Below are 72089 nucleotides of genomic sequence, written 5' to 3'. Positions count from 1 at the left end.
TTCAAATTTTCTGTCATTGTCTCAAGCCATTGTCTTTCGAAATTAAAAAAAAAAAAGCTCTCCATTAAAAAACAATCATTTAAAGCTAATACCATGCAACAGCCAACGATACATTTGCCAATATATCCATCAAAATGTGATCTCAAATTCAGCATCATTTTAACTGTGATGAGCAGACGGAACTATCTACCTTCTTCTTAGTCCTACAGTGCAAACCACGATTTCATTAACATTTGGGGCAGTTCCTTCCCTGCCGGGGGCCAGCGTGAGGAATTCCGCCCATGGCAAAGGTCATGAGGAAGGAGGCTTGGCATACGCAAAGGCGTGATCAAGCCTCAGGAAACCCCCTGTTCCCGAGCATCTAACCCCAAAGCCAGAGTCTGTTTTATGCTCTCACCTACACCTCTGACTTTACGGGGGGCTCTCCCCCATAACCGTTTCTCTCGGAGAAGGAGTAAACGTGCAGCTCCAAGGCAATAAAAATTCTTGGGCGTGACAAGAGTGTTTCAGCCTACGGATTCCTTCGAAGGCTATCTAGCCCACCTGTATAGGTTCGTCCGGCCACATGTGATTGTTTATAGCCTCCCAATCTGAGAGGCACGAGATGTTTTAGACTTACTAAAGGCAAATTCTCTTGTGGAGTTAGAAATTATTAGTATAATGTGTTGGTTAGGAATTATATTGGTGAAGGGTTTTTTCATTTGTTGTGTCAATAATTGCTGCTAATTCCCTGCTCTGGGTGGGACAAGGATGTCTCAGGTCAAACCTCTCTGCTGACAGACTAGCTTGTGTGACAGGATTATCCATACTCCTGCCACATGATTGTTTACTACCTCTCAACCATAAACAGCACAGAGAGTTTTGGAGTATTTTGAGAGTCTTAATTAGCATGGGCTTTTTCTTCTTGTTGAGTCAATGATTGCCGCCAGGCCTCCATATCCTTAGGCACTTGGGAATATATTAATCAATGTATTTGGAATATAGAAAAGGAAATACAGTAGTTTTTGATGTTAGCAATACTAGACTTTTTGAGTTAATGGATTTTCTCTTTTGTAATAGATCACTGTACTTTGTTATAAATCACTGTGTCCTTGCTATGTAAAAATGTAACTTTATCATATCTTAAGACTAAACAGATCTTAAGGGGAGCATTGGTGAAAGGATTTTCATTTGTTGGGCTGATGTTTGCTGCTAAATCTCCATGTCCCCTACCCTTCATGTTAACCTTGGGTTAAATAAATTCCTTTCTTGATTGTAACTCACTACACCCTCACCCTATAGGAATGTAACTTTATTTGGAGGGCAGTGCTTGGTTTAAGAAAAAACACCCTTGGAAAAAATAAGTTTTTTGGTTATCAGAAAGAAAGGATCATAAAATGTCAGCAGGTCTCACTCATGGCCAGAAGACGATGTACCTTTTTTTATACATTTATGTGAAGCACCTGATTTTGATAAAGGTCAGGACTGCTGACCCCCGCGTGACTCTGTATTCATCCCTATGTGTAACAAAAGGTATATAAGCAAACCCAAAAATAAAGAAATCGGATCAGTTTCTGGAAAGACTGATTCCCCCATGTCGCTTCTTTCTTGCTTTCCTGGCTGAATTCCCATCTGGAGCATGGATGCTGTTCCACGTAATCCAAGTTATTCAGCCTCTTTTTCTCCACTAATCTTCCTACTACACTATCCATTTCTAATCTCTCTATATCTGTGATTAAATATGTATTTTTCCAAAGACGCCGACTCCGTCCCCACCTTCGAATCACCCTGGATCCACCGGGGCTGGACCCCGGCACTTCCCATCACTGATAGACTGAGCTTGTGGAAAGTAAGTCTTATGAGGATCTTTCATATATTGCTATTGCCTTCTATTTCCTGCATTTTCTATTTGTGAAGCTGATTTCTTTATTTGGATACAACCATAGGTCTTGACACTGATTTCTATTATTAAATGTCAACTCTCTCAGCTTGAATTCCTTGATGTTGTTGTTTTTTTAATTCTTTCCTTCTGTTTATCCCCTCAGTAACAAAAGAACACATGAAAGAGAACTGTGCTCAAGAGATCTTTTGGTAATTCTTAAATTGTAGTAGGCTTACAAAGCAGAGGGCAGTCAAGATGAAAACTAACTCAATACAAAATGACCTTCAGCAACTGGCTCCCTGTGTATGCTGCACTGAAATCTGCTTGGTCAATTCAGAGAGGAAACTCAGAATAAATATTTACCATGTTTATTTATTTCTCCTACTGAGAACTATCTAAGACAAGAGGATGTTTAGTGATAGAAGAGATATCAAGATTTCTGCTTTGCGCTGTGTCCTGCCCATGTGGCATGAGGATAGATACAGGTCCCAGCTTCATAATGAAACCAGACACAGTTCACTTCCCTTTTTTTTGAAACCACCCCCTCACCTGGGGGATGTTTTGAGATGACACAGAGTTAGTCATGTGTCACTAACCTGAGATAATGAAGGGAATGATTGGTGCTCATTACCATTGACGGGGTGAGAGTGCGTGCGTGCGTGTGTGTGTGTGTGTGTGTGTGCGCTCAGTCGTGTCTGACTCTTTGCGACCTCATGGATGGTAGCCCACAAGGCTCCTCTGTCCCTGGAAATTTCCAGGCAAGAATACTAGAATGAGTTACCATTCCCTTCCCCAACCACTGACAATAATAATATTTAAAATATCCTTCTGGGAAGATGGACAGCATTTGCCTGGGATAGAATATAGCCCTGACTAAGCTGACCTGCTTCAGCTGCTGATCCCTACAATACCAAAAGGAGAAAGGAGACATTTCAACTCCAGAGCTGCTTTCTCTTATAACTGGCCTAAGAAGGAAAGGTTAAGAAGTGGACTCAGGGTTACACCTTCATGGCTTATTTACTGACCATGAACTACCAAGAAATCACCAACACTCTTTGTCCAATTCCCCCTTGCCACTGGCTTTTGGGAGGCAGTCTGATTACTGAACATCAGCAAAGAGGAAGCCAGTGTAACATACAACCTGGTTATCAGCTGGGCTCTTCCCTTCCCACAGCCTGTAGGAAGAGATCCAAAGACTAGGGCCAAAGATGGAGAATGTCTGCCATCTCTCCAGTCACGTGGGAAAAACCCCAAACAAATGTAGAATCTAGACCCTTCTTTTTTTAGAGTCTCCCAAGAAATATCTTCAGTCTTGGCTGTTTTCTACTGTCAACCTCTTTGTTGCGGACACAGAGGTGATGAGCCCCATTCTTGGGCATCCCGTCGGTTTCTCCTCCTCCCAAGAATCAATGCCTATTCTTGAGCTCTGGATCCTACACCCATGCTCTCACTTAAGGAATTTGTCCCTGAATTTATCCTTACTCTTCCTGTGACATCAATGTCTCTCTCTCCAGGAGAGAGAGAGACTGGCATCCCAGCACATTTGCTATCTCCCATCTTCAAATCCTTTGTCGGTTCCATAACTTCACCAGGTACCATTCCCTTTCTCTGCCCTCATTTCAAAGGAAAGAAAATCCTCAAAAGAGTTGTTTAGACTTGCTAGTGTTGTTGTCTCACTTCTCATTCCATCCTTAGCCTGTGTTAAGTAGGTTTTGTGTTACTTCAAATAAACTGCTTTTATCAAAGTCCCCAAGAATTCAATCTTCTCAGTTTTATGCTTCATCTTCTCTTTTCCTCTTCTGTGATGTCTCAGTACCACCTGACTCAGTGGCCCAGCTCCTCCATGAAACAACTTCTTCCTGTGGCTTCAGTAGCATCACATTGTCCTGATTACTTACCTGGCTTTCTCACCTCACCTGTGACCAGCCCCTGCCCCAGAGCCTTGGCTGACTCCCCTTCAAAATGTTAGTGTGGTCCAAGGCCCCAACCATGGGCTTCTCTGCTCCAGCTGCCCTCGCTCCCAGGCCCATGGCTTCTGTTGCCCATATGCTGAAGGCTTCCACATCTCTTTTTCTTGCCCTGACTTCCTCTCTGATTTCCATTTCCAATTACCCACTCAGCACCTGAACCTTTTTATCCAACTTGCATGTCTAACATTACATGGTTGAAACAGAATTCCTGTTACCACTTTCCCTACCATCACTCTCCTGCTTGACACCTTTCCTTTGGACTTCACATTGCTCTCAGAATAGAATCCAAGGTTCTTACTCAGAATTACAAAGCCCTGCCTTGTCCTCTCTCTTCATTCTTACTCATCCTCCTTTTCTTCCCCCTTTTCCAGACACTTCAGTCTGCAGGCCAGTCCACCATCCACTTTCTGTCTGCTTCAGTGCTCGTATCTTCTTTGGCCCTGACCTGGAAGGCCCTTCCCTTAGCCTGGTGAGGTCCTTCTTCCCTACATCAGGCATTACCTGACTTTCCTATACACACTTCCCTATAACTGTCTTCCTCCTGAACAAATTGCTACATTTTATTACCTGTATGGCTCTCATAACTCTCTGAAATTAGCTTGGGGATGAACAGGATTACTGGTTTATAGTCTGTATTTCTGAAACAGAATGGGAATCTCCACTAGAGCAGGAATCTTGTTTCCTGTGTTATGCTATATTCCTACCATCTTGGACAGTATCTAGAATACAGCAGGTGATTAATATTTGCTGACTGGATACAAGCATGTATGTAACAATGGGTGGTATGATACCCTGCAGGAAAGATCTCTGCATACTGCAAAATAATCATGTGCAAGTAAGGTGACAGAGTGGTGGTGGTTTAGTTGCTCAGTTGTGTCCAACTCTTATGACTGCATGGACTGTAGCCTGCCAGGCTCCTCTGTCCATGTAATTTCCTGGGCAAGAATACTGAAGTGAGTAGCCACTCCCTCCTCCAGAGAGAAGTAATGTGCTACAACTCGTCCAGACTCTGTCTTCTCAAAACATCATTGCTCTATGAATGGCTGTCATCTGGACTCCATTTCAGCAGATGAAACAAGAGTCCAAGCTTTCACTGTCTCTCACCATTCCCCAACCTGATCTCCTTGCTGCCAATCTTTCTTCTCCAGGTCATTTCTACAATGTAGGGAGTCATCTTTCAACATGGAAACCTCACTGTATCACTTTCCTGCTTCCCACTGATTTTAGGATGAAGCTCAATTACAGGTAATTGAGCTACCTTACAATTAAGGTAGCTCAGGATGCTGCTCCCTCCAAAGTCTTCTTTCGCTACTGCTCCTCCCCTGCTCTACTCCTCAGCTGTCCTGAAATTCTGTTCCTTGACTGCACCAGGCACTGTCACCTCAGGATTCACAGTCATTCATTCCCCTTCCCCATGACCTGGCTAACTCATCCTTCAGGTATCAGATTGGAGAGCTCCTCTGGGAACCTTTTCAGACCCCCTCCCTGATCTGGGTTAGGTTTGTTTCTTTTGTAACTGACAGCATCTCACACTTCTGCAGTCACGGCCTTTGTTATTCCCCAGATGATCACTCACTTAAATGTCTCCATTCCTTTTTAAGCTCCTTGTGATGGCAAGGACTATGCTCTCCTGTTTATCTCTGAGCCCGAGCTAAAGGTACTCAAGAATGACTATGGTATTAATGAACAAATGGACTAATGTGTGAATCCTACCAAAGACAAAAGAGATAATTCTAGAGGGTATGTATGTGGTTAGCTTTGGTTTTTCTCTTTTCTGTAATTTCTTTGATTGTTCCTAATTCTTGCACTTCATTTTCAACATTCTTTTTTCTTTTTCTTTTTTTATTCAAGGATAATTGCTTTACAGAATTTTGTTGTTTTCTGTCAAACCTCAACAGGAATCAGCCATGAAAGTGAAAGTGAAAGTCATGTCCAACTCTTTGCGCCCCATGGACTGTATAGTTCAGTCCATGGCCGGAATTCTCCAGGCCAGAATAATGGAGTGGGTAGCCTTTCCCTTCTCCAGGGGATCTTCCAAACCAAGGGATCTAACCCAGGTCTCCCACATAGCAAGTGGATTCTTTATCAGCTGAGCCACAAGGGAAGACCAAGTATACTGGAGTGGGTAGTCTATTCCTTCTCCAGGGGATCTTCCTGACCCAGGAATCAAATCGGGGTTTCCTGCATTGCAGGTGGATTCTTTACCAATTCAGCTATAAGGCAAGCCCCTATATCCATAGGTATACATATATCCCCTACCTTTTGAACCTCCCTCCTGTCTCCCTCCCCAGCCCACCCCTCTAGGTTGATACAAGAACCCTTGTTTGAGTTTCCTGAGCCATACAGCAAATTCCCGTTGGCCATCTATTTTACACATGGTGATGTTAGTTTCTACGTTACTCTTTCCATACATCTCACCCTCTCCTCCCCTCTCCCCATGTCTACAAGTCTATTCTCTATGTCTGTTTCTCCATTACTGCCCTGTAAATAAGTTCTCCAGTAGCAGTCTTCTAGATTCTGTATATATGTGTTAGAATACAATATTTATCTTTCTGACTCACTTCACTCTGCATAATAGGTTGTAGGTTCATCCACCTCATCATAACGGACTCAAATGTGTTCCTTTTTATGGCTGAGTAATATTCCATTGTGTATATGTATCATGACATCTTTATCCATTCATTGGTCAATGGACATCTAGGCTGCTTCCATGTTCTAGCTATTGTAAATAGTGCTGCAATGAATAATGGGATACATGTGTCTTTTTCAATTTTGCTTTCCTCAGGGCATATGCCTAGGAGTGGGATTGCTGGGTCATATGGCGGTTTTATTCCTAGTTTTTTTAAGGAATTGCCATACCATCTTCCATAGTAGCTGTATCAATTTGCATTCCCACCAACAGTGCAAGAGTATTCCCTTTTCTCCACACCCTCTCCAGCATTAATTGTTTGTAGACTTTTGGATGATGGCCATTATGACTGGTGTGAGGTGATATCTCATTTAGTTTTGATTTGCAGTTCTCTAATAATGAGCGATGCTGAGCATCTTTTCATATATTTGTTAGCCATCTGTATGTCTTCTTTGGAAAAATGTCTGTTTAGGTCTTTTTCCCACTTTTTGATTGGGTTGTTTGTTTCTCTGGCATTGAGTTGTATGAGCTGCTAGCATATTTTGGAAATTAATCCTTTGTTAGTTGTTTCATTTGTTATTATTTTCTCCCATTCTGAGGGCTGTCTTTTCACCTTGCTTATAGTTTCCTTTGCTGAGAAAAACTTTTAAGTTTAATCAGGTCCCACTTGTTTACTTTTGTTTTTATTTCTGTTACTCTAGGAGGTGGGTCATAGAGGATCTTGCTTTGATTTATGTCATCGAGTGTTCTGCTTATGTTTTCCTCTAAGAGTTTTACAGTTTCTGGTCTTACACTTAGGTCTTTAATCCATTTTGAATTTATCTTTGTGTATGGTGTTAGGATGTGCTCTAATTTCATTTTTTACATGCAGCTGTCCAGTTTTCCCAGCACCATTTATTGAAGAGGCTGTCTTTGCCCCATTGTATATTCTTGCCTCCTTTATCTAAAGTAAGATACCCATAGGTGCTTGGGTTTATTTCTGGACTTTCTATCTTGTTCCATTGGTCTATATTTCTGTTTTTGTGCCAGTATCATACTATCTTGATGACTGTAGCTTTGTAGTATAATCTGAAGTCAGGAAAGTTGATTCCTCCAGCTCCATTCTTTCTCAAGACTGCTTTGGCTTTTTGGGGTCTTTTGTGTTTCCATATGAATTGTGAAATTTTTCTGTGAAAAAATGCCATTGGTAATTTGATAGGGATTGCATTGAATCTGTAGATTGCATTTGGTAGTATAGTCATTTTCACAGTACTGATTCTTCCTACCCTTGAACATGGAATATCTCTCCATCTGTTTATGTAGTCTTTGATTTCTTTCATTAGTGTCTTATAACTTTCTGTGTACAGTTCTTTTGTCTCCTTAGGTAAGTTTATTCCTAGATATTTAATTTTTTTTGTTGCAATGATGAATGAGATTGATTCCTTAATTTCTCTTTCTGATTTTTCATTGTTAGTATACAGAAATGCAAGTGATTTCTGTATATTGATTTTGTATCCTGCAACTTTGCTAAATTCACTGATTAGCTCTAGTAATTTTCTGATACTATCTTTAGGGTTTTCTATGTACAGTATCATGTCATCTGCAAACAGTGAGAGCTTTACTTCTTCTTTTCCAATCTGGATTTCCTTTATTTCTTTCTCTTCTCTAATTGCTGTGGCTAGGACTTTCGAAACTGTGTTGAATAATAGTGGTGAAAGTGGACACTCTTGTCTTATTCCTGATCTCAGGGGGAATGCTTTCAGTTTTTCGCCATTGAGAATAATGCTTGCTGCAGGCTTATTATATATGGCCTTTGCTATGTTGAGTTTTTTTGTTGACCTATCTAATATAGACATGTCTTGGAGTAATTGACTTCCCTGGTGGCTCAGATGATAAAGTGTCTGTCTACAATGCAGGAAACCCAGGTTCGATCCCTGGGTCGGGAAGATCCCCTGGAGAAGGAAATGGCAGCCCATTCCAGTATTATTGCCTGGAAAATCCCATGGACAGAGGAGCCTGGTAGGCTACAGTCCATGGGGTCGCAGAGAGTCGGACATGACTGAGCAACTCCGCTTTATGTTGAGGTAGGTTCCTTCTATGCCCATTTTTTGAAGAGTTTTAATCATAAGTGGGTGCTGAATTTTGTCAAAGGCTTTTTCTACATCTATTGAGGTTATCATATAATTTTTATCTTTCAATTTGTTAATATGGTGTATCACATTGATTGATTTGTGTATATTGAGGAATCCTTGCATTCCTGGAATAAACCCAACTTGATCATGGTCTGTGAGATTTTTGATGTGCTGCTGAATTCTGTTTGCTAAAATTTGTTGAGGATTTTTGCATATATGTTCATCAGTGATATTGGCCTGTAGTTTTCTTTTTTTGTGTTGTTTTTGTCTGGTTTTGGTATCAGGGTGATGGTGGCCTCGTACAATGAGTTTAGAAATGTTCCTTCCTCTGCAGTTTTTTGAAAGAGTTTAGAAGGACAGGCTCTTCTCTAAATGTTTGATAGAATTCTCCTGTGAGGCCATCTGGTCCTGGGCTTTTGTTTTTTGGGAGATTTTTTTTTTATCACAGCTTCAATTTCAGTGCTTGTAATTGGGTTGTTCATAATTTCTATTTCTTCCTGGTTCAGTCTTGGAAGATTGAACTTTTCTAGAATCTGTCCATTTCTTCCAGGTTATCCGTTTTATTGCTTTATAGTTGTTCATAATAGTCTCTTACAACCCTTTGCATTTCTGCATTGTCTGTTGCAACCTCTCCTTTTTCATTTCTAATTTTGTTGATTTGATTTTTCTCTCTCTTGTTTTGATGAGTCTGGCTAATGGCTTGTCAATTTTGTTTATCTTCTCAAAGAACCAGCTTTTAGTTTTATTAATTTTTACTACTGTTTCTTTCATTTCTTTTTCATTTATTTCTGCGTGGCTCTTTATAATTTCTTTTTGTTTTTTGTTTTTTTCCATTTGTTTCAGGTGTAAAGTTAGGTTGTCTATTTGTTTGATGTTTTTCTTGTTTCTTGAGGTAGGATTATATTGCTGTAAACTTCCCTCTTAGAACAGCTTTTGCTGCATCCCATAGGATTTGAGTTGTCATGTTTTCATTGTTATTTGCTTCTAGAAAGTTTTTGATTTCCCTTTTGATTTCTTCAGTAACCTGTTGATTATTTAGAAACGTGTTGTTTAATCTCCATGTGTTTGTGTTTCTTACAGTTTATTTCCTGTATTCGATATCTAGTCTCATAGCATTGTGGTTGGAAAAGATGCTTGATACGGTTTCAATTTTCTTAAATTTACTGAGGTTTGATTTGTGACTCAAGATGTGGTCTATCCCGGAGAATGTTCCACATGCACTTGAGAAGGTGTATTCTTCTGCATTTGGATGGAATGTCCTGAAGATATCAGTGAGATCCATCTCATCTAATGTATCATTTAAACTTGCGTTTCCTTATTAATTTTCTGTTTTGATGATCTGTCCATTGGTGTGAGTGGGGTGTTAAAGTCTCCTACTATTATTGTGTTACTGCCAATTTCCCCTTTTATGCCTGTTAGTGTTTGTCTTATGTATTGAGGTGCTCCTATGCCAGGTGCATAGATATTTACATTTATTATGTCTTCCTCTCAGATTGATCCCTTGATCATTACATAGTGTCCTTCCTTATCTCTTGTAATCTTGTTTATTTTAAGGTCTATTTTGTATGATATGAGGATTGCTACTCCAGCTTTCTTTTGCTTCTCATTTGCATGGAATGTATCTTTCCATCCTCTCACTTTCAGTCTGTATGTGTCTTGAGGTCTGAAGTGGGTTTCTTGTAGACAGCGTATATATGGGTCTTATTTTTGTATCCATTCACCCAGTCTGTGTCTTTTGGTTGGAGCATTTAATCCATTTACATTTAAAGTAATTATTGATATATGTTTCTGTTGCCATTTTCTTAATTGTTTGGGGTTGATTTTGTAGATCTTTTTACTTCTCTTGTATTTCTTGACTATATAAGTCCCTTTAACATTTATTGTAAAGCTGTTTGGTGGTACTGAAATCTCCTAACTTTTGCTTATCTGAAAAGTTTTTTATTTCTCCATCAATTTTGAATAAGATCCTTGCCAGGTACAGTAATCTTGATTGTAGATTTTTTTTCCCTTTCAGTACTTTAAATATATCCTGCCATTCCCTTCTGGCCTGCAGAGTTTCTGCTGAAAGATCAGCTGTTAAGCATATGGGGTTTCCCTTGTATATTACTTGTTTCTTCTCCCTTGCTGCTTTTAATATTCTTTCTTTGTGTTTAATCTTTGTTAGTTTGATTAGTATGTGTCTTGGTGTGTTTCTCTTTGGGTTTATCCTGTATGGGGCTCTTTGTGCCTCTTGGACTTGATTGACTATTTCCTTTTCCGTGTTGGGGAAATTTTCAACTATAATGTATTAAAAATTTTTCTTATACCCTTTATTTTTTCTCTTTTTCTTCTGCGACCCCTATAATTCTAATGTTAGTGCATCTGATATTGTCCCAGAGGTCTCTAAGACTATCCTCAGTTCTTTTCATTCTTTTTTACTTTATTCTGCTTTTCGTAAATTATTTCCACCGTTTTATCTTCCGGCTCACTGATTCGTTCATCTGCTTCAGATATTCTGCTATTGATTCCTTCTAAAGTACTTTTAATTTCAGTAATTGTGTTGTTTGTCTCTGTATGGTTCTTCTTTAATTCTTCTAGGTCTTTATTAATTGATTCTTGCATTTTCTCCATTTTGTTTTCAAGGCTTTTGATCATCTTTACTTTCAATATCTTGAATTCTTTTTCAGGTAGTTTGCCTATTTCCTCTTCATTTATTTGGACTTCTCTGTTTCTAATTTGTTCCTTCATCTGTGTAGTATTTCTCTTCCTTTTCATTATTTATTTTTTTTTAACATTGTGTTTGAGGTCTCCTTTTCCCAGGTTTCAAGGTTGAATTCTTTCTTCCTTTTGGTTTCTGCCCTCCTAAGGTTAGTCCAGCGGTTTGTGTAAGCTTCCTATAGGGTACAATGCCCTATTGTATTTTTGTTTGTTTGTTTGTTTTCCCTCTGATGGGCAAGGCTGAGTGGGGTGGTACTCCTGTCTGCTGATGATTGGGTTTGTATTCTTGTTTTGTTTGTTGTTTAGATGAGGCGTCCTGCACAGGGTGCTACTGGTGGTTGGGTGATGCTGGGTCTTGTATTCAAGTGGTTTCCTTTGTGTGAGTCTCACTATCTGATACTCCCCAGGCTCAGTTCTCTTCTAGTCTAGGGTCTTGCAGTCAGTGCTCCCACTCCAAAGGCTCAGGGCTTGATCTCAAATGGATCTTCCATGCCACTATTAGCCAGTTTAGGAAGACGATATAGAGTTTCCAGGGCACTGCCACTGCCTCAGCCTCCATAGCAATTTCCCCTGGCAATCCTACTTGGCCTGCTGGCCACCAGGCTGATGCCCCATTTTCAACATTCTTGCTTTTAGCTTTCTAGTCTTTACATGTATTTTTAACCAACATACATCTCTCTAGGGGCTTCCCTGGTGGCTCAGTGCAGGAGACATGGGTTACGATCCCTCATCTGGGAAGATCCCACATGCTGTGAAGCAGCTAAGCCTGTGCGCCTCCACTACTGAGCCCACGTGCCGCAGCTACTGAAGCCTGTGCACCCTATGGCCTGTGTTCCACAAGAGAAACCGGTGAGATGAGAGGCCCTTGCACCATAGCCAGAGAACAGCCCCTGCTCTCCACAACTAGAGAAAAGCCCACACCGCGATGAAGAGCCAGCACAGCCATAAATAAAAAATAAAATACAAAACAAACAGACGTACACCTCTCTAATATTCTGTGTTCTTCATACCAAGCAGCAATACACAATGGTTCTTACTCTAAGTTTAGGCCCTCTTCTTCAGTCTTTTTCACCTCCACTTGCTCCCAGTTCAATTTTGTGTTTACCAGCATCTACGGTTGTACATTAAAGTACTTTGTAGTGTGTGTTACTGACTATAATAGTTTCCTTTTATGATTCATTATAGTTTCATTTATTATACAGCTATAATTAAGGATAGTTAAGTCTAACCGACAATGTAAAGTTCCTTCGAGCATTTAAAATTCAAGCTAAGAAGCCTTCAAGTATTTTTGAAGACATTCTGTGGACATTTTCCAGGAGTGTAATGCTAACCAAGAAGTCTGAAGAAGAAGCATCTATTATTTAAAGAGAAGAGGGGCAGTGTTTTCACACAGCTGACTTTTCTTTGCTACTGATCATTCTTTTCTGTTCTGTGGAGAATACAGACAAGATGAAAGGGTCATGACATTCCATGAGTAAATAACTCATGTAAGTACCTGAATTATAAGTTAGGAAAAATTATTTTCCAATGATTGAAACAGCCTTCTAGGAGCCTGTGTTATTGTATCCAAATTCTTATTCCTCTGGAAGATCCAGCCACACAGCTGATGTGTTTTGATAATTTCATTGAATCTGATTTGCCTTTTATTAATATCAGTGATCAGTACACAAGAGCTGTCACTGAACTGCTAATGTTAATATATTCTCATTAATTCAAAAGATATGCATTAATTTGTCAGGGAAAGACCAACATTCACTCTTAAGAAAAGGTGACATTAAGTCAAGAAGGTCACGGTAAGCATCTATAGGAAAAGTGGACCAAACAAAGGATCATTTGTCCTTCTTTGCAGGTAGCCAAACAGTTGGCAGCATAGGAGTCATTGAGAGTATGGGCTCCAGGGTCTAACCAGACCTGGGTTTGGTTCCAAGCTTTACAGTTTACTGCCTATCAGGTATCCAGAGAAAGTTACTTAATTCCTCTAAATCTAATACTATAAAATGGCAATAGTGGTACTTAACAAATAGGATTTTTATGAAGATTAAAGGAAATAATACATAGAATTTAAAATCTGAGCCTAGTCCCAGATATATAGCAAATGTTCAGAACATTTTATCTAAATAAACTATTTTCTTTTATCTTTAAATGGCAACCCAATCCAGTATTCTTGCCTGGAAAATCCCATGGACAGAGGAGTCTGGCTGGTTTCAGGCTATGCAGTCACAAGCATTGGACATGATTTAAAGACTACACCACCACCAATTATGCTTTGTACAAACATGTGACATGACATCCTTTAAAATGTAAAATGTTAGTTACATGTAAGGCTGTATGTGATACCTGTAAATCTCTATGTGAACATGACTTTTGGGAACTGTTATCTACATGCTGTAGAAACTGTTTGGAACTGCTATGCACAAGTGATGGTGATTAAATCATGGTCATTCCAGGGTCTCCTGTGGGCCCAGTGCTCACTTGCTTTACTTCATTACATTAGTTTCATTCAATAACTAAAATATGAAGAACTGATGAAGAGCCTACAAAAGATCAATTCACACATACCAAAAATAAACTTACATACATTAATACAATGTCCCAAATTTATTACTTAAAATATGGCACACATCATAGGCAAATGCTCAACAAATCACTGGATTTGTGATGTAGGTTCACTGAGCTATCAATTTAAACTAAAAGCCTGAAATTTCAACATACAGAAGAGATAAGCAGCTGTAGAAACAACTTTCTGAAAATATATAATATTATCTACCAGCTGGAAAACCAATTATTTATGGAAAATATTCAAAATTGGACATTATTCAATAACTGCAAAAGTTGATAGAAAGATATAATTAGCATTTAGTAATGGGTTAAAATGTTTTAAATAACAAATATTTGGAAGAGAATGGCAACCCATTCCAGTATTCTTGCCTGGAGAATCCCATGGACAGGGGAGCCCAGTGGGCTACAGTCCACAGGGTTGCAAAGAGTCTGACACGACTGAGTGACTGACACTTTCAGTAGTTTTTAGCTACTGTCAAAAACAGTCTTTTAAAGTATGATGTTCATTCACCTTGAAAAGAAAATACTAACTTGGACATTTCTAGATAATCATGAAGCCTCAGTTAAAAACTCCCAGACATGTATGAAAACACATATGACTTGCCTGTTATTGAGACAACATGTTGGTTAATATTGGGAGTGGCTCACCTTGCTTTATATTATTTGTCACAATCTGTCTGTGACTTGATAAATGGGTCCTGCTCAGGTCTCAGGAACATTAAGAACCCAGAAAAGGCAGCACAGACTAGATCCCAATGTAATAAAAAGACACAGGGTGCAGAGTCAGAAGACCTTGCTCTAAGCACAAGTGACCTTTTGCTAACTATGTGACCTGTGTCATTCATTCATTCATTCACCCACCTACTCCAGATACTGCCAATATCAATGGGCAAAACAGATATGCCCCTTGGAGAGAGCTCACTCAATAAGGCTTACTAAACACCCTAAAAATGGGGAGGAGCACGACGACAGCAAAGAATTTAAATCAGGCATCACAATGGAAAATTCATGATGATTACCATCTTCATGGAACAGACAGCCTTTAGGTCTGTTTTGTTTGTTTGTTTGTTTTTTGGTCCACAAAACAGGAATAGAAATACTGCTTTCTCTACCTCAGGAAGCATAAAGCTCTCTGAGCACTTATTATGTTGTACACATTTGAAATTAAAAGAAAAACACTACCTTATCAGAATAAACCATTTGGCAACCAATTCTCTTCAAGTTCAAGGTTCTCAGAACAAAGCTTGCCTATTTCACAATATCTTCACTGATATATTTACTGGTCCTTCAGAAGAAGCCAAATATTTGTGTAACTATGAACCTTCTTCAAATATCTTGAGTCTTGGTATGGATCTTAATATTCTTAAGTGGGTCCCTGTGTTTGGCAGAGAACTCTTTAAACCATTTTAAGACTGCTTGCTTTTTGAATAGGTTTTAACCTATGAGTTTCTTGGAGTAAGTCAGAATAGATCCAGTAGAAAATCTCTTGACAGATGGTCCTTAATTGACTGGATGAATAAATTGGCCTTCTCCATCTTCTCTGTAAAATACACTGACTGACATGGTGGTCAAATGAAGGCTGGAGGTTGCCCTCTGGCATCCTGGAGCATTCAGCTCCTTCCTGGGAACTTTATGCTTAAACTGCTAAAGCCACTATTCTTGTTACTGTATAATAATTCTGCTATATATATATATATGACTATTACATATATGTAATTTGGGGGCTTCCCTGGTGGCTCAGTGATAAAAAAATCTGCTGGCCAATGCAGGAGACTAGCGTTCGATCCCTGGGTCTAGATGAGCTCCTGAAGGAGGAAATGGCAACCCACTCCAGTATTCTTGCCTGGGAAATCTCATGGACAGAAGAGCCTGGTGGGCTATATATAGTCCACAGGGGTCACAAAACAGTTGGACACAACTTAGTGACTGAAACAGCAACAATATATACGTTTTAATATCACGTTGGCTAATGAAAGATGAGTGTGAAAATTCAAAGCCATTTTTCTGAAAGTTTAGTGAAATCAAATGAAAAAAGCAAGTTGTTGAAAGAAATTTCCTATTGAATTATCTATGTATAATATAACTGGAAGACTGGAGAAATAAAAATTTACAATGATTTTGCACTCAGACTGTATGGCAAGTGTCTAAAAATTCTTCCACTTTTGTACTTCCCTGGAGGCACAGTGGATAAGAGTCTGCCTGCCAATGCAGAGGACACAGGTTTGATTCCTGGTCTGGGAAGATTCCACATGCCATGGAGCAGCTAAGCCCGCACTGCACAACTACTGAGCCTGAGTTCTAGAGCCTGCAAGCTGCAACTACTGAGCCCATGTGCCTAGGGCCTGTGCTCTCCAAAAAGAGAAATCACAACAATGAGAAGTCTGCAAGCGGCAATGAAGACCCAGCGAAGCCAAAAACAATTTTTTAAAAAGTCCTTTCACTTTAAAGAGTAAACATGAAAATCTTGTGCTTACATATGTAGAAGGTGACACAGAATTCTAATCAGTGTACACAAACTCCAAGAAAAGGCCTTGGGCTTACATCAGATTGGCAAATAACTGTTCATGTGCATCTTTAAGTTAAATACATTATTTAAGTTATGCAGTATCTTTTTCTTTCTTTTTTTTTTAGTGATTCACCCAGATTTTCAACTAATAAGAAAACACGTGGTCCCAATCAGGTGAGGACGATAACTGTACAAACAGTCCCAGGAATCTCTAGGAATATGGAGTTTCTTCTTTTTGCTCTTTCTGATTTCTTTTTTATTGCCTAACATTTTATCAATGGTAATTTTTTGCTTATTTAATTAAAAACACTCTTTTTCACATAAAACATGTACATATAAATTTCAGGTATCCTGAAGCAAAGAGAAAAGAAGGTCAAATAAATTCACTCGTGTTGTTTATTTAGCTAGCAATTTTAATTCTGCCTTTTGCTTCTCTCCTTCTGGCATGAGGACACCTACTTATTTGTACAATTGGTTTCATTGGGGTTCAATGAACATGAACCTCCAAGTAACAGAGCTGGATCTTTCATATGTAAAGGCTGATTCTAGGGCAGCAGAACCCTCCCATGTGTGCACAAGGTTTCCTTTTACTAATCTGCTTCTCCTGTATATTTTGGGAAATGACACAAGTCCACCTCTCTGTCTGGGTCTTAAAGGGACTGTGACTCAAAGCACTTCACTGGGGATGCCCAGGGGCTGTGCATGACCGGACACTGTCAAAGCAGTTTTGAGAAACCTCCTCCTCAACTGAGAAATCCACTGTGAGAAACCTGTAGCTTGTATCGAACAAAGAAATTAAGTTAGTGAAACATCAGAAAGACCAGTCTGTGTCAGTCTCAGTATCAAACACAGGTCACCCTTCTTTACCAGAATAATAACAACAACCAAAAAGAGGTTTTACAGGAAAGGACCACTTGAAAGCAGTAAGATGGGATGTATGGTTAGTCTCATTTTAGCCTTACTTTTACCTTTCTCTCTGTGAGTGGGGGTGGGGAAAACTGGCTCTGACCCAGGTCAGTCCAGGTCAACAGTCAATAGACTTATGGTTATTCCTCAGTAAACATATCTTTGACTTCCACATCCCCAGGTTAATGCTGGATGGCATTTCCACCACAGAGCAGGCAAGCAGTGTGGATATGCTCAGAGACTGTTGGGTGTACCTGGCTTTCCCAGGCCCTTAGATGGCTGGGAGATTCCTGAACAAGGAAAGGACCCACCAGGATATGTCCCTGAGCTCTCTAGGCAGCTGAATCGCTAGTGTAGATACTGCCAGTGGTAACCGCTCAGTTTTTTTCATGGAAGAACTTCCTACAGCTCTACCTGTAAAAGGGAAATAAAACCAAAGACTCAACCTCAGAGAAAGACAAAATGGTAAATCCTGAATCTTCTGCTTAATTTCAAAACTGTTGTTGAACCACTTAAAAGATGTAGTGGGTGGAACTGTGGCCACTGCAAGAAGAGAGGCTTATGTCCTAACTCCTGGAACTGTTCATATGAATGTGACCTTCTTTGGGAAAAGGGACTTTGCAGATACAATTAGGTTGAGGATCTCAAGACAAAATCCTCCCAGATTAATCAGGTGAGCCCAAAATCCAAGACAGATGTCCTTACAAGAGACAAGAGAAGACACAGAGGAGAATCCCATGTGAAGATGGAGGCCAAGGTTGGAGGCATGCAGCCACTCGCCTTGCAACCTCCAGAGCCTCCCCAGCAGCTGGACGAGGAAAGGAAGGAATCTCCTCTGAGGCCTTGGAAAAAAAGTGGGGAACCTTGATTTCAGACTTCCAACCTTCACAACTGTGAGAGAACACAGTTCTGTTGAGTGAAGCAACCCAGTTTGTGATAGTTTGTTATAGAAAAGTAATATACTGGGCTTCCCAGGTGGCGCCAGTGGTAAAGAATCCTCCTGCTGATGGAAGAGAGTAATATATTAACAGAAGGCTGGTAGGAAAGCCTATCAGGAGACTGGTGGGAAAATGTCAAGCAACAGCTCCTGGAAAATAGAGAAATCTACGTGTCAATATCAAATGCATGATTCTGAAGACTGAAGTGAGCAGGACAGAGGGTGGAAATCTCTTCTAAATGCATGCCTGAGCCCCCAAATCTGATGTTTAAGAATCTGAAGCCTAGATCAGTGGCCAAATCTGGTCTGTGTCAGAATCACCTGCCAAACTTTTAAAAATGCTGATTTCTCCACTTGAAGATGGTTGAATCTGAATTTCTGGGGTCAGATTTGAGATACTGTGTTTTTGAAAAGTATTCCATGTGATTCTGATAACCTAGCCTTTGTAAGAATAACTGGCCTAGATGCTCTGCCCCTCCCTTAAATGTTTGAGAGGTAAATCTGAAGCCAACTTTTAAAAAACAGACATGTTTTTAACGTTGCTGTTGTTCAGTTGCTAAGTCATGTCTGACTCTTTGTGACCCCATGAACTGCAGCACACCAGGCGTCCCTGTCCTTCACCATCTCCCAGAGTTTGCTCAAACTCATGTCCATTGAGTCAGTGATGCCATCCAACCATCTCGTCCTCTGTCGCCCTCTTTTCCTCCTGCCCTCAATCTTTCCCAGTGTCAGGTCTTTTCCAATGAGTTGGCTCTTCACATCAGGTAGCCAAAGTATTGGAGCCTCAGCTTCAGCATTAGTTCTTTTAATAAATATTCAGGGTTAATTTCCTTTAGGATTGACTGGTTTGATCTTCTCACTGTCCAAGAGACTCTCAAGAGTCTTCTCCAGCACCATAGTTTGAAAGCATCAACTCTTCGGTACTCAGCCTTCTTTATGGTCCAACTCTCACATCCATCCATACATGACTACTGGAAAGACCATCAGTTCAGTTGCTCAGTTATGTCAGAGTCTTTGTGACACCATGAACTGCAGCATGCTGGGCTTCCCTGTCTATCATCAATTCCCAGGGGTTTGCTCAAATTCATGTCCATCGAGTTGGTGATGCCTTCCAACCATAGCTTTGACTATGCAGATCTTTGCTGGCAAAGTGATACTTCTGTTTTTAATACACTGTCTAGGCTTGCCATAGCTTTTCTTCCAAGGAGCAAGCGTCTTTTAATTTTTTAATAGGCTAGTTTTTATTTTAAAAATCCATTCTATTGTGTATGGAAAGATGATATAGGTGCATTATAAAGTATTAAACAATACAGGAAAACACAAAGATGAAAGTAAAAATCACCCAGATTCACCATCTTCCACACATTTATCCCCACCATTTACTGGCACACAGATGTATGCGTACAGTTTAACCTCACAACTCCAAGTGTGGTCCACAGGCGAGCAGCACTGGCAAAGAGTTGGGGAACTGTCAGTTTTGACAGTGGCTCAGAACCTCAGATCTCAACCCAATCTTTCTGAATTGGAACCTGCATTTGCATGTAAGTATTTGAGAAGCATTGATTTCACATAACTGACAACATACTATGTCAAAGAATACACTTGTTCTTTGACTGGCTTTTTATCACACATCAAGGTGTTATAAACATCTGTCCTCAATAATAAACACAGAGCTATATGATCTTTGTTAATGGGTATGTGATATTCCTTTCTGTACCAGAATTTATTTAATCTGTCCCCTTTTTATGATTTCTATTTTCACACATTTTTCATACAGCTGCAAACACTCTTGATACAGGAATCCTCGAGAATGCATCTTTCTGTCTTGCCAATATTATTTTTGGGCAAATCCTGAGAAGTATGTTTGATAAATCAAGTGATGGGCACACTTACTGTTTGGATATATAATGCCAGAAACCTTCGCCAAATACTGCACCAGTGCATAAACTGTATACATAAGCCACACAGGGGTTATCACAATAATTTTAATCTCTGCCTATCTGATACTTAAACATGGCAGTTCATTGATATCTTCCTGCATTTTTCTAAAAATGATTTAAAAATGGAATATCTTTTCATACATTTATTGGCCATCTGTATCACTCTCTTTGTGAACTGTCCAGGATGAAGAATCTGCAGAATTACAGAGTTTTGAAATACTCTCTAATCACAATGAAAAGACAAGAAGAAGAAAAAGAAGGAAGGGAGCAGAGAACGTGCCATAAAAAGGATAATCAAAAGATTAGTTTGTGTGTTTATTTATAGACACTGGTTACAGCAATCCAGTGATTAGGCAAATTAATGCAGCTGTGTACGATCGCAGTTCTGGGATCAGCCTCCACATCCTTTTCAAACGACGCCACCTGTCACTTAAGCATTTTGCATTTGCCTTTTATGTTACATACATTTCATGATGATTCCCATTTAAAAGGCATCATTAGTTAACCCTTTGGAGTCTGGCATGATATGGTTTCCCTACTAGTATCTCTCTTAGAGTCAGGAACAATGAGCAAACCTCCCCCTGGGCAGGCAGGAGAAACAGTGTTTGCCTCTGAAAAAGAACACTCCTCTCCAAATGGTCACTTTTTAGGAAAGAGAACAGCTGTACCCACATCACTGGGAGTAAAACTATTCCCAGCTTGGCACCAGCTGAAAAAAATGGGGGTCAGAGGTGGTGGATGGGCTGGACATAAGCAGGGCATGCAGAGCGGGCTTCATTCCACAGGATGTGTGCTGCCCTCATGTTCCCTGCCTGCTCTGTCACAGAGGCATCCCCCACAGACTCACACCTTGTACACAGACCCTCTAGCCCTGACAAATGGCAGGGGTCTTCTCACAGGGCCCCCGGAAATCTCCTTCAATCTGAAGATGATGCCAAATGGGGGTCAGACGTCATGCACTGGCTGGAAGCGAGCTGAACATGCAGACCAGGCCTTGTCCTGCAGATTCTCAACTCAGTACACCAAGGCTGCACTCCAACCTGAAGGTCTGACAGTCCCGTGGTCACGATGATGAAAACCCAACTCCCTCGCCACTGCCATCCTCTGCTGGCCATAGCTCTGCTTATAGACCGAACGGTAACAAACCAGCCATCTTCATTTACTGAGCATTTTTCATGAACAGTAACAGCAGTGTGCCAGGCACTGGGGAGGGGGTGTTGAGGAGAGAAAGTGTTCAGACCCCACTCTGTGGGATGTGAACAGCCTGACGGAGGTCTTAGTCACCACATTTCAGGAAGTGAAAGCGAGCAGGTCCCACTGTAGGACCTGAAGAAAGGAATTTTCGGATAAAAAGCTAAGCCTGACCTTCTACAGCAGGTCCTGTGTAAACATATGAAGCATACAAGCCTTCAGAACTATGCAGCCTAAAATAGATTTCAATAGCCGCTAGAATGGGAGTGTTGTGCACAATAGATTCTTCCGGGTTTTAAAGGGACAGGGAACTCTGGAACACAGCTCCAAAATGTGGGTCAGAGCAAGGAAGCTCACTGTTGTAACTGAAAGATACTCCCCACACTCCTGTCAGAGTGCAGCAGGGAGGGAGCCCGGGGGCTGCCCGATGCAGACTGGAATATTTGGACAAGGGATGCAAAGAGCAGAAAAAATGGCCTTTAAACAAAGAGTATAAGAGTAATAGTGAATATTTCATACATATAAGTATATATATGTGTGTGTGTGTAGGCTTCCCTGATAGCTCAGAGGTAAAGAATCTGCCTGCAATTCAGGAAATGCAGATGTTTGTTGTATCCTTCGATCAGGAAGATCCCCTGGAGGAGGAGATGGCAACCTGTTCCAGTATTCTTGCCTGGAGAATCCCATGGACAGAGAAGCCTAGTGGGCTACAGTCTAAAGGGTCACAGAGTCTGACATGACTAAGCAATTGAGCATGCACGTGTGTGTGTGTGTGTGTGTGTGTGTGTGTATAATGACCTAAGTGAAGTGAATGGCTATTCTATCTCTGTGAATAAGGTTCAAAAAGAATATTTAACTTCACAGAAAATCAGTATAAAAACTGTGAAAGATCTCTCTCAATCAGTGTTTGGCACATGTACTGTTGAGTTTTTTTGTCCTGCTCTTAAACGGTGATACCTTCTTGAATAATTGGAGGGCAAAAGTGATGTGGACCATTCAGTCTAGAACCAATTCTAAAATAGTAAGAGGCGGCCAGATGCCTGGTTTAGGCGAAAAGGAACACCTCTCTCTCAATGTTCACTCTTGAGGAAAGATAAGAGTTGTATGCACTTCACTGGGTACAGAACAGGTTCCTGGCTCAGAAACAACTAAAAAACATGGGGGTCAGATGTCACACACTGGCTGGACATGATCAGAACATGCCGATCAGGCTTCGTCCTGCGGATTCTCAACTCAATACACCAAGGCTGTCCTCCAGTCTGAGGATCTGACAGCCCAGTGGTCCAAAAAGACAGAATCACAACATGAGCGTGGAGGCCAATTTTTGCTCCTCCAACCTCAGTCAACCTGACTGGCCGGGGAAGAGGCATCCTCTGTTCCCTTCCCCGCTTACGGGGTGGGGCGGGGACGGGGACAGCGAGTTGCTGACAACTCCTCCCGCACAAAGAGTTGCTCACACCGCAAAAGTGTTTACTGCTCACAAGTGCCGCTCAAAATTAATTCACAGCGGCAACACTGAGAAGAAAGCTTTGACAGACTGTCTTATGTGTTGACACAGTCATAAGTTGTTAGATAAAAAAAGCAACACACTTCCCCTCTTTTCCAGCCCATACAACATCCAAAGTTCCTTCCAAGAGAACACAGGAGCTGTGTCTGAGAGGCTGAATGCCACCCTGCAGGTGAGGACGGCCCATTCTGGGGGTGATGGCTTGGGGTGTGAGAGGAAGGTGGACCCTGGTTTTGAGGGGATGCGGGGGTGCTAAGCCTCTCACGCAGCCTCAGTGACAACTGGTCACGGTGGTAGTTCTCCCTTCCAGAGCCCCTCCCTGTAGCGCTAGCCGTGGTGCCAGGGTACCTCCTCAGGTTTCACAAGGCACAAATAATTGATTTACCATGTTGTGTTACATTCAGGTGTACCACAAAGTGATTCAGTTACACACACACACATGCATATATGGCTTTTCTTATTCAGATTCTTTCCATTATAGGTTATGGCAAAATACTGAATGCAGTTCCCTGGGCTATTCAGTGGGTCCTTGTTGATTATCCAATTTTTATATAGTAGTGTGTATATGTTTGGAGAAGGAAATGGCAACCCACTCCAGTATTCTTGCCTGGAGAATCCCTGGGACGGCGGAGCCTGGTAGGCTGCCGTCTATGGGGTCGCACAGAGTCGGACACAACTGAAGCGACTTAGCAGCAGCAGCAGCAGTGTGTATATGTTACTCACAAAGTCCTAATTTCTCCATATTCCTCCTTCCCCTTTAGGGACTTCCGGTGGCATAGTGGTAAAGAACCTGCCTGCAACGCAGGAGACCCAGGTTTCCTTCCCCTTTGGTAACCATAAGATTAAAACAAAACTCTGTTACTTATTAGGACTTCAGGGAGGCTGGGGAGATACCATTCGCTAGCTCACAGATGGTTTACATTAAGGTCAGAAAGAATGCAGTGTGATTCAGTGATCTTCAGCCACTTGAGATAATTAGAGTGAAAAAAGAAGCCAGGTGGGACAGCAAATATTTGGCCTTCTCTCCTTGATGTTTTACAGTCTCTGGCTGGCTCAGCGCTGTGCTGTGTGGTCAAGGTGTTGTGTTTGAAGGTTTTTTTTTTGGTTGGGCAGAGTGTCTTCTGTGTGAGGAGTCACGTGCCTTAGAAAATGAAGACTACTACAACTGGTCCTCTGGATCTTCAGGTTCGCCACCCAGAATCAACCAAACACAGGTTGAACATATTTGGGGAAAAAAATTCCAGAAAGTTCCACAAAGCACAAAACTTAAATTTGCTATATGCTGGCAATTATTTGCATAGCATTGACACTGTATTGGGTACTATAAGTAGTCTAGAGATTATTTAAAATATACAGGAGAATGTGCATAGGTTAGATGCAGATAGTATGCCATTTTCTATAAGGGACTCGAGCATCTGTGAATTTTGGTAACTGAGGGAATCCTGGAACCAACCCCTCATGGATACAGGGGGACAATGGTAACTGTGCTTCCTGGGATCACAAATTGCTCTTTATGTCAAAACTAAGCAATGCAAGAGCTGTCTTTAGGTAGGCTACATTTATGTATTAATATCTGTTAAAAATAAAGTTTGTATGGAGCTGACCCAAAGGAAAACTGTGAATGGGGAATATTCTCTGATTCCCCAGGGATGTTTTTCACACAAGCCCCTCACCCCCACCTTTACTGGCCCAGCCACAGTCCAGAGGTCCCCAGAGAGCTCTTCCAATTTTGTTACTCACCCCCTCCTTGGCCCATCCTTTTCCCTCCCTCTCATTCTTCATCATCATGAAACTCCCCTCTGGTTTGGTATCAACAAGAAGGCAGAGGAAAGAGTCATTTTAGTAAAGAAATGACTGGTGGGATAAAGTAGTCATCCCCCTAAGTCTTGGGGGTTTCTTAGACTATACCTTGAGTTGGTGGCATTCCTGCTGGAGGATGAGATGCACAGAGAAGTCTTAAAACACAGAGGAGAGAAGGGTTCTCAGAGTGCCTGGAAATCTAGGATAAAGTGGTCTGTTTAACCTGAATAGTCCAGCCCAGTATTCAAGTGTTTAAATCTGTAGCCAGCAAGAGGCTGGCTTGATGGTGAAAGTCACGCGTTAGAAGAACTGGTCCTACCAATGATGGTGATGCTGACCCAGCACTAACACTGCCAAAGCATTTCGTCTCTGCTGGGCATTGTGCTGTGTGCTTTTATGTATGCAGACTCATCCAATGCGGGCACATCTTGTTTTATTATACTTTGCTTTATTATACTTGGCAGATATTGTCTTTTTTACAAATAGGATGTTGGTGGCAACCCTGTGTTGTCAGATGATGGCTGGCATTTTTCAGAAGCAAAGTAGTTTTTAATTATGGTTATGTTCAATTTTATTAGACATAATGCTATTGCACGTTTAACAGGCTACAGTATAGTGTGAACATAACTTATATGTATTGGGAAATGAAAAAAAAAAACAACTGTGTGCCTTCCTTTATTGCACTGTTCCCTTTGTTGCAGTGGTCTGGAAGCAAAGCCATAATATCTCTGAGGTCCACCTCCAAAACCTTGAGAGCCTGGGGTTCTGTTATTCTCATTTCCCAAGGTGGATACTGAGGCTCCAAGAGATTAGGTAACTTGCTTAAGGCTACAACAGCTAACAAAAAGTGACAGGATTGGAACTGAGACCAACTGAGTCTGGAACCAGTATCCTTCCATCATCTTCAGTGGTTTAACCCCAGTATGCTGCTGCTGCCGCTAAGTCGCTTCAGTCATGTCCGACTCTGTGCAACCCCATAGACGGCAGCCCACCAGGCTCCTCCATCCCTAGGATTCTCCAGGCAAGAACACTGGAGTGGGTTGCCATTTCCTTCCCCAATGCATGAAAGTGAAAAGTGAAAGTGAAGTCGCTCAGTCGTGTCCGACTTTTTGTGACCCCATGGGCTGCAGCCTACCAGGCTCCTCCATCCATGGGATTTTCCAGGCAAGAGTACTGGAGTGGGTTGCCACTGCCTTCCTCGTCACTCCAGTGTAAACCAGTGTAAATTGTGAACAACCAGCTCCAGTCAGCACCCTGATTTACCATGATGGAACACCCAGAAGCCATATCCTGGATCCAAAGCCTCTTCTCATGTGAATGCGGAGGAGTAAGGACATAGAATTTGAATGCAGACAGGTCTGGTTAGGATCCTGACCCTCTACCTGGCTAGTTTTTTGACCTGAAGTTAATCTCTGAACTTCCATTTTCTCATCTGTAGAGTTCATCTGATACTTCCCGGTTCACAGAGTTGTTTGTGAGTATTCAATAAGAAACACGAAAAATTTTTTCAGACACACAGGTTGCTTAGATGTTATTATTACTGCAGTCTTTTGGTGGGAAAGGAAATGGTAACCCACTCCAGTATTCTTGCCTAGAGAATCCCATGGATGGAGAAGCCTGGTAGGCTACAGTCCAGGGGGTCGCAAAGAGCTGGACACGACTGAGCGACTTCACTTTCACTTTCACCACTCCTTCTGGGCTTCCCCGGGACTCAGTGGTAAAGAATCCGCCTGCAGTACAGGAGATGCAGAAGATTCGAGTTCGATCCCTGAGTCAGGAAGATCCCCTGGAGGAGAGCATGACAACCCACTCCAGTATTCTTGCCTGCAGAATCCCATGGACAGAGGAGTCTGGTGGGCTACAGTCTATAGAGTCACAGAGTCAGACACGAATGAAGCAGCTGAGCACGCGCGCACACAGAAAACTAACCTTCACACAGGTACCAACTAGCCCAACCTGGGAAAATCCAAGAGAAGAGTCTCAGAATGACCACTGGGGAGAAGAGAGCAGCAACTAGCTGATTATACTGGCATTTACCAGTAGTGACTTCCCTGGTGGCTCAGACAGTAAAGCGTCTGCCTACGGTGTGGGAGACCCAGGTTCAATCCCTGGGTCAGGAAGATCCTCTAGAGAAGGAAATGGCAACCCACTCCAGTACTCTTGCCTGGAAAATCACATGGACGGAGGAACGTAGAAGGCTACGGTCCATGGGGTCACAAAGAGTTGGACACAACTGAGCGACTTCACTTTCTTTCTTTACCAGTAATAAGGAAGTTTCAACCCAAAAGCCAACACGTGAAGATGGATTCTGTGATACGTGGATGACGGACATGAATGTTCAGTGAATTCCGAGTAGGTGATCCTTTCCACACTCACAGGCTGCCTGGAGACCTGCATGTCAGCTGTTGAACTAGACGAGTTTATGAGGCATCATTTTCTTATTGGTGATAACACTTATGCCTGGTACACTGCAGACTGGATTCAAAAAAGAGGGTCACCTTTGGGCAGTCAACTCCTCATTTTGTAACAATTCCAAAATGCAGTAGCTTCTCCCAAAGTAGCTGAAAAAGACACTGACCTGCTGAGACCCGGGGGCAGCCATCAGGATTCTAAACTTTCTGCTTCTAATGGCCTAAATTTCAGCCAACACTTCTGAATGGATAGCTGAGCTCCAGAAGCACAGTCAGCAGTGATTCATCGAGCCCTTTATGACGGACAGTCTGCATCCTTTTCCTCCGCGTGAGCTCACCCTTCAAGCCACCACATTTGCGGCCATCTGGGGAGGGATGAGCGAACGTTTAAAGCATTATGTCATTGTAAACAAAAAATCACATGTAGGGTGACTCTGGAAAATACAGCATTTCACTTTTGTGGTGCTGGTTCCACTACAAGAACGGGGAATCCAAATGATGAGGTCAGTGGGCTAGCTGCCACACACAAGACAGTGCCAAGTCCACAAACACAGACCAAGTTGCCTTCACTCACAACTGAGAAATGATGCTCATTATTGTAATGCCAGCCAATGAAAGGGACACCTTTCCTAAGCTACACAGAAACAGAGCTTCAGAGACTGCTTCTCCTTGGCATTACTTTCATGCCAGGATATCAAAAGGAATGTTACCCTTGTTGATGATGGACATGGCCATATCCAGGCTTAATGGCCACTAGGCACATTGCTGGCGACTAAAAAGTAAATGAAAACATGCTACTATGACTTAGCAGAAAGAATGGTTATGATAGAGTGGTAAGTGGTTAAGAGAGGAAGTTATCTCAACCCTAGACATCTCACTTGGTTGAAGAAGATAAACTACACTCCTCTCCAAGTGGCTATGAGTTCCAGCTACAAACAATGGGTGAACAGGTATGTATATTGTAACGTGGGTCAACGTGACTTGGTCTCCATCTATTTTTCCCTAAGGCAGAATATTATTCTTCTAGTGGAATCACAGCCCCTACAGGGTTTTTAGCAGATCTAATGGAAGCACCAGAACAAGACCACCTTATAAATTACAGCCACACATCTCACTTTCCTATGCTTTCATCCACGCTTCTACCTCCCATGCTTTCAGGAATCCAGACTCAGAACCCTGGGTCTTCTCTGATTTCTCTCTCTTGTTCCATCCTGACTCCATCAATATTCACCAAATTCCCACTGACTACTCCCTTAATATGTGCCTTTCACTTCTACTTTTATCTTCTTCTCCTACCATTACCATTTTTGTGCAGGGTCCTTCCCACTCCTCTGGTCTGTCCAGGCATGGCTACACCTTCACAAAAACCTCCTGACAGGTCTTGAGCCTCTGGCTTCTGCCCCCACCAGTTGTCTGGGCCACCACTTCCAGGTTATTACAGTGGCCTTTTCCAGGGGCAACTCAAAACTCAGCTTGTATTCGTGGCCCTCAACAATGTGGCAACCAAGCTGCCCCTTCAATCCTATTTTTCACTTTTGCTCTGCCCTAACCTCATCCCCTGCTCACATCCAAGCCCATTTTAATCTGGCTACCCACCAAGGTTCAGGTAAGGCATGTTTCCTCCAGGAAGGCAGCTCTGGCCTCTCCAGGAGGACGTGCAACCCTGATCAGTCACTTGGTGATAAGGGGTATTCCTCCTGGTGACCTCTTTTATAATGTTTACTGCTTTAATGCTATTCTAATGCAAATCCGTTAATTTCTTCTCTCCTCAGCTGAATTTCTCATGGCTCCCAGAAGACTATATTTTCTCTTTCTTTGTATCATCTCTGCCTATTGTATCCCTTCTCCTCCTCCTCCTCCTCCTCCTTCACAACCCATGGAGCCACTTCAATAAATAAAGACTTCTTTTTATTTATGTCCTTAGGAGAACTCAGGAAAGGAATCTAAATGAAATGCAAAAGTAAAATCAGCAGAGACATCACTGGCTCCCTCAGGGTAGATGACACAACGGAATTCAGTGAACTCAGAATTCAGTACTTCTGCTGTCAGCAAATCTTCAACACTGCCAAACACCCTTACCGATGTTAAGCCTAGTAATAACTGTGGAGTTGAGTTATAATTCAGTAATGTAAGGGAGGGAGAGGAGGAAATAAAAGAATTCCCCTAAAGAAATGCATTTTTCCCTAAATGTTTTAAACACATGACTTCACCTTTAATCAGCTTTTATTTAGATATATTGCATATTGGGGTTTCCCTGGTAGCTCAGTTGGTAAAGAATCCACCTGCAATATAGGAGACCCTGGTTCAATTCCTGAGTCAGGAAGATCCCCTGGAGAAGGCTTAGGCTAACCATTCCCATATTCTTGGGCTTTGTTAGTGGCTCAGATGGTCAAGAATCTGCCTGCAATGTGGGAGACCTGGGTTCATTCCCTGGATTGGGAAGATCCCTTGGAGGAAGACATGCAACCCACTCTAGTATTCTTGCCTGGAGAATCCCCATGGACAGAGGAGCCTGGTGGGGTCACAAAGGGTTGGACATGACTGAGCAACTAAGCATAGCAGAGCACATTTCATATTGTACAATATTTTTTCTGATGATGCCCATCACTGACCTGTTTGGGGATAGTATCAACCTGGGCATGGAGAGAAATGAGGGCAGGTCTTTTGTTACAAAAAGATGGACAGGGAGGAGTCCTTTCTGGTGGAAGGGTTTCAACGAGGCACGTGTTAGCCCAGAATGGATGGTGGAGCTGGGCTCACAGTTCAGGTCAGGGCTCTGAGGTAACATTTTGTTGGGAGAGCAATATTTATGAAGCAGGATAGGCAGTGCACAGAGAATAATCTGAGTGAAAACCATCTCCAGAATGCTGGCGTCCAACGTGAAACTTTCTATGTTACAGAACCCAGATCTTCTTAATTGAAGAGAAGGGTTGGGGAGAGGAGGGGTAGAGGAGCTTGTTAGCTGAGTTTATGTCTAAACTGATAGCTGTGTGCTCTGGCTGAATAGAAGTCTTGTGCAAAGAACAGGTATTTGCTTCGGTCAAGGGCTTTGAGGGAGTAAGAAAGAGCTGGGTCAATTCCTCCCTATCAGCTTAGTTAGGAGGGAAAGCTGGAGATCTGGGGCCTTGGGTTTCTAGAAATGAATTATTGGGATACACGATGGATACAGACAAGAAGCAGATGGTATGAAATGTGGAATAAATAGGTCCTGAGACTGACACGTGTACAATTACTTCAGCAGCACCCTTACTTCTGAATCATTTGTCTCCTCCCCCAAAGGGGTGATGCCCTTGGAATACCATCATCTCTCAGGCAGCATGCTGTGACCACATTTTTGCAAAAATGAGACTGAAAGTAAGGAATTAAGGCAATGGAAGCAGCCCTGCTTTTCTTCAATATAGTTTTCTTATTGTACAAACATTTTCCGTATTGTTGCTGTCATTGTCCTTCAATCCAACAAAGCCAACCAAAACAGTATTTCTGCCTTGTTCATCATCAACACAGTGAAGCTTTGTTCTCTTCTCATTCCCTCTACTCACTCACCCATCTCTCTCTCACATCAGATCTTGAAAATCTGCACTACGAGTTCAGAAAATGATGCTGCTTCTGCACCCATGACCCCAGGCTACCATTTTTCTCCAAGTTTTACTGAATGTTTAATGTTGATCAGAATTCTGGTCACAAACAACCTTGAAATGTTACAATCAAGATTACTGACACACCTCATCTTCTCTTGCTACCTTCTCTTACAACCCTCCTCCTGTTGATTCCTTCACTTACCAAACATTTATGTACTGACTTGGGTCTCATGGTCAATGGGGCACTGATGATACAGAGTCTCCATGACAGGCTCCCATCAACTGCCCTGGGCCTGTGGCTCCCTCCACTGGGGTTTCTTGTCTTGGCTACAGCCAGCTGATCACCCTTATTTTTCATCTTCGCTGCTGATTGCTTTTCAGTGCTCTGTCCCTTCTCTTTTCTCTCTCATCACTTCCCCTAAGCTTCCTGAATTTCTCTAAGACAAGTTACTCATCCAAACATATCACCCAGAAAGAGGGCCCCCTTTCCTGTCTGTGATCAGCCAGTCTTGCAAACACAGTCCCAAGCTGTAACCCTCACATCATTCTGCTGTTGCTATTGCTTAGGCCGTATTTCTTCACTTCCAGAGGTACCTATCTTACTTTCTTATGCCTTTTTTTTAAAAACACTTTCAGGATCAGTTCTACTACAGACAAATAGGACTGGTAAAAGAGGCACTGTTACATGAACGTGGCCCTGGGGGAAGCACCTCACTTTGAAGTCGGAGAGATCCAGTTTCAAATCCTGATAAACTGCAGTGCAAGCATGATCAGTCGCTTCAGTTGTGTCCGACTCTTTGTAACCCCAAAGAGCAGACCCCATGGACTGCAGCCCCCCAGGCTCCTCTGACAATGGGATTCTCCAGGCAAGAATATTGGAATGGGTTGCCATGCTCTCCTCCAGGGGATCTTCCTGACCCAGGAACTGAACTCACGTCTCCTGTGTCTCCTGTGTTGCAGGCGGATTGTTTACTGCTGAGCCACCAAAGAAGCCCAATCAACTGCAGAAGGAGATGAAAAGCCTTCGGCGAGTCATTTCACTCTCTTTGGCCTCCACTGCCGTATCTGCAAAGTGGGTTTGGCAATTCTAACCTCAAATGTTTGATTTGATCAGGGTTCAATATATAAAAAGCCTTACACATAGAAGGCATCCTGAAAGTCAATGTTCCTTCACTGACACACCCCTTTGCACCCCGCCTATACAGGTCATACAGATGATGGCTATGGTAAATGGGAAGGAGAGGGGACATGGCTGGCAAAATTAAGTAAAGCTGACAGCAGTGTACAGAATAACTGCAAACGGCACTTCATACTGCCAGGACTGTTCTCTTATAAAAATCTAAAGATTAAGAAGGTTTTTTAAAAAATAACTAAATTACTTCTACAGAAGCAGCAAAAAGCAGAAGAAAGAGGTTGCCAAGACAAAGTGAGTAAAAAAATCATGTTGCAACATGAGCAACAAAATGAGTACTAAGTCATGTTATTTAAGTGTCCCACAAAGAAACAGGATATAAGGAAACAAGTGTGTGAGAAAGACTTGGCCTTATGCACAGAACTGACACATATGCAAAAACCTAGACCAGATTCCCATTTTAAACAGGAACTTGCAGACTAACCGGACCCTTTCTGAAAGTGACGCAGTTCTTTTGTACCAAGTCATCCTGTGACCCCAGCACCATGATATACACACAACGCCTGCTCGAGTGAAGCCACAAGGAGAGCAACATGCCACAGACAGACAGAGGACCAGGCTGGTCTGACTTCCATGTGCTGATTCAAACCCAAGACACAATATCCTCTAAGGAATCTGCACACTAACATTTTATTAAACTCCTCCTCGGCTGCCAGGCGAGTGAAGTGAACCACACAGGGGTTGTGCACGCCTCACAAGGTAGATTAGCTCTCTCTCTCTGCAAATACCCAAGGAGAGAGTTCAGATGCTCCTGCTGGAGTGAAGAAAAGCACCTGTGTTTCAGTGAAACAGGATGGCTTTCAACCGTTTAAACATGCCATCAATCTATCAGCTTAAACTTCAAAGGAACATATTCCGAGAAAATTGAAAATGAGGCTGGGGCCAGGAGAACAGAATCCACACCATTTCTTGACTCCTTCCCAGAAAGACAATGGGAACCAAACTGGACACATTGTCACTTTATCCTCCCCATTTTTCTTACTTGTCGAACTTTTGAAGAGATCTTCTCTCTCTGGATGAACAGATTTTTTCAGTCCAGTTTATGGTTAAACACTACTCTATGAGGTCATTTTTTCTATGATTTGTTGGACATTTTTATGTGGCTTTTACTGAGAACAGCTGAAAGTGAATTATCTTGGAGAAGCCTCTGGGATTCTATAATTCTCCAGTGCTCTTTTCCATCAGGATGATATATTCCAAGACAGTTCTCAACCAGGAAGGACCTGATGCCCAGACTTCTGATGAGCTTTGGTTATTGTCTCACAGAGCCAGGTGGGGTGGGACAGTGGGAAGGACCAGGTGGTTGAGGCTTAAATCTACTTTTATGTAATGGGGACAAAGGATCCCACCTTGCTGGGAGGAGATTATAAAATATAAGATGTGGGAACTTCCCTGGTGGTCCAGCGGTTGAGACTTTGCCTTCCAAAGCAGAGGATGTGGGTTTGATCCCTAGTTGGGGCGCTAAGATCCTACATGCCTTATGGCCAAAAAACCAAAACATAGAAGCAATACTGTAACAAAGTCAATAAAGATTTTTAAAAATGGTCCATATCAAAAAAAAAAATCTTTAAAAGAAGTGTAAGAGGTGATGATGTCTTCCGAGATTCTCTGAGTCTGATAACCTAGGATGTTACGACTTCTGCTCTAACTTTCCATATACAGATGCCATGAAGCCCAGGACACACATTCTCAGAACCAAAAGATTTAATCAGAGACAAGAGGAAGAAACACAGACCTGAACTGAATAGTCAAAGTCAGTTTAAATGATCAGGGACACACAGACAAGGATAATAATGGGTAGAGAAAAAGGATCTGCTTAAGCCTTTCTTTGAAAAACCCTTGAAAAATCACACCATCGCTTGGAGACTACATGCCAATACGAATAATTGAGGTGAATTCTTTAAGAGCACCAAAAGACACTTCCTAGGAGCTAGAACATACTAATTAATCTAAGAAAGCATGATTTCTAAGCTTACCCCTTCAGCTCCACCAACCCCTTGCCACTAAGTAATAACACTCAACAGAGCTATCAGGAAAGCTATCAGGAAGTGAAACACACACTGAAGTAGGACATAGTAAACACAGTGCCTGTAATCCACTTCAATGACTGTATTAATTCATGTACCACATGATCTAGTATTAAGAAAGCAAGGGTGGGAAGACTGGTGGGGTGAAGTTTATCCTGCTGACTTTGAGTAGGAGGTGCCAGGATAGAAGCAGGTTTGCATTTTTGAAAGAATACTCGGTAGGTTTCAGCTTCCCCTGCACACACACTTAACAAGATGCATAAACAGGATATGCCTACTCGGCTTCCTTGTTTGCTTTTAAGGTGACTTCACTGAAAAAGAGGCATCAAAGGATGTTCTTGCTACGTCACCAGATTTTAAAAAGTCTTGTTTACAGTGCTACTGTACATCCGTGACTGAAATCTGGAATTTTCTGATCTTCGTTCCTTTCTCCATGCTTTCATATTTTTCTATCTTCTTTTATTTATTCTTTGCCATGATTCTCATGATTCAGCTTTTTTTTTAATGATTTTTTTTAATGTGGACCATTTTTAAAGTCTTTACTGAACTTATTACGATATTGCTTCTGTTTTATTTTTGTTTGTTTTTTGGCCATAAGTCATGTGGGATCTCAGCTTCATGACCAGGGATGGAACCCTAATCCCCTGCACTGGAAGGCAAAGTCCTAAGTATTGGACCACCAGGGAAGTCCTGATTCAACTTTGTAATAGTAATGTTTTGTGTAAAATGTTGTGTGTCTTGAAACGCTGGGTGAAAGAGCTGGGTAAACCTAAAAAATACTCACAGATAATGTTAGTAAGAAAAGTGAGCATGGAGGTAGACAAATGCAGCCTACAACTGGTTCACAGTCAGGGTGGCAGGTCCCATGAAGTTGCAGGCTCACTACTTGGGGCTGTCAGTTTCAGCAAACTGTTTCCTCATACTCCAGGGGGCTGACATCCCTCCTATTTTCTGATAGAGCTGTGCTCTGGTGAGTTCTGCATATGGACCACTCTCGCTTCTTTTCTTGGGGAAAAAAGGAGGAAGGGAGGGGTCATTCAACAAACCAACCAGCCTCAAACAGCACATGTAAATAAACACAGGAAATATGATTATGTAAAGCAGTGTCCTAAGGCTGTTTGCCATATGAACAATATCCATTGTACTTCTACATGATTGGGGGGCCCTATTTCTGTTAAGGAATCCCTTTCAGGTAATAAGATAAGAAAAAGAAAATTAATATAGGAAAGAGAATAGGAAGACAGATGGTCATAAAATTGTTAAGATCCTTGTTTTAGATAGAATTATGCCAGACTCTCAGTAAAAGAGACCCTCCAAAATAGGGGTTTAAATAGCACAGAAGTTTATTTTGCTTTCATAGAAAAGAAATCAGGGTCAGGAAGGACCATATGGAGCTTTCTCTTTCATCAGGAACCATGTTTTTTCCTTTCCATCAGTCCTACGATGTGGTCCTCCTCCTCCTCTAAGTCCAAAATGGTGCTGGTATTCCAGCCATCACACTTATGCTCCAAGGAAGGAGATGGAGAAAGGGGTGGAGAAGGGTGTGACCTATCCTTTTTAAGACTTCCTAGAACTTCTTACATATCATTGGACATAACCAAGCCACATGGTCAAGGAAGCTGGGGAACATGGCTTTTGGCGTGTAGCAAGGTGGCTTTCAGGTAACTGGTGAAGAATGAAAAGGAAGCTCTTTGGTGGCCAACTAGCAATCTCTCTCTGATATAATGAAGGCTTTTCAAGCTTCCTTATTTTCTGAGGCTGTATAGTATAAAGATCAGCAGCATATGCAAATGGAAACAAAAAGAGCCCTATTACGGTAAAGTGCAATAATACCATTCTTCTGAGTTTAAGAAAAGTCATATAGGTTCTCGATCTCATAGAACTCAGTGATGTTTTCTAATGATTTAATGTCATTCACAGGAAAGGGGTAATATATCACATGGTGCTGCAGAGACATCTCACTGAGCCCAGTGGTAGCAAATATTTTCAATCAATAGCTTTGGACAACAAAACAGACATGAAATCCTCTAACCTGTATTTAATACTAATCTAGTGGCCTGAGGGGTGAAGAAGGAAGGAGGGAGACAGAACAAACATTTTGGACAGCAAAAAAATGATTTCATAAAAGAGCTACTAAGAATTAATTAAGACATTATCACAAGGGGACAATAATTAAATGGTCTCCTAAAATATAATCGAAGTATTATTGGTTGGTACAACCTAGCAATTGATATTAAATACCTTAAAATTTTGTAAGGCTCCAACCCAGCAATTTCATTTCTAGAAATTTAGCTTCAGAAAAATAGCCATGGATATATTTAAGAGACCTATATATGAAGATATTCTTCAAGATTATACCAGTAAATAAGTAGGGAAAAACCCTTCCCCATCAACAAGAGGGGATTGGTTGAGAAATGCTGATCCAGCCATTCTAATGTAACCATTAGAAAGGAGGTGGTTAATAAGATTAAGTCATGGAAAACAGTCATAATGGAAGGAATCTTCTCGACCTAGGGATTGAACCTGGGTCTACTGCATTGCAGGCAGATTTTTTACTGTCTTGAGGCACCAGGAAAGTCCTACCATATAGAGCATAAAAAGGAATTACAAAAAAAAAATGTGTATCGTGATCCTATTTTTTGTTTAAAAATCAAAGAATATATATTACCACATATACCTGAATATAAGGTAGCTTCAAATAAAAGATCTTCCATTTTATCAATGAGAATACAAAAACAGTAAAGAAAAGTTTTGTTAACTCGAGTTTATAAACCTTCAGGAATGTGATGAAAACATATTTACTTCATATTCATATTACAAGTTGTATCCATATAGAATAATTGGTTTGTAAAATTTTTTGAAATCATATTTTATGTAAAAGTGTTGTTCAAGCGTTATACACTCATCTTCAATGTCTTCATTATTGGTAGAATTCCTTTCTAGTCATCTAATACTTCTCACTGTCAGTGACAAACTCTTTGACTTAGTAGGTGATGCTGTCTCTGAAAATTTGATCCTGAGTGAGAAATACACATTTACATCTGATTAAGAAAATTGGTATTATTATTGGATCTGTATGTGATCTCCATTGCTCTTAAAAGTGTTCATTTAAAGACTTGTTCTTAATGGCATCCAACCCAGCCTGTGAAGTCATGTTTTCAGGTAGGATGGTCATACTTTCATCACTTACTTTTAGAGCAATTCAACCATGTGACTTCTACAAAGACCTAAAACTTGCACTGATAGGGGTGATTTCAGGATAACAAGTCTTTGTCCAAACAGTACCCTGTTGCTCAAAATACAATTATAAAGAGAATGCCCATTTTATGAGAGACTTTGTAGGAACCTGAAGATAAGACAATACCCACTTTTAAGATGGATAATATCTGGCTAAACAAAACCCCCTTTTTGCCTTATATTCAGATGTACTTCATGTACACATAGAGAAAAAAAGAGAATGACAATTTCTATAAAGTCTTTAGTGGTTACTGCCATGTAGGAAGATTATTCTGAGAGAGTTACACTTCCTTCTGTTTGCTTCTTTTTAAAGTTTCTTCAATGAACTAGAATGAATATCATCATCAGAGACATAGTGTTAAGAACAAAAGGGAACAACTGACAAAGAATTAATCTCCAAAATATGTAAGCAGCTCATACAGCTCAATACCAGAAAAATGAACAACCTAATCAAAAAGTGGGCAAAGGAACTAAACAGACATTTCTCCAAAGAAGATATACAGGTGACTAATAAACACATGAAAAGATGCTCAACATCACTCATCATTAGAGAAATGCAAATCAAAACCACTATGAGGTATCATCTCACACTGGTCAGAATGGCCATCATCAAAAAGTCTACAAACAATAAATGCTGGAGAGGGTGTGGAAAAAAGGGAGCCCTCTTACACTGTTGGTGGGACTGCAAACTGGTACAGCCACTATGGAGAACAGTGTGGAGATTCCTTAAAAAACGGAATAGAATTGCCATCAGTTCAGTTCAGTCGCTCAGTCGTGTCTGACTCTTTGCGACCCCATGAATTGCAGCACGCCAGGCCTCCCTGTCCATCACCAACTCCCGGAGTTTACCCAAACTCACATCCATTGAGTCAGTGATGCCATTCAGCCATCTCATCCTCTGTCGTCCCCTTCTCCTCCTCCTCCCCAATCCCTCTCAGCATCAGGGTCTTTTCCAATGAGTCAACTCTTCACATAAGGTGGCCAAAGTACTGGAGTTTCAGCTTCAGCATCAGTCCTTCCAATGAACACCCAGGACTGATCTCCTTTAGGATGGACTGGCTGGATCTCCTTGCAGTCCAAGGGACTCTCAAGAGTCTTCTCCAACACCACAGTTCAAAAGTATCATACAACCTAGCAATTCCACTGCTGGGCATACACACCAAGGAAACCAGAATTGAAAGAGACACATGTACCCCAGTGTTCATTGCAGCACTGTTTACAACAGCTAGGACATGGAAGCAACTTAGATGTTCACGGGCAGACAAATGGATAAGGATGTTGTGGTACATTTATACAATGGAATATTACTCAGCTATAAAAAGGAATGCCATTTGACTCAGTTCTAATGAGGTAGGTGAAACTGGAGCCTATTATACAGAGTGAAGTAAGTCAGAAGGAGAAACACAAATACTGTATACTAACACATATATATGGGATTTAGAAAGATGGTAACAATGAATCTATATGCAAGGCAGCAAAAGAGACAGATATAAAGAACAGATGTTTGGACTCTGTGGAAGAAGGTGAGGGTGGGATGATTTGAGAGAATAGCATTGAAATATATATATTACCATATGTAAAACAGTTGACCCGTGCAAGTTCAATGCACAAAGCAGGGCACTCAAAGTCGTTGCTCTGGGACAACCCAGTGGGATGGGGAGGGGTGGGAGGTGGGGTTCAGAATGGGGGGACACATGTCCACCTATGGCTGATTCACGTCGAGGTATGGCAAAAACTATCACAATATTATAAAGTAATTATCCTCCAATTAAAGTTGATTAGTTTTTTTTTTTTAAAGAAAAACAAAAGAATAAAAAGGAACGAGTGGAGAGAGTAGCCCTGAAACATACACATTACCATATGTAAAACAGATAGCCAGTGGAAAGCTCTTATATGACACAGGGGGCTCAGACTTTGCTCTGTGACAATCTAGATGGGGTGGGCGGTGGGAGGGAGATTCAAGAGGGAGGAGACATATGTATACCTATGACTAATTCATGTTGAAGTATGGCAGAAACCGACACAATATTGTAATGCAATCACCCTCCAATTAAAAACAAATTACTTAATAAAAAAAAAAAAGAAAAGGGAGCAAAGTAGAGGCATTTTGTAAGTAACACTTGGGGCATGAACAAAGGCAGGCTGAATCAACCAAAGGGTGTGATTTCAGCTCAAAAATAATTCCCTGTTGGCTTGAAATTGGTCACTCATCTAGTTGCAAGTTAGTTAAAATGTAGATGTATTTTCTAGAAAAGTAACTCATTCATCTATTGCCCCCTCTCTGCCTCCTTTCACAGCAGACTTTCATTGATCAGGTTCATTTCTGTGCCTGGACAGAGTCCTAAGAGAACCAAGTCAGGGATAGGTCACTGGAGTGTGGAGAGAGACAATCAAAAGATCAGGTACTAGACATCCCAGCTCTCCTCAGTTCAGTCTACTTCAGTCACTCAGTTGTGTCCGACTCTTTGCAACCCCATGGACTGCAGCACGCCAGGCTTCCCTGTCCATCACCAACTCCCTGAGCTTGCTCAAACTCATGTCCATCGAGTTGATGATGCCATCCAACTATCTCATCCTCCGTCTTCCCCTTTTCCTCCTGCCTTCAGTCTTTCCCAGAATTAGGGTATTTTCCAATGAGTCAGTTCTTTGCATCAGGTGGCCAAAGCATTGGAGTTTCAGCTTCAGCATCAGTTCCAATGAATATTCAGGACTGATTTCCTTTACGATTGGACTGGTTGGATCTCCTTGCAGTCCAAGGGACTCTCAAGAGTTTTCTCCAACAACACAGTTCAAAAGCATTAATTCTTTGGTGTTCAGCTTTCTTCATGGTCCAACTCTCACATCCATACATGACTACTGGAAAAATCATAACTTTGATTAGATGGACTTTTGTTGGCAAAGTAATTGAATGTCTCTGCTTTTTAATATGCTGTCTAGGTTGGTCATAGCTTTTCTTCTAAGGAGCAAGCCCCTCAAAATCTCCACAGCCAGGAAACCAGGACTGAGGACTGAGATTGTTTGATGAAGACTAACAATAATGCTGCTGCTACTGCTGCTAAGTCACTTCAGTCGTGTCTGACTCTGTGTGACCCCATAGATAGCAGCCCACCAGGATCCGCCATCCCTGGAATTCTCCAGGCAAGAACACTGGAGTGGGTTGCCATTTCCTTCTCCAATGCATGAAAGTGAAGGGTGAAAGTGAAGTCGCTCAGTTGTGTCCCACCCTCAGCGACCCCATGGACTGCAGCCCACCAGGCTCCTCCGTCCATGGGATTTTCCAGGCAAGAGTACTGGAGTGGGGTGCCATTGCCTTCTCCAGACTAACAATAATGGATCATACCTAAAGACAGTGTAGCCTGTAGCGAGGTATCCAGAACTGCAGTCTGCCTGCAGGTTCAAACCCTACCCCTGCCCATTACGAGGTGAGCTACCTTGGGAAAGTTACTTACCCTCTCTGTGCCTTAGTTTCCTCATCTGTGAGATAAGAATGGTAACCCTTGCTACTTCACAAAGTTACTGTGAGGCCTAAGTAAGCACAGGAAAAGCCTTGGTCTGAGTTCAATAAATGTTGGTTATTTTTTATGCTGAGCCACATTAAGTGCTGAGACCACCAGCCTCTCAGTTAATTCTCACAGCAATCCTACCAGGTACATACAACTGCGCCCACTGTACAGCTGCAATCACTAAGGCTCTGGGGGATAAAGTGACTTGCAGGAGTTTGTTCAGCTAGTCAATGGGCGGACGGGAGTCCCTTAAAAGCTGCAATCCCCCTTGTCTCCTCTATGATACAGAATAGGCCTGCAGTTCCTCCCAAATTTGTTTCTCTCTTTTCACACAAGCTGCCTGGTTGGACCCCTCCTCAACCTTCCCTCAGCCTTCCTCTCCGGTTTCTTTCTACTTAAGAGAATATCCTGTGCAGGGCAAAGGGGCCAGGGCAGGGGTTCTAAACCTCAAACTGATATAACTTCACTGCTCAAAAACCACCCAAGTTTCCTTGCCCTGCTGACCAACAGGAAAATGGCCAAAGCCTTCAAACTGACTCCCATTTTTAGAATCATCTCTCCAACTCTGCCATCTGGGACACTCTGCTGCTCCTATGAGGTCCCCCCGCCCCACACTTTCTGTCCCAGGCTCCTTCTTTCATTTTTGTTCACATTCTGTCCAGAATGTGCTTCTCCTGCTGGACAATGTTTTCCACAGCTTTTTCGGAATAGCTCAAATGTCACCCCCTAAAGGCCCTGACTGAGGGCTCACTCCACTGGCTGGTCAACAGCACTTATGAAGAGCCTATTAGGTGTTAGGTTGCTAGGCACTCTGAATAGCTCGTGAATGAAACCTCTATCTCCACCCAGCTCAGTGCTCCTGATCTCATCCCTACTCATGTCCAAGTCTCTGCTGGCACCCTATGTGCATGCTCAGTCACTTCAGCCACATCCAACTCTGTGTGACCCTGTGGGCTCCCCGTCCATGTGATTCTCCAGGCAAGAATACTGGAGTGGCCTTCTCCAAGGGATCTTCCCGACGCAGGGATCAAACCCTTGTCTCTTAGGTCTCCCACACTGGACGGTGGATTCTTTACCTCTAGCGCCACCTGGGAAGCCTTTGGGCTCTTATTATGCCATTAACATACACTTTATAGAGTTCTTTCCTTGGTTACAGTATGAGCCTGGAGAAAGGGACCATGTCTCACCTAGCTTTATATTTATTGTGTCTGGTACAGAACTCACGCATTTAGCACTTAATTAATATTTGATGGATGAATAGTGTCCTGAAAAATCTCCATGCTAGACTCTACTCCCTGATAACAAAGTTGTGGGCAATCCCATCTAGAAACACAGAGCTGATTCAGCTAAAGATACTATTTTCCCCTTCATTTAAGAAAACAGGTACCTATGGTTTGCTTTTGGGGCAAACCTCATTAGTTACTTGTGAACAACACAGAGAAAAGGCTTATTTATTTAACTCTGGATTCTTGGGACTTTGCGCAGTGTGAGGTATTCAGTAGGTGCTCAATAAATGTTTGCTGGAGGAATGGAAGGAAGAAGGAGGGGAGGGAGGAAAGAAGGGCGGGAGGCAGGGAGGAACGAAGGAAGAAAGGGGAGAAAAATCAAAGTCTGGTGTCAAGAGCAAAGTGCAGGTACGACGCTTATCCCTGAGGTAAAGGAGGCCCGGGCAGCTGTCAGCAGACAGGGCCCAAAAGAGGACAGTGGGGCCTGGCCAGGAAAGGGACACTGCAGCCAGGCCTGCTGCACCTGAGGGGGGTTTATGCCTCAGGTTAGGGAAAGCACCTCCAGGAACACTGCTGTTCTGGGATGACAGGCCTGAGGTTTTGAAACACTGACTGGGTGAGTAAGCCCTACTGAGAACAGCAATAAAGCCAATTTCTTACAAATACTCAAGAAGCAACCATAAAGAAATCGGTAATCCCTCCTGACACACTCCATTGGGTGAGCTGTCTCCCATTCACCTACCATGCAGGTGAGCAAACACAGATTTTGTAAAGGAAACAGAAACAAACTCATGTTGAAACTTCCCAGAGTGCCACTGCCATCCTTGATGACAAATCACCTCTGCTGATAAGCAACCAGGATTTTTACCAACCAGACACCTAAGGATGGAAGAAGCAATGCAGCTGAGACTGCAGACTGAATCACCGATCAAAATGGATGTACCGCCCAGAGAGCATGACCTTTCTTCTCTCCTCCTGCAACCCCCTGGCCTCACTCCACTCCCACCGTGAGATTACAGTGGATATTCAAGGTGCAGAGCCAAGGGAAGAAGCAATAAAGTTAGACAATGTTTGTGGGAGTGAGGAGACCATGTTACCGGACACACAGTGGGTCCTCTTTAAATGTCCCTAAAAAAAAAAAAAAAAACCCAACAAAGGAAAGAACAGCTCAACTCATCTACACTTGGAATTTCTCAAATTACTCATAAGAGCACTTTTAAAAAATTCCAGAAAGACAGAGAGTATGCAACCCCTGTCAAAATAGTATTAAGTGCTGAAATGCAGACAAAGACAGGCAATTAACTGCTACCAGCTTAGATGAAAATGTCTGCAATCTTGTTTAAGTGCTTGGGTGATAGGAAGCACTTGGAGATAAACTTGGGAAGATATGCAGGGTTAGGAGGAAAGGGGTTTACAAAATCAGTATGCAGTCAGCTTTTTACAAAATTGGTTCACGCGGAAAACTTTTTAAGTGCAAAACACTTAAAATACAATCCAAGCTCCCTCAGGATGATGGAAAAATGCTTGATAAGGTTTCCTGAAGGTCCCTAGAGGGTCTCTTACTGCAAGTATATCCTTTCAAAAGTGCAGAGAGTGACATTCTCCTAAATATGACTGATGTGCCAGGACTTAAAATCAAATTCATATTGAAATATATGAGTTCATCATTTAAGTCTCCCTCTGACTAATTTGAACCATTTGACCCACTCAATAGCAAGGAATGATAACCCCAAGAAAAAAGAGTGTCATCTTCCAAAAGGACATGAATGGATTTGCATATAGAGGGAAAACACCTAGTTTAAGCAAGAAGATGGGGTGTGTGTAGAAGGCAGCTTGAGAGAAACTGGTGGAAACTGACAAAGTCCTTAAGTGACTGGCTGAGCCATTTCATGACCTTTTCTCTTTGACTTCCAACAAATTTTCAACTATGGAATTTCAATCATGGAATTAGGAACAAATGAAACTTAAGTAAGAGTCTGACATTCAAACTTCGCTTTAAAAATTTTACATCAGATTCTATGTATATCATATTGCTTACATGTGGAATCTGATTCCTTAAAAATACTAGGAATAAAATTAACATATGACCCAGCAATCCCACTACTGGGCAATATACACTGAGAAAATCATAACTGAAAAAGACACATGTATCCCATTGTTCATTGCAGCACTATTTACAACAGCTAGGACATGGAAGCAACCCAGATGTCCACTGACAGACAAACGGATAAAGGAGCTGTGGTATATATGTGTGTGTTTATATATATATATATATATATATATATATATATATATATATATATGGAATATCGCTCAGCCATGAAAAGGAATACATTTGAGTCAGTTCTAACGAGGTGGATGAATCTGGAGCTTATTACTTGGAGTGAAGTACACCAGAAATAGAAAAACAAGTATTGTATATTAACACACATACATGGAATCTCGAAAGATGGTACTGATGAACCTATCTGGAGGGCAGCAATGGAGACACAGATATAAAGAACAGATTTACTGGCATGAGAGGCAGGAAGGAGAGGGTGGGACAGATGCAGAGAGTACATATGGAATCATATACACTACTATATGTAAAACAGATAGCCAGCGGGAATTTGCCGTATGACTCAAGGAGCTCAAACCAGGGCTCTGTGACAACCTAGAGAGGTGAGATGGGTTGGGAGGTGGTAGAGAGGGTCAAGAGGGAGAGGACATATGTATACTTATGGCTGATTCATGTTTATGTATGGCAGAAACCAACACAATATTGTAAAGCAATTATCCTTCAATTAAAAATAAAGTGCTAAAAATTAAAAAGAAATAGATATAAAAAATTTAAGAAGTAAAAAAATTTTAATGGTACAAATGAACTTATTTACAAAACAGAAATAAAATCACAAATGTAGTAAACAAACATGGTTACAGGGTAGTTGGGAGGACTTTAATTGGGAGATTGGAATTGACATATACACACTATTATATACAAAATAGGTAACTAATAAGGATCTGCTGTATAGCACAGGGAACACTTCTTAATACTCTGTAATGATCTATGGGAAAAAAATCTAAAAGAGAGTAGAGACATTTTATATATATATATATAATGATTCACTTTTCTGTACAGCAGAAATTAACACAGAATTTTTAAATTATCTATACTCCAATAAGAATTTTTTTTAAACCTGAAAAAATTATATATATAGATTTATGGGCACAGAAGGAGAATCCCCAAAAGCTGAAAAGATGAAGGATTTTTTAAAAAGATACATTTAGGGGTACTGAATTTGGGGTTATATGCTAGAAGCAATATTCTCCTGTTACTATGTGTGGCCAAAGACGATTTCACAGAAACACAGAAGTGATGCTCCAACAAACACTGTGTTCAACTCTAAGTCATGGTGTACTGACGTAGTCATTGCTGTGTGTGTGTGTGTGTGTGTGTGTGTGTGTGTGTGTATGTGTGTATGTGTGTGTGTTGGGGGGTGGTGGTGGTAATCCTTATATTCCAGTGGAATCTTCCCTCAAGGACTGAAGCTGATGATTTTACGCTGAGGCACTGATTCTGTCATTTACAGTGTGTAAAGTCTTCTAGATAAAATGTAAAGATGGAAGTGTCTAAAATGGCTTTAATCATGCCATGATCCAAAGCTGATGGGCAACACTTTCAAAACCTTGTTCTAAATGAGATGGCCAGCTATTCTTAAATAAACTGGTCTCAACACAGAAAGAAATGGACAGCCGAAAATTTTAGTAAATGAATTATTTCAACTTGAATAAACAACTACCTTAAAATCTCCAGGAAAGCCATTTTTGAATTGTTGTTTTTTTCAAGCACCCAGGAAGGATATTAGTTGAGGTTTACTAAAAGACTAGGTAGTGTTTAAATAATGTGAATCAGAGTGAACAATAAGGATTGAAGTATGAAACAAGCTCAAAAAAGTTGTTTGGGAATGAAGATATAAAATTTCAGAATTCAGAGCAAATGACAGTCGAAGAAATAAAAAGACCTCCAGTAGCCACCAAAAGATATTTCAAAGAGAACACACCGTAGCTTGTCAGTCTCACATTTCTACTGCTACTTAAAAAAAGGAAAAGAAAATGACAAAAAAAGATTTTTTCCCGAAATGGTAGAATATAGCAGAAATAGTAAATACCAAACCCAGAAAAAAGAGGAAGTTAGCAGAAATGGGTGGCTTGCTATATGTGATATTAAAAATTGCCATAATGAGAATGGGGCAGTAATAAAAATAAATTATTTCCTTTTTTGCAAAGTATGTGAGGGTAGGAAATTGACCCAAACTGCCAGAGAAATGAGGAAGCACTTTTTTCATACTGTGCTCAGAAGGCTCTTTCATAATTTATCCCTTCCTCAGAAGCCCTTTTTCTCCACGTCCCTGCTCTCTGCTCTTCAGCTGTCCTCTCCCCAAGCTCCTCAATTAAATTATCTCACGTTTTTTTCTCTGATCTGCTGTTCACAGCTTGTCACATCACTCCAGCATAAGCCTTCCCACAAGCCGCTGAAACAGGACACTAAGAAAAGCGCTACGTCTCTCCCCAGCTGCTCCCCGCTGTCCTGGATCCCAGGCAGGAGGTGGATGGGGCCTTTCTCTAAGCCTGATCCCCAGACTCTTCCTCTAAGGAACCTGTGTATTCACATCCTTGAAAATGATGGAATGTGGTCTGATCAACCTGCTAAAGCCACAATCTATGTCCCAGAGAAATTGATCAGGAAAAAACAAAACAAAACTGCTTATCCTTATCCAACTAGAGAAAAGGTAGTCTCCTGAGCCCTTGGAATCACAAGTTGTGTAGTTACTACAAGCGCTCAGCCTTTTCTCTTTGGCCATCCTTTAAATCTGTAAGACATCTTTCACAGAATATTTCACACAATTTTTATAGAATATTCAACCTAGACTGGCATGAATTATCCAGAATGGTGATACAAAGAACCCACATGCCAAATTAAAGCAGTAAATCAAAAAGGCAATATGAGAGAAAAGAAAAAATATTGTTGCAGAATGAGATGAGATGAAAGAAAGACTCTGATGAGATTCTCCAGTTTGATGAGACAGAGGTGCAGAAAGGCTTTTCCCAGAGGGTCGACACTTCAAAGGAACAGTGTGTTGATTTAAAGGTGGCAATTTAGAGGAGGCAGAGGAAGCTAGTGGGTGATAAATAAGAATCCCACTCAAGCCAAGGAGACGTCCTATTCAAGGAGAGCTTAAAAACATATGAGACCTCAGTAGGAAAAAGCGTTATTTTTCTTTCTCTCTTCCTCGAATTTTTCCCCCAAGTAGGACTACTGGTTCCATCAGGAATCAAGTGGTCCAAGCCTTATGAGCCCTGATGGGAGGAGAAAACAGATCCATCCTTTCAGCAGGCTAACTTGACAATGTGGTACTATAACCCTTAAAAATGTGCATGCTTTTTGATCTGGTAATTCCATTTCAAGGATACGTGAAAAGTTGTATGTGTGAGGATGCTATTTGCTGCTTTTTCTATAATGTTCTGCCTTGTTCACACAAGTGGAAAAAAGGAGAAACGACCTCAATGTCCAGTAATAAATCAGAATACATTCAAACATGGCATTCTAGACAGGCATGTGAAGTGATGGGGTAGAGGAATGTTTAGTGATGCAGAAAAAATATTCAAGAAATGATGACATTTAGGAAGGATGTTACCAAAAAGTGGAAATGATTAGATTTTTGTCTTACACACACAAGATTATAAGATACAACCAGAATGCATACAGGAGTTTCCAGAGGTGGTAAATTCAAGAATGCTTTAATTCCTTCCTTGCTTGCTTCTTCTTAAAAATATATATTTTAAAAATGTTGTGGGTTTTGATAAAGAGAAAAAATCAACAAGTGTTTTTAAAAAAGGAACAAAATCAGGTGGTGGTCTTGTGTACAGAAACCTATCAAATGCTAGAGCTGTAGGGCTTTCAGCTCCCCTCGTCACTCTCTTCGTTTGGTAGATGGGGAACCAAGGTGTACAGGACAGGTAGGCTCTGACCTTGGGAACACTAGAAGTGACCACAAGAGAGGGAGGGAAGGCTGCTCAAAGTTGCTCCACAAGGCCAAGTGCATGGGAGGGATGTGCGTGTGTGATTTGGGAGCTGGGGTTTAACAGAATTGAGGGTCCCATGTAACACTGGGTTTTGGAACAATAATGGATGGGAACTTAAGAAAATTAGGAGACTAGAGGTACAGTAAGGCACATGGAATGAACATTTCTTCCAGCACTTCCACATAAAAGGCTCCTGTCAACTCATGTAATCTTCTAAGTAACTCTGAGAATACCAGCACTCCCATTTTACAGATAAGAACACTGAAGTTAAAATAACTAGCACTGGGCATGGGTCTAGCAATCAACAGCTATGATCTTCTCTCCGGATAGACTGAAAATTCTCCCTCTTGCTACGGTGCTACACATCTGCCTCCTTCATCTCCTGAGAGAAAGACCCTGATTCATACAGGTTACTTAACAGCAGAGGCACCTGGAGTTTCAAAGGCATCATAAATCTCAATGGTGAGTCAATGATGTGGGGGCAGCTGGCTGCAAGCCCCACACAAACTCCCCATCCAGAGAGATATTCCTGGAACTGGAAAGGCCAGCACTGCCCAAGCAGGACAAGGGGATGCAGAGAAGGGAAGGAGTCCATTTAAAAGGTCTTATTTTTGGATCTATAGGCGCACAAATGTCTTTTTATCCTACCCTTACACATACCAAGAAATCTGTGCACCTTTCCTTCTAATACATCCCTTGGAGTTCCAATTAGTGCTGTCCTTGAACTACCGGCAGTCCTCAGCTGTGACCTTACATAATAACAGTGCTATCCTGGCTATTACTGGTAGGCAAACATAATAGCAGGCAGTGCGACACTTCTTCTCTTTTGGCCTGGGAAAGGGACAGTTGACAGTCCAGATTCCATTTAACGGAAGGTCTTAACCACCTATTAGCTACTTGCAGAAACCACGACACGATTGCTCTCCATCAAGTCTCAAGTAGTTTTCTCGTTGCAGAGTTACTGGAAATATTCTCCTCCTCCCTTCCTTTCTTAACTGCTCTGATCACCTCACCAGAGTCTGATTAGGATCACAGCCCTCTCTGTGGTTATCTCTGACTACAGTGATCAGCAACCGAGCCTACCGGCTTACTCACAAGTAAGTCACAGCAGTTTAACAGGCATTTGAGAATATAAGAATCAACTCTCACTCTGCGATTACTATTAGTTTGTTTAGTACTCTGAGATTTAGGTGATACTTCTAAATGCAGCCACTCACCACATATGACTATTCAAGTTTCAGCTGAATGAAGTTAAAAATTCAGTTTAAAATGACACCTACTTCTTGGAAGTAAGGCTATGACAAACCTAGACAGTGTATTAAAAAGCAGAGACATCACTTTGCTGACAAAAGTCCGTAGGGTCAAAGGTATGATCTTTCCAACTGTTATGTATGGATGTGAGAGTTGGACCATAGAATGCTTAGGGCTAAAGAATTGATGCTTTTGAACTGTGGGGTTGGATAAAAGAAGCTTGAGAGTCCCTTGGACTGCAAGGAGACCAAACTAGTCAATCCTAAAAGAAATCAACCCTGAATATTCATTGGAAGCACTGATGCTGAAGCTGAAGCTCCTATACTTTGGCCACCTGATGTGAAGAGCTTACTCATTGGAAAAGACCCTGATGCTGGGAAAGATTAAAGGCAAAAGGAGAAGAGAGCAGCAGAGGATGAAAATGGTTGGATAGCATCACCGATTCAATGGACATGAACTTGGGCAAACTCCAGAAGATAGTGAGGGACAGGGAGGCCTGGTGTGCTATAGTCCATGGGGTCACGACTTAGCGGCTGAACAACAACAACAAAAATTCAATTCCTCAGTCACTCTAATCACAGTTCATGTGCTCAAAACAGCCATACATGGTTAGTGGTTCTTGTACTAGACAGCACAAATAGAAAACATTTTCACAACAGCAGAAAGTTCTACTGGATGATGCTGCCATATGGCAATGGGCAAACAAATGCAGAAACACTTGCTAACCTCCTAAGAGTTGGTACTGTTCTAAATTATATTTGAAATTTTTGAAATAAATACTCATTTCATTCTCAGTATGACTTTATGAGTGATGTAGGGCTTGGAGTAGTTCCTGTTTCACAGATGAGGAAACTAAGGCACAGAGTGATTAAATAATCTGATTCCTCTCTCTGTCACTATCTCCAAATCCACAGCTCTTGCCTCTGCAATGTCTCTCAAAGCCACGCCAGGGTTTGTCATCACAAACACTATTCTTATTTAGGCTCTTGTTGGACAATTGCTGAACCTTCCTAACTGACCTCCTTGTTTCAGTGATCTTTCTCTTCATCAGGAGGACCAAGTAATTAATCATTATTTTACCCTCCATGGAGCCTCACAGTCTAATGCATGCGTGCGTGGTAAGTCACTGCAGTCATGTCTGACTCTGCAACTCTATGGACTGTAGCCTGCCAGGCTCCTTTGTCCATGGGGATTCTCCAGGCAAGAATACTGGAGTGGACTGCCATATCCTCTTCCAGGGGATCTTCCCAACCCAGGGATTGAATCTTCATCTCCTGCATTGGCAGGTGGGTTCTTTGCCACTGCCCAGCGCCACTTGGGAAGCCCCAGAGTCTAATGAATTAAGGTCAAATGCTTCCAAGCACTTTTCAAAGTTGCCTATAACATGGTCCCAGTTTTTCTTTCTAGTCTTATCCTCATGCAGTATTTAATACTTACCAGTAACTAGGGCCACTGCATGAGTTCAGTTCCCCTGAGATACAGACACTAACATGAGATTATATGTGCAAGAAGTTTCTCGGGCAGGGGAGCAAGGAAAGCACAGAAAACCTGCAGATCGAGATGTGTGGTACGTGTAAAGGAGAGGAGGAGGGAGGGGGATTAGGTGGAAAGCATCTGAAGAGAGCAGCACGATTCCAAGAAGGTTTAGCCATGCCAGTGGAGAGTGCTCGAGCCAAAGCAGCTCCGTGGAGGAAGCCTGTGTCCTGCCTAGTAGCCCAAGGAAGCATGGTCGAGGGGCCAAGGCATGGCGTGTCCAGAGGGGCCCACAGCTGGGGATGTCAGTTGGCAGCGCTTCCTAAACCAAGCAGGAGAGCAGAGTGGACATTTTCATGGCCACCAAATTTACTGTATAATTTACCATATTACTGGTAAATTATAAAATAACTTTTTTTTTTTAACAGAAGGATCATTGCTTCACAATGTGTTGGTTTCTGCCATACAACAATACAAATCAGTCGTAAGTATATATATATATCCTCTCCTTCTTGAGCCTTTCTCCCACCCTTTCATTCCACCCCTCTCTTAAGAGTGAAAGAGAGTGCTATTAATAATTACACTGGGACAACATGTGGCCCAAGGACCATCCAGGGCAAACTGGAATTTATGGTCATCCCATCACAACTTAGGTATCAGAGAGTCTACCAATCAGCCCAGACTTTCCACTTCTGGGCATTCCCTCAGTCTAGAATTGCTTTACAGCCCAAACTGTGACTACACCAGGCTTCTCTGGTGGCTCAGACATAAAAGAATCTGCCTGCAATGCGGGAAACCTGGGTTTAATCCCTGAGTCAGAAAGACCCCCTGAAGAAGAGAATGGCAACCCACTCCAGTATTCTTGCCTGAAAAATTCCATGCACAGAGGAGCCTGGTGGGCTACAGTCCATTGGGTCACAAAGAGTTGGACATCACTGAGTGACTAACACTTACAGAAATCTTAGGCATCTGTTAAAACTGACTTCCAATATCACCTTCTGAATGCCATCTTTTCCTCCTTGGAAACACTTCAAGTGTACCTTTCTTGAAATACTGATACTCTCCTGTCATATATTTGAATGAATTTTGAATTATCTTATTCTTGCCATCAGAGAGTAAGGTCCCTAAGGGCAGGGGCAATGTTTGTTTTTTCAGTTCTGCCTTCTGTCTGATGACTAGCACAATGTCACCATATAGTAGACACCACCAGCAGCACCTACAGAAGACTATTCTTCACTCTACAGAGCCCGCCTATGGCTTTTCTGTCTTAAACAAATGCTTGTATCACCTTGTATTTTTTAAATGCTATGTTTTCTACGTCTTTACAGTTCAGACAGAGAATTCAACTATCAGCCAAACTTGGTGAATGAATTCTTTTACCATTTGCTAATTACTTTGTCCTTTTTCTGCTGAAAGCCTACACTGAATTACTTCAACTTCGCCTCCAAAGGAGACTAACAAATTGCTGAATATAATTTGCACTTGAAACAATAAAGCTATTAATGGCATTTGGGCAAGAACACCCATTCTTTTCTTCGCAGCAATAAATCAGCATTTCATCTGTTATAAATTGCTTGGTCAGCGTCAAATGGCTTCAGAATAAATCTCTTGCTCCTTTGTGCCTCTGCTGTCTATGATAAAGGAAGGAGGCAGAAGGTAAGCCGGTATTCTGCATTCCCGGGCACATCATTTTCATGCTCCATGACTCTGTAATTTATTTCTAGTGATAAACCTCTTATAGTCCTACACTGACTGATGCTTACACATGCCCAAATATACATGGAAAGACACAGGGATCTCTTCAACATTAACACTGAAATGAAGGGGTTACCAATTGGAGGGCTCAAGGACAATGAAGAATAGAATTTTGATTCCTATTATAGATTTTAGTAATGGGGCAGCTGTAAATATAATAGAAATGCTGTAAGATTGTTCTTGTTTAACCGCTAAGTTGTGTCCGACTTTTTGTGAACCCCATGAACTGTAGCCCACCAGGTTCCTCTGTGCATAGGGGATTTCCCAGCCAAGAATACTGCAGTGAAATACTGCCATTTTCTTCTCCAGGGGATCTCCCCAGCTCAGGGATCAAGCTCAAGTCTCCTGCATTGACAGGTGGATTCTTTACTACTGAGCCACCAGTGAAGCCTGTTCTAATCAGCAGACTGTCTTTTCAGGCATGCCTCAAGATATGGTTGTACATATCACAGGTTTATTAGATAGAACAAGAGTTATCCTCTTAAGGTTGGGTTATTCTAGCTTCACAATCTGAGGAATATGCCTAAGTTCTACTTAAAAAAAAAATCCCTTGCCTTGCAATCATCTCAATTCCATGATTTATCTTCTTCTGGTACTTCTGAATATAACACAATATCACAAAGTAGGTGCCTAATAAATATTTAAGTGAATGAATTAATAGATAAATGTGTTTCATTTAGTCTAAGTCACATTAGTTAACAGTATTACTCATTCATCAAAATTAAACACTACTATGTCTTCTACATTTATTATGAGCTGGTCTCTCTTCTCTATTTTAAACTCAACTGATATTTGGGAGTTATGCTTGCTGTCAGTTACAGTATTAACATTTCAAATACACAGAGGATTTTTATGAACATTATTATGAATAATGGCCATTAGTTGCTTTTAATATCCTAGGCAGAGTGAGAGAAAGTATACTTAAGCCACAGCATGAGAGATTTAAGTTAGATAAAAAAGAGTGTTCTGGCATCTGACCCAATTAAACAGTGGAGTAGATCAATGAGAAAAGTTATGAAATCTTCTTTCTGGAAAATCTTAAAAATAAGACGGAATCCCATCAATGTACACATTGCTATGTCCCTAGTTAGAGACAAAAGAACTGGCTCCAATCTTTTTTTGAGAGACAGGTATATTTATTAGGTGTATATCTAGAATAGTATAATTTTCCAGAGTATAGGCATTTCACATAAGATATTGGTATCAATTCATAACCAAGGATATGCATCATATTCCAAAGAAGTGACTTCCAGTTCTAGAGACTCATATGTTATATGGCTTTGGGCCATTTTACCTCTAAGCTAAAGATTCTTTTCTAATTAAATAGGAATACTAAAAGAACAAGAGCATGCAATTCCACTCCCCTGTCTCTTCTGCAATACAGACTTTGGGCCACAACATGTTTTTGTCAAAAGCCCAACTCCTTACTCAGAGATACCAGTGCAAACTCAGTATTTCAGGTCAATCATGAATAAGACCCATTCATGGAGAGTTGAGAAGGATAAAGAGTGAAGAAGCAGAAGAGCCTCATCATATAAAAAAAGGCCAATTTTTAGGAGAAGGACAGTTAATGGTGTCCTTGAAAACATAAGTGGAAATAATCTTGAAGTAATTTGGAAACTAGCCACTTCCTTTTATTTTTATATACTTTTATTTGTTTATGGCTGTGCTGCGTCTTTGTTGCTGCTCGGGGTTTTCTCTTGTTTAGAGAGTGGGGGGTGCTCTCTAGATGCAGTGTGCAGGCTTCTCATTGTGGAGGCTTCTCTTGTTGAGCACAGAGTCTATCCAGACTGCTCAGGTTTCAGGAGTTGCGGTTTCCGGGCTCCAGAGCACAGGCTCAACAGTTTGTGGTGCACGGGCTTAGTTGCTCTGTGGTGTGTGGGATCTTCCCAGATCAGGGATCGAATCCATGTCTCCTACATCGGCAGGCAGACTCTTTACCACTGAGCCCCCGGGGAAGTCCTTGTCCCGTTTTATAAATGAGGAAACTGAGGCTAAGAGAAAGTATGCGACGTTCTCAAGGTCACTGTTTTTCAGGAGGTGACAGAAGGGCACTGCGCAACTCAGAATATGAGTGGCAGATTCAGATCTGGCCATAAGCCAGGGTGGCCACCCAGCGCCTCTGGAGGACCCACGCTCTAAAGGTTCTAGCCTTGCTCCCACGGATCATCCCACCCTCTGAATCTGGTGAGTGACAGGGAGCAACTTCCCCTCCAGGCAAGGGATGGAAAGACATCTGCCAACCCTCAGAGCACACTCACTCTGATGGCCTGAGCTCCAGCTGACCTTGTGAAGAGCACTGTCCTACTCAGTACTGGACCGGAGGCAAAACCAAGTGCAATCCTGACGTGGTCCTGCCCCAGAGCAATGATGGGAGGAGCCATGTGCCAGCCTCTCCCAAGACTCAGCTGCTTCTGGGAGAACACAAAGGCTGTGTGCAGCAAGGAGAGGCCAAACCCGGGAGAGGGTGCACACACACACTCCAGACCTTGAAGAAGGCTCATCTTTGCTTCAGGTCACACAGCAAATGGGCAGAAGGATCCCTGCCCAAGGAGACCATACACACAGTAGACATACAGTGTCATACATACATATTCCAGGCAGGGTTGTCTGTGATCTGTAACTTGTATGGATATAATAAGCTCCATGCCTAAGACACAACAACCCCAAACCACCAAAACACAAAACACGTGTTTAAAGGGGAGAATATCCACAACTTGAGTGTTTTTTCCCTGCGTGGCTGAACCAGGAGCGGGTTGCAAATCCAATCATTGTTATGGGCTGCAAAGCCAACCAGGGAAGCCTTCTTAGAACACTGAAGGGGAACGCTGTGGACAAGCCTCTTGGTCTTGGAGGAAAGATGGCTTGTTAGGTTTAACTGTAAACACAGGGAAGCAGGTGTCAGCGATACCCTCTACTAGAAGACTATACAAAATAAAAACTGTTTTTGGAAAAGGACACTAAACTAAGGGAACCTGAGAATTCCAGACAAGGGCCAGTTCAGTATCCCATGCTTTCTCAAGCATTTAGCAACCAGATTTTTAGTCTTCAGTTGAATGACTTTCATTTCAGACATTTAATTTATGCAAACAGTTCACCTGCAATATTAAACCATTACAACATTCTGTAGAAATGACAACAACAAAGACCAAAGACACAGGAGGCCTGCTTTGACGACCTAACTTAAAACTTCAACCTTGTCGTATCCCCAAACTGACACTTTTCTTATCCTGCTCTACTTTTTCCTCTTCTTTAATAGCAATTATTATCTCCAAACAGGCTTCCCCCGTGGCTCAGCGGTAAAGAATCTGCCTGCCAGTACAGGATGTGCAAGAGACACGGGTTCAATCCCTGGGTCGGGAATATCCCTTGGAGGAGGAAATGGCAACCCATTCCAGTATTCTTGCCTGGGAAATCCCATGAAGAGGGGAGCCTGGGGGGCTACAGTCTGTGAGGTCACAAAGAGTTGGACACGGCTGAGCCACTGAACATGCACGGACACACATAATCTCCAAACATATTAGAATTTGCTTATTTGTTTCCTGCTTATTTTCTGTTTCCATCCAGTAGAATATATGCTCCAAGAGGGCAGAAATGTTCATCTGTTTTATTCACATCTGGATGTGGAAGCATGTGTGGCACACAGTAGGTGTGCAAAAATGCCAGCTGACTGAATCAGAACAAGACACAGATCAACTATCAATACTGCAAAAAGCCCCTTTTTCAGATAACAAGATGAGGAAGTTGCCTCATCACTACCTACGAGGAATATATATATATATATATATTTCAATATAAATCACCAAGGTTAAAAAAGAAATCAAATTCAGAGGCCAGCAGGTACATTCTGCTATCAGAAGAAGCAGCTGACTCATGCTAAAGGTTCCAGGGTAACTAAGCCCTGTTGTACGTGAAGCCACACTGATGACCAGCCCCGCACATCTCGGGGGGTCAAGAGGGAAACCGGTAGGCACCAGGCAGTGTGAAAAGATACTTCACAAGGGCTTGTCTTTATATCCTTATAATTTGAATACTATGTACAGCACCTCCCCAGGCATAAAAACCACTTTCACCGAATACCTCACTCTTCTCCTAACTGCCTTTTGAAATGGTTAGGATTATTTTCTTAATCTTGGAGAATGTTACTTGCCCCTGGTGGTGGGCCAAAGCAGATCATTCCTATTTGGTTTAAGAAAGCAAGCACAATTGGTAGATGCCAGGGGCTGGGGGGTGAAGGGGGTGGGGAAGGGGAATGGGGAATGTGTGTTTAATGGGGACAGAGTTTCAGTTTAGGAAGGTGAAAAATACGGGAGATGAATGATGGTGAGAGCTGTATAACCACTGAATGTACTTAGTGCCACTGAACTGCACAGTTAAATATGGTTAAAACAGTATGTTTTATATCATATGACTTTTACTACAATAAAAAACATTAAAAAGAATCAGTAATAAATTCATGCAATACTTTAAAAAAGAAAGCTCTGTGTGTGTGTGTGTGTGTGTGTCTGTGTGTGTGTGTGTGTCTGCTCAGTTATGTCTGACTCTTTGTGGCCCCATGAACCGTCTGCCAGGCTCCTCTGCCCACCAGGCATGGAATTTTCAAGGATCATTTAAAGCTCTGCCTTACCACCACCAACAAAAATGCCAAGAAACAGACAGAACTCCTCTCTTGTGTAGAAACATTCTGTAACAATGGAGAAGTGTGTGTGTCTGTGTGTGTGTGCTGGGGGAGGGGAGCTAAAATACAACTTGCCAAACTCCAGAGAAGACACAGTATGTACAGAATGGGTAGGACTTGAAAGTTTCATCCCCACACAAAGAGATACTGTGCAGCATCCAGCGTGAAGAGCTGGCACAGGAACGGAGGAGAGCAACGGCCACAGGGAATGAACCAGCTCCGCGTCTGAAAACACCTACAGCTTCTATCAAACCTGCCCGCACCCTTCAAGAGCTTCCAGGGTCACAAACAGGAAACTGCGAGGTATGACTTAACCTGAGTCTCCACCTCCCTAGAGAAGAGCTTGCCCCAAAGAGCAATGAACAAAGTGTGGAGTCAAAGGGTGAGAGGTGAAGAAGACTGTGAGTTCAAGTTCAGGGTATGGAGCATTTAGTGGAAGGAAAACCTTTTCTAAACACAGAGGAGTTACTTGGGGTTCAAGCCTTCCCAGGTGGCACTAGTGGTAAAGAATCCACCTGCCAGTGCAGGAGATGCAAGAGACGTGGGTTTGATCCCTGGTGGGGGAAGATCCCCTGAAGAAGGGAATGGCAACCCACTCCAGTATTCTTGCCTGGACAGAAAATCCCACGGACAGAAGAACCTGGTGGGCTACAGTCCAAGGGATTGCAGAGTCAAACAAGACTGAGCGACTGGGCACAGCAACATCACTGGTTGTCAGTGTTGGCTGACTTCTTCACTACAGCAGCCCAACACTTCATGTGCTGGGAAATGAAGAGAAAACTGAATTACAAAGAGACTCGGGAAGATGTGAGATTAAGCTGATCATTATCGGTGGGTTCATTCACTCATGACATTCTATATCAGGATATTTTCAGATACAGAAAATATCTGAATTGACCTAAGTAAATAAGAGGACCTTCTATCTCATACAACAGAGTTGCCTGGATACAGTGGAGATGGTTTATTTAGCAGCTCACCAATATCACTGAGGACCTAGGTTCTTTCCATCTTTCTGTGTACATTAAGTCCCCTACATACACACAAGTTTCATTCCAAGAGTGTGTCCAAAGTCCAGTTTGTTCACAAGTCTAACCAAGTTGGCCTACGTAACCACTAACAAAACTGGCTACATAATACTGTACTGTGATAGGTTTATAATGCTTTTCACACAAATAATACATAAAAAACAAACACAAAAAATTAAAGAAAATATTTTTAATCTTATAATACAGTACCTTGAAAAGTACAGTAGTACCAGCTACATCACTGCTGCTTTTATGCTTACTTCCAGACATCCTCGACTTGAAATAAAGACACTGTACTAATGTACTCTATATAGTAATGTACAGTACGGTACACAAAAGCACAACCACTTGTAGAGAATGCATGCATGTGACAATGTACACTAGACACGTGATCTAACTTAAGCGACTGGACATGTGAATGCATGTTTATATCTTTGAAAGTTCATAACTTGAAGGTTCATATGTAGGAGACTCACTATATTTTGATTTGCTTAGATTAACCCCAAATTCCCCTGGGGATGGGCTGGGTCTAGGGCCTGCTTCCCAAGAGCAGCTGGAAGAGAGTAAAGACTTCAACCAGGTCTGCGCTAGCAAGAAAGAGGTCAAGGGCCATTGGGTGGGTCCCCAGAGATGTAAGCAGATGGTCACTCAACAGCAGTCGCTAAGTGCCTACTGTGTGTCCACTCCTGTGCTGGTCCTGGAATCATGGTGACAAGGAATGGCTTCTCTGTAGGAGCTTAGAGATAATGACAGAGACAGAAATTAATGAAATAACCATGCAGATAAAGACAAAGCTACAACTATAATAAATGCTCTGCTGAAAAGGTCCATGGTATTCTAACAGGGCACCGAGATTAGATGAGGGTGAGGGGAGGCCTCCCTGAAGAAGGGACACTGAGGTCTGGGGATAGGGGATGGAGAAACCTTTCAGAGGGACCATATGGAGTGGCCAAGTGGAAGGATGGACTATGACACATTCAGAAGCCATCCGCCAGATGGAGAACAGACTGAGAGGGCAAATCTGGAGCAAGACGAAGCTGAGGAGGTAAGGGAGGAGCCAGACCATCTGAGTCGTACACAGCATAAGAAAATATGACCACATGCATTTCTAAAACTGTAAAAATCTTAGACCGTTTTTGTTCACATCAAGTTTGAAACAAAACAGGGCTCTAAAATGTCTTGGTGCATGGCTGCTTTGAGAATATTAAATGGCCATTCCTTGTCTTTTCACAGTGAATATTTCTAGTTGCTTAATGTAGCCCCAAAGGAGAAAGCCAGATGGAGCGGGTGAGGGGACAGACAAGGCCTGGGCTGACCTGAAGCCTGGGTTGAAAGGTGAAGCCACACAGTTGTAACTAATTTTTTTTTCCATTTTGTTGATTTATTTTTGGCTACATCACAAGGTATGTGGGATCTTAGTTCCCTGACCAGGGATCAAACCCATGCCTTCTGCAGTGGACGTGTAGATTCTAACCCTGGTGGTGTGGTTTAGTCCCTAAATCATGTCCAACTTTTGTAACCCTGTGGACTGTAGCCTGCCAGGCTCCTTTGTCCATGGGATTTCCCAGGCAGGAATACTGGTGTGAGTTGCCATTTCCTGCTCTGGGGGATCTTCCTGACTCAAGAATCCTGTTTCTCCTGCATTGCAGGCAGATTCTTTACCACTGAGCCACCAGGGAGGTCCTGGTTGTAACTGATTGAGAACAGAAGGAAATAAAGAGGCCAAGACAGGAAAAGGACGTAGAGGAAGACTGTGGCCTTGAGACCAGGCTGCATGGGGCCAGGGGCCTGGGTAGGGGTTCATGGTGTGTAGTAACAAGAGATTGGTGGTGATCTGAGGATGCGGAAAGACCCAAAAGCATTGTGAATGGAGGGAGCCTGCTAAGGGGCAATCTTACCTCCATCCTGCACTTTCAGTGAAGAGTCTAGCTTTGACTCTCTTTCCATATCCTGGAGAGGTAACAGCAGTGAGATGCATGTGCCTTTTGGGAGCATGCTGGCTTACTTAGCAAGAGATCACACAAAAATTATTAGAGACAAAGTGGCGGAGAGCCTCCTTCAGCAAATGAAAATACACCAAGGGAATAAACAACACTACCACTTCCTCATGGGGCTGAAAAATATTCTGTCTTACTTTGGTTTCTTATCACTATAAACTAACTCATAATCTCTCAATAACTGAGTATGAATGGTCTAATTAACCATCTTCTGCCCTTCAGATATTTCAGAATTTCCATGGTGACTAACCATGCGTTTCTTCCACCACATTGATGAGCATGTAGCTAAATGGGCTATCATCCTCCCAAGCAGACATTTAAAGTGTGACAAAGGCATCTCAGAGAAACTTGGTCCTTTTGAAATGAGATAACTAATTACCCAGTGAAAAGGCAGTCTTCTCCCCACTGGGAAATCAATGATGTGGTTTGGTAGAATGAAAGGCAAGGACTATGGCAAATCAGGTCTGCAAAAACAGTAAACAAAACAAGCCAAGGAACAATTAGAACATGTGGAAAAGGCAAAACAGCACCAGCCACACAGCTGATCTGATTTGAAGAAAATGAAATCTGTGTTTTAGCAAGAAAGGAGAAAGAGTGGAAATACACAGAAGGGTTATAAAAGGAAACAAAACACCCTAAAAGCAAAGTAAGACAACTAAAAGCAAACTAAAATCCGTACATACAGACCTCAAAGACTTAACAAATTACTTTGTCTGAATTGTCCTATAAAATTAGGAAATGGTTGTTATACAGGTATTTTATCACTCCGGAAAACAGCCACATCTCTTCCACAATCCCAACTGTTAACAAACACAAAGCATTGAGCCATGGAGATGGTCCCCTTCTCAGAAAAGGAACATAACCTTCAGATGTAGCTGGTAACTGAGAACCCATAGATACTGTGGCAACACAGAGAAAAGGAAGTGGATGATGAAAGTAAATTTAATTCAATGTACGTCATAATGTACAAAACTGGGAATGGGGAGAGAAGTGGGGATAGACCCCCCCAAATATTGTGCCTACTCGGCTCCTTTTTAGTTTTGTCAAGTTGCATATCTCTGTGTGACTCTTACTCTAAGAAGCATGAAAAATTGACAATAAAACCTTGTCTGAATGGAACACTGGCTTCTGGTTAAGCGTCAAGCACAAAAAGAATCATTTTTTTTTCAACAAGCTTTCAAACAAAGGGTGCACGCTCTTGACATCTGCTGAGGAGCTACAATTTCCTCTTCTTCAAAACTCAAAGTGTCTCTAAATTAAACATAACCTTGTTTCTGGTATCTGAAAAATATATATGGATAAAATTCAAAGTTTTAGAAAGGAGTTGCCATAGAAACATACAACTCTCTAAAAGAGCAATCCGTTCTCTTAAGGGGGCCCGTCATCATAGAGATTTATTCAGTGTCTGTGTGCGCGAGTGAGGCTGCAGACAATGCATAAAGGACAGCCAGCATACACACGCTGGACAAACACACAGATGAAATAAGTACTCTAAGCAAGGGGCCATGAGCCCCTTTGTGTGTGTGTGTGTGTGTACCGGGGGGGGAATCATGTGAGCTGAACCCTCTGGTATAGCTGAAATGCAGCCATCATAAAAAGATTTATTCAAAACACAATTCTGCAACAATCTGGGCACTGCACATAGTTCTGGACTGTTTTCTGTGACTTCTTTTCAAATGTAGCTGTAAGCACTAGAAGTAGCACTTACAAAAATAGCTTTATTTTCACTAGCAGAGTAGACTCAAGCTAAAAATAAACCACATGGGAATTTGGTACTGCAAGCTTTTCAAAAGCATAGTGTCAGGATACTAAGACAAATACCACCTCTTCACTAGAAACTGCTGTGCAATATTCCAAAAAAGTCACCTATTTTTTAGCCAGAGTACAGTTCTTCAGACTTGGGTTTTCCTGAGACAAAGGAACCCCAAGGAGGAAACAAATAAGATGGAGTCCTGAATCAAACCAGTTACTGGGCCTTAGGAAAGGATTTCTCATCTCAGGCTTCCCCCAAAAGAGGCCAAATTATCACACAGCTTTTTGACAAGTGGATGATCTTGACTGGGAGGAAGCAAAAGAGATATTTTGAGAGTCTGTGACCCCAAAACTTTTGTAATGAAAGTCTGGGATTCAAAAAAGTTAAAGCCAGTCTTTTGGACTCTGTGGGAGAGAGCAAGGGTGGGATGATTTGGGAGAATGGCATTGAAACATGTATAATATCATATATGAAACGAATAGCCAGTCCAGGTTGATGCATGATACTGGATGCTTGGGGCTGGTGCATTGAGACGACCCAGAGGGATGGTATGGGGAGGAAGGAGGGAGGCGGGTTCAGGATGGGGAACACGTGTATACCTGCGGCAGATTCAAGCTGATGTATGGCAAAACCAATACAATATTGTAAAGTAATTAACCTCCAATTAAAATAAATAAATTTATATTAAAAAAACAAAAAAGTTAAAGCCATCTGAGTGAGTCATAATTTGTCTGAAAATGTGATCTTTTCTGCAGCTGTGTTCATCTATGGTTGGTACTAATGATTCGCAAATCATATGAACAACCATAATAGTGATACCTCTAATGAAACACAAACATTCCATAAACATTAAATATTTAATCTGTTAGGTAAATACAGGTACTGTTAACCAAATCTGACAAATGGGAGAATTGATACCACCACTCATATTTGCCCCAAATCACAGATGACTAACTTCTGAATTCATCTAAATAAATATAAACATTAAAGTACACATGTGGTTATTTACATGTGTGAATAAACAAAGTATCATGATTAGGCATAGTTACACAACTGATTAAAAAGTCATTCAAGGGCTGACTCAAAAACCAATCAAGTTACATGTAGGTAATATGGCCCTAGTATCATCAGCTGACATTATTCAGAGAAAAAGAAAAGAAAAAGCAGAATGTTTAAAATCTCACCTTTCTATTACTAAGTGTAACAGACAAATATCCCATCGTGGTTAGTGGACCACAAGGCAATGGCACCTGCGAGCATCTGGCTGTCAGTTACAGCTCTGAAAATGTAGAGCATCTGGCAAGAAGAATGTACTCTACTTGGATTTCACAGTAGGAGTACTCTGACTGTTAATACTCAGACAAACCAGAAGCTCCTTTCAGCAAGCTTATCGGAGGTCCGGCACTCTGCTCTAAAAGATTTCCCGAATCTCTATAGCACTTCTTCATTTATATTCAGCCACCCGCTTTCTTGAAAGCTTCCCAATTCAATCACAAACTTCTTAGGAGCAGGAACCATATTTGAGTGGCTCATCTCTGGGGCCCAGAATTGGTGGAGCTCCAGAAATCTTGGCTGATGAATGAATGAGTGTGAAGGGCTGGATTTACAGCAGTCATTAATGCTCTTATCTATCAGATAATTTATGAATTTGGTAAATATCTGATAAAAATGATGTGGGGTTTAATGAAATAATGTTCCCGGTTATATTCAAAAACTCAGAAATGAGAGATCAGATTTTCATTTCCTATGGACAGTAAAGCAAAGAAAGATCATGATATTCTATACTTAAAACCTGGAGGGTTAAGAAACTACCTGAAAGAAACTCTGATCTGGGCGTGAGAGATGAGGGTTACATAATTATAGTACACTAGAAGGCAATGGCGCCCCACTCCAGTACTCTTGCCTGGAAAATCCCATGGACGGAAGAGCCTGGTAGGCTGCAATCCATGGGGTTGCAAAGAGTCGGACACGACTGAGCAACTTCACTTTCACTTTTCACTTTGATGCACTGGAGAAGGCAATGGCACCCCACTCCAGTGTTCTTGCCTGGAGAATCCCAAGGACAGGGGAGCCTGGTGGGCTGCGGTCTCTGGGGTCGCACAGAGTCAGACACGACTGAAGCGACTTAGCAGCAGCAGCAGTATACTCTTGGACGTGCGTCTCTTAAGTCTGTACGCACGTCCAGTGCTCTGGAAGCAGACTGGCAATTCGTTTTTTTTTTTTAATTAACAAAAGACAACCATGTTGGTCAAATAAAAATAACTGATATAGCCTTCAAATTCTCCTGAACTCCTGAAAATCTTATTTCTCCTAACTGTACCAGTCACAAAGGCAGAAAGTCACCTCTCAAACCAATCGGCTCCCTACTAAATCTGACACAGACACACACACCAGACTTTGGGAGAGACAGCCAGTGAGGATTTAAAAGGAAATACTCTGTGGCTGTGGAGTCCCACAGAGGCTTCCAACAGTTCAGACATTCTCCATCTATGCAAAGAGGGAAACGGCCTCCAGGTTGCAACTGTTTGATGAACATACCATAGCAGGCTTCTTATTTCTTCTGATACAAGTGAAAATAGGTATGTATTGAAGGCATCAGGTAAAGGCAATGAAGGGATGAGGATTTATAATACAGATTTAAATTTTTCTGTATCAAAATTTCTGCTTTAAGTAAGATCATCCTACTTAGCTACCATCTTATCACACTAATTTTTACTTCAATTTGGTAAGAGTAAAGTGGGAATGCCTAAAAGAATCCACTCATCTTTTCAGAGTCAGCTATCTAAGCACAAATTTTTCAAGCCGCTTTAATATAGAATGTTGTATTAATAAGAGTATTTATAAAATTATCAAATTTAATTGTTTAAACATTTTCTATATCAAGATCAAAGGTAGATAATTTTTAATTTTTAAAAAGGTAATATACATGACCATCATGAAAATTACAAAAATCTTAGCCATTCATGAGGTTCAGGAATGAGTCTTCTTATACAGCTTAGTTTCCCAGAAAGCTGAAGGGCTCCAGTTTACTTAAAACAGAAATATTTCCAAAATTATCACATTTTTTGGTGTGTGTCTCCATGATAGAGCCTGCATACATAATATACGTTTTTCCTTGGTAACTTACAATTGAAAATACTAGCTCATTTGTCTAAACTGAATGTAGTTCAAAACGTGATACACACGTGGCTGTAGATGAGACTATAAGTGCTATGGTCCATGGAACACGAAGGACTTCATTTGACTGTCAAAATACTTTGAAATCCATCCCCTCAAAAAAAAAAATTCCTGATGTCAGTGTCTGTTTTGGTCATTCCCCTCTGCTCCACAGAGTTAGGGTGAAAGCTGTGCAGTATGGTATGACTTATCTAGTTTTGAAAAACTAGAGAGTGAATCTAAACCTACAGAGGTTTCCCGACGAGTGGTTTTTCTGTTCTCTAAGTGGGTATCTGCCTGGATGTTGCTCTCAGCTACCTCTGACTTTAGCTGGAACTTCAGTATGCTGAGGATCCCAAAAGCTCTCGGCCAGAATGTACTTACTCAGCTTTTCACTGGCACTAGGTTTATTTAACTGTTGGGGAGGAGGAACACACTTGACCGAGTTACAAATCTTACGGTTAGGAGTTCTCCAACGCTTCACTTCTTTTTTCCTTTTCCCACTTCATTTACTTTTATAATTGAAGGATAATTGCTTCACAGAATTTTGTTGTTTTCTGTCAAACATCAACAAGAATCAGCCATAGAACCTCTTTAACTGAGGTTTTTGGGGTTTTTTTTTTTTTGCTATTTTTTAATTGGAATAAAATTGCTTTACAATGTTGTTAGTTTCTACTGTACAACATCATGTAATACATCAGCCATATGCATTCATACACCCTCTCCCTCTTAAGCCTCTCTCCCACCCTCCCATTCTACCCCTCTAGGTCATCACAGAGCATCAAGCTGAGCTCCTTGTGCTACACAGCAGCTTCCCACTATCTATTTTACACATGATAGCATAAATATATCAAAGCTACCCTCTCAATTGAGGTATTCTTATAAACCGTTGGTAGAAAGAAATAGGCACTATCTCTCTGAAAGGGCAATCTGGTTTTCCCTCTCTCTTTCTGGATATCAAAAGCATAAGAAAGTACATATTGTTTGATCTAGTAAATTGCTTCCTAGGAATCCGGCCTAAGGAAATCAATGGATATGTAAACAAAGAAAATGTACAAAGAGGATGACCACACCATATCATAAAAGTAAAGATCTGCTTAACTTCTAAAGTACAAGTTTGATAAATAAAATAATGGAGTCAAATGACAGAAAGCCATTACGCCATTAAATTTTGAAAATAATGATACAGACTCATATTTATTGAAATGCCAAGATTTTCACTAGATACTGTTAAATGAAAAAAAGTTTAAAGAATATGTACAGTGTACATAGGGAAACATCTGGAAAGAAACATATTAGAGGCTCCCAAATGATTATGGAAGCTCTCAGAGTCTTGATAATTTTTTAACAGTGCCTCCAGGCTCCAACAGATATTCAACAATGCTATTTGTTCAGTAGCTAGTCTAAACAACTTAGTAAGTATTTATGGCCTAATAACTTTATAGTTATTTGGAAAAAATAACCCACATAAATTAAAAGTACTGTTCTTTCTTAAATAGCCTCCTAGTGATTTATCAACAGAATGGGAATACCTGTTGGACAAGCAAAACTTCAGATTCTTTGTGGACAAGCAAAACTTCAGATTCAATGTGGATGCCACTGTCTGCATTTCCTGTTTCACGCTGGTTTTCACATGGTGCTCACTTTGTCATTAAAAAACTCAGCAGTCTCTGAAAACGCTCTTTGCAAAGATATGATGTCATCAGAAGAATCTGGTACAATCTTATGTTGAAACCATGAACAACCTCAAAACAGTGTTGAACAGAAGGGTGTCCCTTGAGGATGGAAAATAACCTGGGCCACCCTCATGAATTTACTGTGCTGTCCCAGTGCACCAGGGCACACAGCTTGGTAACTGCATATCCCTTACAGTATCAGCAGCTGATTTCTCTTGGGTATGAAAGTGAGAGTCACTCGGTCATGTCCAACTCTTTGCGACTCCATGGACTATATTGTCATTGGAATTCTTCAGGCCAGAATATTGGAGTGGGTAGCGTTTCCCTTCTCCAGGGGATCTTCCCAACCCAGCAATCGAACCCAGGTCTCCCACATTGCAGGCAGATTCTTTACCAGCTGAGCCACCAGAGAAGCCCTCTCTTGGGTATGGATGATAAAAAAAAAAAAGATTTTCTGATTCCTTCCCAATGAACACTTGTGACTTTTTACAATGAGAAAAACCATTAAACTGATTTACATATTTTCAGGTTTTTTTTACCCTTTCGCTTTTACAACAAACATTGATTTCTTACTGTTCTCAAGGCTGAGAAGATCAAGGTCCCAGCCAATTAGGCGTCTGTGAGGACTTCTTTCTGGTTCATAGGTTTCTCTTTTCCTCCATGAAAGGTATTTTTTTGGTTCTTAAATATAGATATTCTGCTCGCCTGAATTTTTTACTCTTAGAAAAGTCTCAGCATAAACAACATTAAAAATAGAAAGTCTTATTAAACTGTCCATTGACAAGTGAATGGTATATTGGTACATATACACAATGGAATATTACTCAACCATAAAAAAGGATGAAATAATGCCATTTGCAGCAAACATGGACAGGCTCAGAGATTATCATACTAAGTGAAGTAAGTCAGAAAAAGACAAATGCCATATAATATCACTTATACATGGAATCTAAAATATGACACAAATGAACTTATATATGAACCAGAAACAGACTCACAGGCACAGAAAAAAAAAAAATTATGGTTACCAAAGGGGAAAGGTGGGAGAGGGGTAACTTAGGAGTTGAGGATTAGCAGATACACACTACTATACATAAAATAAACAACCAAGTCCTACTGTATCACAGAGAACTATATTCAATATCCTGTAATATGTCATAATGGAAAAGAACATGAAACAGTGAGTGTATATACACATACATAGCTGAATCACTTTGCTGTACACTAGAAAGTAATGCAATATTGCAAATCAACTACTTCAATAAGTAAAAAATTGCATGTCTCAGATGCTGCCTTAATGATAGAAAGCTCACTCCTGAATAACCTTCTGCAGTAACTCTTACTATTCTGAACCCTTACTTGATAACTTGCATGGATAGGGTGGATGAAGTCACCGGTGTCAGGACAGTAACCCAGACATTCACCCTACTTCCTGCAGGTAGCTGCTACAACTGTGTGACAATAGACTCTCTGTCCTTCCGCTGATGTGCATGTAACAGAGCATGGTCATGCTCTCGTGGGAACTGAACTGCAAATGGTCCTCTGCTCTTGGTCTGCGGTGCTTTAGTCTCCGGATTAACGGTGCTCCTTTTAAAACAGTGCCTGCTGTTTTTCACCCTGGTGTCCACCGCCGCTGTCTTCAAAGGTCTCCACTGCTCTCTTTGTTCCCTTTTGGTTACTTCTGCCCTGTTTGTCAGTTTTCACACTAAAGAAATGAATGGCCTTTTATAACTTCACCAATTGGGGCTTTCAAAACCAACCAGAGTGAGTTAAGTGCAATAGATATTTAGCCTCCTTTGGTATTTAGCTGTTGGTGAGTCTTTTGTTTTATCCCTTGTGGGGACTGATGGGTAGAAAGGATCATTTTCCAGTTTAAAGCTATTTTTAAAACCTGAGAATTTTAAAAGTTTTGGTGTTGAAGTTTTCTTGTGGTTAATATTTTCTAATCATTTCCTTTCTTACTTCAGAGGTGGCCAAGGAACTATTAAAAAACAACTTATTTTCCAATCTAGGAACATCTACAAACGTATACATCATTTTCAACTTAATATTTACAAAGTTAAGTTAGAATTAATCATGCTGCAGCAGTAGAGTGTTTAGCTTCTTGCATAATTTTTTTAAATTGGAGCATAGTTGCTTTACAATGGTGTGTGTGTTTCTGCTGTACAGCAAAATGAATCAGCTATATGTTTACACATATCCCCTCTCTTGAATTTCCTTCCTATTGAGGTCATCACAGAGCACTGAGTAGAGTTGCTCTATACAGTATGTTGTCACTAGTTATCTGTTTCATGCACAGTATCAGTAGTATATATGTGTCAATCCCAACCTCCCAATTCACCCCATCCCCCCTCTGCTCCTTAATGTCTGTACATTTGGTCTCTACGTCTGTATCTCTATTTCTGCTTTGCAAATAAGAGCATCTATATCATTTTTCTAGATTCCACATACATGCATTAATATACAATATTTGTTTTTCTTTAATTGCAATGGCCCCTGCTGATCTTAAAATTATTCTTTTAAAAATGAAGAATAGTAATATTAATATAATATAAAATATATATAAAAAATATAAATATATATATTAATATAATAGGAATATCTCCCAGACCTCCTTTCCCTACAGCATTTATCACCTTTTACCATACTACAGTTTATCTTTGAACAACAAAGGTTTGAATTGTGTGGGACCACTTACATACAGATTTTTTCCAATAAATATAGTATGCATTTCCACTTTACAAATCTTTGAATTAACTAAGTGTGGGGAAAAGTTTGTGTGCAATAAGCAATCACAGTATGAGGAATCAAAAGAACTAGGGTTTGAGTTCTGATTCTATCAAAACTGTTTGTTTCCTGCCTTTGAGTTAGTCATTTATCAGTTCCTTTGCTTTTGAGGCAGAGATGGCAGTACACAGATATTCAACTGTAGGGGAGGGAGGGTTGGTGCCCCTAACACCTACGTTGTTCAGGGTTCAACTACATATACTTTACCTATTTATCTTGTTAACTGTCTGTCTCCTCCAACTGGAATGTAAGCTCAATAGAGGCCGGCTTTTTGTCTGTTTTAGTCACTGATGTACTCCCGACACCTAAAACCGCCCACCAAAACACAGAAGCTCAACAAGTATTTGCTGAAAGGGAAGTAAACAAATGACTGATTCTTAAATCTTTCATAATTCTATTTCAGCAGGAATTTTAAAAAATGAACATTAATGTTTATGCAAACCAACTACTACTTTTTTGAAAGTAAAAACTAAAGTCAGTCTTTGATTTCAGTAAAATTCACAGATTACAGGATCTAATTAATTTAATATTTCTCCCCTTCTGGGAAACATTTCAAAATTAAGAGGACTTCTGATTGTCAACTTTGGCAAATTTATGTAAAACACCTAAAAATACTGGTATAAGCATTAAAAACACTTAAAAAATTTGTGGCTAAACTGCAAGAAAGTATTAAAGGTTGGCAATAACAAGGAGACTAGAAGCCAGGAAGGTAAGTAATCCATGAGGTGGCATGTACCCTGGAGTCATAAATTAATCCCTGGGTGTCTATGGGATAGGAGACAAGCCAAAGGCACACAAAGGGTGTGGGGGTTGAAGCCCATACCCCTGAAATGTGAGATCCTTTCTGGGTAAGTTTAAAAAACATCTCCCCAGGAGCAGAAGAAAGAAAAGATAAGCATTTGTGACGGCAGAGTCAGGGAAAAAAAGAAAAAGTTTCTTCAGAAAATTCCAAGCCCGCTCTGGCACTGTTTGGGATCAGAAATTACATATCCTCTCTGAAATACAAACATTAAAGATAAAAAAAGCCCTAAAATGTCAGTGCCCCCAAACATACACCAGAAGTAAATTCAAGGCCTGTAGAATAATGAACGAAATCCACATTTCAAAGAGTATTCATACAGAGAGTTCCAAGTAACTGAATTCAGAATTAAAAATCTCATAACGCAAAAAGAAGTAAGTAAAGAGTCTGCCTGCAATGCAGGAGACCCGGGTTCGTTTTGGGGGTCGAGAAGCTTCCCTGGAGAAGGAAATGGCAACCCACTCCAGTATTCTTGCCTGGAGAATCCAATGGACAGAGGAGGCTGCCAGGCTACAGTCTACGGGGTCACAAGAGTCGTACTAAGCACATGTACACCATGGACAAGAAGAAAAAATAAACTGCACAATCAGACTCTCAGAGGATGGAGGTTCTGTATATATCAGATACAGACTGTAAAAAAGATATGTTTAATGCATTTAGAGAAAGAAAACAGTATCTTAAAATATGAAAAAGAGTAAGATATCAAAAATTACTAAGCAGAATTGAGCAAGAGCCAAAAGTAACTTCTAGAAATGAAAATAATTACAAATAGAGATTCAGTGGGTGAGTTCAATACCAAATTAGATATAGCTGAAGAGGGAAATGGCGATTTGGTAGATAGACATAAAGAAATTACACATAATCTTGTAGCAAGATGAAAAGAAGATGCAAAGATGTTATGGTGGAGGGAGTATGGAGGAAAAATGAGGGAAAAGACAGACTTAGAAGTGATTATACTTGAGATTTTCCAGAACTATCGATCATCAAATTCAGGAAGCCAAATGAATTCCAAGGATGCTAAATAGAAATCTTAACCCAGATAAAGCCTTGAAAACCTGCAGAACACCATTATCAAAGTAGACCTTCAGGACAGCCCAAGGACAAAGCAGATTATCTACAAGTAAGTGATAACTAGAGTGATAGTTGATTTCTCAAGAGAAGAGGAGGAATCTGGAGAAAATATTTTTAAAACATTGAGAGAAAATAATATTGATCATGGAACTGTATACTCAGCAAAACTACCTTTCACAAATAAAAGCAAATAAAGGCATTTTCAGTCAAAAATAAGACAGTTTTTTAAAAAAAGAAAAATTATAGGAACTTCTAACAAACATAGTTCAGAAAAAAGCAAAGTGATCTGAGATGAAAGGGAATGGTAAGCAGAGAAAACAGTAGATGTATGTCTAAATTTATAGAAACATAGGCAATATAAAACAAATGCTGACTAAATACAAATTGTAATAATGCCTAATATAAAAAATAAGATGAAACTGAAAACTGAGCAACAATGGCATATTAGGCTGGAAAAGAATGATCAGAATTAGAGTTTCAAGATTCCTAAACTGCTTGGGTGAAGAGGGAAGACACTATATAGAGTAAGACTTCATTAAGTTAAATCGAATACTGACATCTCTAGGGAAAGCACTGCAAGAGAATAGCATGTACAACTGTCAAACTAGTAGGAGAAAAAACTTGGAAGTATAAAAACAATACAAAACTCCTTCAATTCAGACAAAGGTAATAACAAAAAAATAAAGCACAGAAAAAGCAGGACAAATAAAAAGCAAAAATGAGATGATTGAAATGAATTTAAATTTACTTCATTATTACATTTTGTTTGATTGAAAATACAAATGTAATCAATGCAATGTTGTGAACAAAAAAATTG

Source organism: Capricornis sumatraensis, chromosome 13, assembly GCF_032405125.1.
Source record: "Capricornis sumatraensis isolate serow.1 chromosome 13, serow.2, whole genome shotgun sequence".
In the NCBI taxonomy this organism is placed as follows: domain Eukaryota; kingdom Metazoa; phylum Chordata; class Mammalia; order Artiodactyla; family Bovidae; genus Capricornis; species Capricornis sumatraensis.
This window is presented reverse-complemented; position numbering follows the sequence as displayed.